Below are 72089 nucleotides of genomic sequence, written 5' to 3' on the forward strand. Positions count from 1 at the left end.
GCTGGATAAGCCTGTGACCGGGGATATTGTTGGTGAACAGGTCCTTGTAGAAGTTTTTACAACCGGTGCAATGATACGTAACCACCCTGCAGTCAGAGGAAGGACGTCTCCTCTTTCCGAGCGTGGCCCGGACAGGGGTGATCCACTTTTTCTCCTTAAAGGTCTCGATCCAGGTTCTCATGACTTTTGCGTCGGCGCAACAGTACGGCATGATGCAAAGAACAGATTCTGGGTACATAACAGGCCCAGAGCTGAACGCGTCAGGGGTCTGTATCTGCAACATGAGTACAGTCTGATACAGAAGGCCTGCCAGGTCAACTAGAGTCCTCTCGCACAGCTCGCTTCTCACTATGGAAAGCCTACCAGTAGTAGAGTAGGTGATCCCAGCGTCTTGCAACATGACAATCGGCAACGAAAGCAAGATGGAGGCGTCAGAGCAAGAGTCGTTGTCGACAAGGGACAGTATGCCTTCCGATATGGCTTCCGTGAGCCTTTTCCCGAGCGAGGCGCTTAGGTTCCTGTAGACATCACGGGGCTGTAGGGACATGTCCTTGGTGATCACATTGCTGCAGACCTCGAGTTTCTCACCGGGCAGACGCGCCACAGTTTCCCTGTTCATTCTTAGGTGCTCCAACTCACTACTACCGCAGACGGGTATCATGTGTTCAGGGCAGTTGTTCATTACCGTGTTGAAAGCCATGGTTGCCCTCTTCAACCTCTGTCTGACTGAGGAGATTGAGGTGAGCAAGTGCTCTTTGCAATCATCCAGGCTGTGGGAGCCAAGAGCAGAACTGTACATGTAGCGGGGTAAGCAGTAGTCTATAATGCAGTGAGCTAAAAGCTTTCCAGAGCGGTTCACCAAGGTACAGTCTGCATAGTGAGCTATCAGCACCCTGGAGTTGGCGAAACATTTGTTGAAAGGCTGGTAGGGGTGTGAAATGATCTCTGTGTAAGACGATGATGAATCGTTTGGAGTTAGGGTTCTGGGGGCCGGGGTGTGATGCTCCTCCGTGTTGTCATCTCTAACGGGATTGGACCCGTGTTCATTATCACCGTCAGACACCTCGCTTGTGTAGGAACACTTGGCCTCGCATATGAGCGATCCACCGAACATGGCCGTGATACACCCTGTGTTAGCCTGGAGGTTCAAGGGGTATCTGTAGAAGGCTGCTTCGCAAGGGTTACACTTGTGATACTCTGGGCATTCGACTGGCTTGACAGAGAGTCCTGTAATGTGCTGTAGCCACGTCTTCACAGTTTCTAGGTAGGTCGTTTTAACACTGGAGTTGGCTACCTTCAAGCGATCCAGTGTTTGTTGACTAAAGTGCTTGTTCTTTGATGATTTGATGAGACTGCTCCAAGGAAAGAACCCTGCTGCCATCTTGGACGCGATGAGTTGGGACGCTTTGCACGCTAGCAGGTCTCTGAGGATGGCTTCCTTGCGCGAGAACATGTGGTTCATGCAGTATTTCCAATCCTTGTACAGCGTTCTCACTGTGATGGTGTCGTTCGACGCAGACTCGTAGCCCTGTATGGGAACCAGTGTCGTAGAGACCGCAGAGAACCCAGAGTCCAGCTTCAACGTTATAACATCGTCCACTCTGTAAGAGGTGAGGAAGGAGCTAGCTCGATGTAAGTCTAACCACTGCCCGAGATCGTCCAGGATCGGTTCCCTCTCCAGGTATAAGATTACATCTCCAGCCTTGAGCTGGTGCCAGGGAGAGGTTGAAAAGCAGGATAACACGTCAGTCTCCAGTTTGACACAGTCTCCCCTCATGACGCAGGATATGAAGGTGTCCGTCACCGCAGAATCACAAGGGGAGCGCATACTTTTGAAGGCCGACAGGCCCCTGACCTTTACGGAGATCGAAGACAGATCACCCTTGTCGTCTAGGTTGTGACTGAGAGCCACGTAGGTCTTCTTAGCTACGTGACAGTAGACCGAGCAACTGTTTTCATACTCCAGCTTGACTCTCCTGTCTTTAACGAAGGGCCCTGTGACATCCGCAACTTCTTCGGACCCAGGGACTCTTGCCACAAAGACGGGATATCCTTCCTTGGTGAATGTTCCTTTGGGGTCTCTGACTACATTTCGGTGTGTGTTACCTCTGCCTATCACGTACATCCTCTCGAGAGTGTCCTCCACCAAGGCCGTGTGCACGTAGTCCAGAAAGGCAGGCACCTGGGCACCAGCCCTCTTAAACATGTCACCCACAGCCGTCCGGGCCTTACAGGCAAAGCTCTCGAGTAGTTTCATGTCAGTGTCCCCGGACCGGGGCGTATCTGTTCTGTGCACGACTACATCAGACACGTCCCTTTCGGGGATGTCCCGGGGACCGTATCCAACTGAGACCATGACACTGTCAGTGTCTCCGTAGACAACAGGGCAGCTGTGCTGGTAGAACGTAGACACACAGTTGTTTACAACGGCAATCTGTTGCCTGCCGTGGCCAGATATGAGAGGCCCGCAGGGACGAGGAGCGGTTCCGTAGAAGGAGTTGGCTAGGACTTTACACTCTCCCTCCTGGAGCTTGTAGTAGACCCGCTCGGCCTCGCTGATGTCAGGGTTCTTGAGTTTCCTCTTGAACTCAGCTCGCTGGTTGAGATAGTACTCTACAGAGGAAGAGAATATGCCCGGGGCACGGATAAAGCAGCCTTGGGTGTGGTCGTACTTGAGAATGAGCGATGCGTACTGAAACCCCTCGGCCTCCCAGTTGTAACACACCCAACCTGATAGATCGTGGGGAAAGTCAACGGGAGGCCAGGGGATGGTGGTCTCAGGTGAGATGTTGAGAGCGCACATGATCGAGGGGTACATACTGGAGAAGTCAAAGGACAGCTCCAGACCCATGCCTGGCCCCGAGTAGTGTAGGCCAGTGAGTGGGTCACACACAGATCCTCCCTTCCACATGTCACTGTCACCATTGTCTGAGGCGAGATTAGGATCCCATCGCAGTCGGCTGTTCAATTCCATGCCCAGGGGTCCCGCTTTCACTCTGAGGGTATCGAGTGTAAACTTGAGCTGGGGGATCTGAACCGAGTGAATGCTCTGCACAAAGCCGCAAAAGTTATCCCCTCTTCCGTGTACCACCACGTCTATATTGAGTGTGGCCCTACATCGATGAAACAGAGCTGATACTGGGTTGAGAACTTTAGCCAGCCTGGCGCACAGCTGTGAGTCGACCAAGTTGTAGAGGAGCACGGCAAATAGACTCCTACCTCCGAGTCTGATCATCTCGTCCATGCTAGAGTAACCCACGTCCGCTAGCTTGCAAAGCTTTCTGGTGTCCTTTGGGGCCTTTCTGTGTAGCTTCCTGACCTTGGAGATGACAAAGGGTGCCACGTCGTTCAACTTCATGCTGGTACACGCAAACTTTATATCTCTGGTCCCCGTCATCCTGTACAGATCTATGATGTTCATACCGCAGCTGTTCATCTTGAAGTGGCCCAGCTTGGCCTTCTCTTTGTTGAACGTTTGGATGTGCACAGATATCAGTTGGAGCTTGTACTCGGTCAAGGTTCCGTTGAGCAACACAGAGCCTACGCTCTTCAGCATCTCCTTGTACATATCAAGGTAACGTACGTTTTCAAACTGGAAGAACGGTACCATGTCATGGGCCAGGGCCTTGGTGACAAAGAGGCCGTACCAGGCTCGCAATAGCGAGGCTCCTCGTTCCTGGGTAACGGCGTCTCGGAACTTGGTGTAATTCGATTGAGTGTAAAAATGCACACGCTGCTCGATCACTCTCACATCGAATTCGGCGTTGAACACGTACAGCAGTTCTATGCCGTACTTGTACAGCAGTTGGATCATCTTCTCCAGGACTGCGACTTCTCCGGAGCACGGGTAAAACATAATCCTTGTGACATCGTCTATACCGGCACCCCTGGCTAGTTCGTGGTCAGCCTCTGGTTGATGGTTGTGTGTTACCTTACATTTATTATAGACAACTATCAGCTTCTTCCTGTGGTGGTCAGGTGAAGTCTTGGGTATGTGGGAGTTGAGGATCACGAGAGAGATGCAGGTTATCTCGTGCTGCTGACCTGGCATGTCAGGCGATAGAGTAGGGATAGAGACGTGCTTACTATGTTTTGGCAATTGTGACCTGCCAGTGTTTAGCATGTGAACCAGCTTAGTCCTGTACTCTGTCATGCCCTCGACCGTACGCTCGGTGCAGTAGGGGAACCTGTAAGCGAATGAGTCGCATCTTAGGGACATATCTCGGTATGATTTGTCAAACACGGTCTCAATGTCCAGACACGCTGCCTTGTAGAAATAGGCCACGTGTTTACTGTCAAAGAGCTTAGTCTCAGCCTCAGACAGGTCGTGATCATAGATGAGTTCGGACACTGAGAGCACCTGGTTCAGCTTGTTTGCAGACATGAAATAGACCCTACCGAACATGACATTGGAGCACAAGGCAGGCGTGTTACCGTCTCGAGCAATGTAGTAGCCCTTGTCGGGGCAGAAGTCTCCAAAAGTGAGTGCTCCCCTTACAGATTCTACATACCTTTTGGCCAAGGATATACATTTAAGCGGGAAAACGAGAGCATTTACTTTCCGCTTAATGTCATCATGGAGAACGTGGACGTTCACTGGCTCAGCAGCAAAGTGTTTAGACCAATTTCTACCAACCAGCTCCCAGGTCTCTTCCTCGCCATCCTGATCGCGACCCAAGTCTAGGTCATAACCCACAACAGGAGCTATACCAGTAACTTTGAAGTGTACCGTAGTGTAGATTTTGATATCTCGAGCCTGCACCACCAACCCTCTGCATAACAGCGCCTCCTCCTGTCTGTTAAAGAGGACAGACTTGATCATCACCCCTACCAGATTAGGTTCAAGGTCAGAGTTTACAACTCTACGCTCAGGGTAGATGTCAGGAAAGTAATCCACGAAAGGCACGGCTTTGTTCATGATTGTTACTCAAGAGACCTAGGGGACTTTATTTTACAGAGTGTACTCACATCTTTTCATAGAACTACTGTTCAGTGACAACCTGATACCCTTTGTATGGTATCAAGCATCCAACTGATGCTAAGATATCAAATGTTGACCTAAGGAGCATGTGGAGAGCAAAGGATGAAATATCTTAATCGAAACCAAGTACAGACCTACACAACCAGGGCTGAATTATCCGTTCAGGGCTGAATTATCCATTTGTGACCAAGTCTGAGGTGCCTGACCACGGCTGGCTCACCCGAGCAGAGCTGAGTTATCCATTTGTGACCAAGTCTGAGGTGCCTGACCACAGCTGGCTCATCCGAGCAGAGCTGAGTTATCCATTTGTGACCAAGTCTGAGGTGCCTGACCACGGCTGACTCATCCGAGCAGAGCTGAGTTATACATTTGTGACCAAGTCTGAGGTGCCTGACCACGACTGGCTCATCCGAGCAGAGCTGAGTTATCCATTTGTGACCAAGTCTGAGGTGCCTGACCACGGCTGGCTCATCCGAGCAGAGCTGAATTATCTGTCTCCAGTCACGTGCTCATGTATCCGAACAGGGCTGAGTTATCCATTTGTGACCAAGTCTGAGGTGCCCGACCACGGCTGGCTCATCCGAGCAGAGCTGAATTATCTGTCTCCAGTCACGTGCTCATGTATCCGAACAGGGCTGAGTTATCCATTTGTGACCAAGTCTGAGGTGCCCGACCACGGCTGGCTCATCCGAGCAGAGCTGAATTATCTGTCTCCAGTTACGTGCTCATGTATCCGAACAGGGCTGACTTATCCAAATACGAGACACTGACTTCTCTGTTCAGAGCTGAAGTGTCCGGTCCAGTCACGTGCTCATGTATCCAAACACGGCTGACTTATCCAAATACGAGACACTGACTTCTCTGTTCAGAGCTGAAGTGTCCGGTTCAGTCACGTGCTCATGTATCCAAACACGGCTGACTTATCCAACTCTGAGAAACTGACTTCACTGTTCAGAGCTGAAGTAACCTGTCAAGGACATGAGGTTTAGTGTAACATGTATGCCAAGGAGTTAGGAAGTAGGCTCTAGAGCTCTCAATTGTGTTAGACCAGAGAAGACAACACTATGAAAGCATGGCCACTAAGAAAAATACACCGGTGTCAACCTATTGTAATGTTTTGCCTCACAGACAAGCAAATACAGCTGTGTTAGAAACAGTGAAGGTGCCTTCAAATAGGAGAGCCTTCTTCTTAGCGGTTGACACTGACATACTACACGACAGGATATCAGATGAGCTGTCTTTCGGAGCGTTGTCACCAAAGGACAGAGCTACTTTCCAATTTCTCCTTTACCTGACATATTGCTGCAAAGGCGAGGTTCTCCAAGTAACTCTGGAGAACACAGATTTCTGCAGTATGTCACCACCTATCAGAGAGGATTTTGCTCAGGGGCGCCTATTCTGTTTTATCCTAGACATGAGTAAGGAGGAGCCATGTGAAACAAATACGCCATCGTCTAGCCTCGCTGTACAGTCCCAGTTAAGCACACTGGCCGCCTCTGGTGATACGGATGGGGATGTGTCCAGTACCCAGTTGCTCAGTCTCATGAACATGAGTGTGAACATGGATGTGTTCAGAGGAGATGACGCCAGGTCTGACACCAATTACGACACGTCCCCACATCAAGCAACTGACAATGACATGACAGAAGCCTTTGAGGAGGCGTTCAACGCTTTCATGCGACTGCAATTGGTTAGGAAAAGGGCATCATCCATCAACAATGCTATGATAGTGATGAGAGACAGCAAGGGAGAGCTAGGCTCCATGTTCGACTGGGTGGATATCCGCAGTGATACACTGAATGCTACCAAGGTGGATAGGAAGAAGGTGAAGGAACTACAGGGTTCCATGTACACCCCAGCCTGTCAGTCAGGGAGGCAGGTGGTTTTCTTACCAGAGTCTATAATGGACCTAAATCTCAATGTTCTGGAGACCTCCATAGGGAGGATCACAGACAGTACAAGCAAAGGTGAATCCAAGAACTTGTTCCTAGCAATCATGTCTAAACTGACGAGCATGCAATGGCTGAAACAGAAGGTTGTTGAAACGTGCTACAACTCAACCATTCCCGAGGATATGAGATTTGTGGAAAGACTGAAACGTTTCACGGTCGATCTCAACAGGTCCTCGGGAAGCATGGATGTTGACATCAGAGGTCTCTTGGTATTCAGGTACTCTGTGGAGAAACTCATTGACAGGGAGAACCCGGACCTATTTCTCAACTCTCTGATCCACAGGCACATGCCCGTCACCAAGAGCCGCATTGCCAGGGTATTACGTGATGTAAAGAGTAGACGCAGAACTAAAGCTATCGCGTCTTTGCTGAAGAAAGGACAGTGTTATTGCAAGACAATGCTCACCAAGGACCACATTGGAGAGTGTAGCGGAGAGTGTCAGACCTCATATTCCTGTTTCTACAACGCCTCAGAGCATCACCCCTTCATTGTGAGTAAAGACGACCACAGCTACTACTTTGCGCACCTGTACCCTCATCTGGGAAAACTGGAGCGCCTCAGCAAGGAAATGAAAGTCAGGTACAGAGGCCGCAGACAGTTCGAGAGCATAGTGGATATGGTGTTCAATATCCTTGTCAGGCACCAGTTCAGTGAGAAAGACTCACTATACCAAGGTTTGACAGACGTGATAGACGACAACATGAGAAACTCGAGCTTGTCTCTCGGTCACGACCTCACCGAGATACACGAGTCGCTATACCTGGCGCCTGGCAATGACGATGACTATCCGGAGCATTCGGACCCTCTGAATCCGGTGAAAGTGTACGACCAAGCATTGGTGCGCTACTTGTTCTGTGACAGCCTTCAAGTGGGCAGGTTGTTTCAGGCGTCTACAACGTTCAATTACATTATCACCAACACCGCTCCCAGGTACACCATCGAACGGATTATGCTCTTAAACGTTACGGGTCCCGGTGAAGGTAAGAGTTACGCAAACAACGTGCTAAACTACCAGTTCAGGAAGGTAAAAGGCTGCATAGAGACTCTGACTTCTTTCACCCCGCAGTCTTTCAAGTACAAGCAGAAGAGGAACTCGTGTGTAGTCATGATAGACGATGCTCATATATCACACGAGAAGAACTTGAAATCAGTCGACAAAGAGTCCAACGTGATCCCCAATACGTTCAAGAACCTGTTAGACACCAGCGTACTGGAGAGCGATGTGGTAACCAGAGACATGAGCAGCGGCAAGGTGGACACTGTGAAGTACCACGCTGTCCACAACTGCGGCTTTGTGTGGAACACCAACACAATGGGCTTTGTGAGCGACGCTTGGGCCGACCGGTGTCTGATCATGGAATCTGAGTTTCCCGAGCATGTAACTCGCACGCGTAGCACCAATCAGATACAGGACACAGTAGTCAAACTCAAGATGGACCGTATAGCTGCAGTGTGTCTGTATAGGCAGAACCTGATACAGTCAGCGACCATGATTGCAGAGTCCGAGATAATGCAGTTCGGTGTGAGGTTCGACACCAGCAGGGATGCATGCCTTGCAGCATTATACGATAGTCACATTGTGTGCACGGGAGTCGTCAGTCGGAGGGTTTCGTTCTGCATCAACCAGCTTGTGTTTGCTGAGGCCATGAAGTTGGCATGCCACTTTGTCTTTGACATATGGATCCCTCCGTGGACAGAGATTCCAGATGAGAAGGATTATCCCCACCTGAGGGGTTACATGAAGCAGATGAACAAGAACAGGCTGAAAGCTCTGAACCAGCTTTCCTTCGGACAGATCTGCCTAGAGACCAACGCTGTCTACAAGCTGTGCACTGCGGCCTGTCTTCCGGACATATGTCCCCGTGCGGTCGACATACAGGGTAACTTTGCCTGCAAGGTGCTAGGGTACATCTTAACCCAGATCCATGAGCAGCAGCTGAAGACTAGTTTGAAAAATGGACACCTGTCCATTTTGGGTATAGATGCCATGTTTTTTTCTGATAAAGAGATCAAGGGTGGCAACGATGTTGCGAACGGGATGCTTTTGCTGTGCTCCACATGCAAGGTCCCGGCTCGGCAGGGTACGAACTCTGCTATAACAACTTACAAGCTGTGTACGTACAGATACGCCACAAACCACAATGCTCCGCATATCAGGAGAGGAGCCTCTAATCATTGCAAGAAAGTAGGTTCTGTCACAGTTCCACTTGAAGCGGTATATGATATCCTTGCCCTATACGCTCCAAGGTCTCACTCAGGCTTTTGGGATCAGTTGGGTGAAGCTATGGTGGAGGCTTACGAGAAAGGACACTTCCAGGACGTGAATGCTTTTGGGCAGTTTGCCAATGAAAGCAGTGAAGATCAGCCGCCTATGCCAAGATTGATATTCACCTTGGACTTCAACAAGGATCCGCTGCGGTCCCTAATACTGGAAGCCACGGCTGCAATAGAACCACTAAACGAACTCACTTTCAACAAGTGCGTGCTGGGAGGGGAGACTTTCCAGTGCTCTGCTCCCTTGTATTATGGGGGGGTTGTCAGAAAGGCAATGTCGCCGAATGCACCTAAGGAAGCCTATGATAAAAGACACCTGAAAGAATCTAGACTAGGCCTGAGAGGCACCTTTCACGGACCCAGACTGAGCGTTTACTCAGCGGAATACTCTGGTGTACCCGTGAAAAACGTTAGCTCGTTTTGCACCACACGGACCGTGTATCACCAGGAAAAGATACTGTTGAGAGTCAACCGAGACACTCGCGGTCACTTAGCTGAGTTAGAGGAGGATTGGGAGTGGAAGGACGCGACCGACGTGTTCAACAAGGTTCACGGCACTGACGTGTTCTCGGTTGAGATGTTGAAACGGGACTACGCTGCGACAATGGTGGATGTAAAGGGAGAGTTGATAACTGCAAGGCCTTGGCATTCCCGGAAACTCTGTGCCATGACAACTGGACTGCTCGAGGCAAACGGGCGCTCAGCACTTGCCCTGAGAAAGGGTATGAGGCCTGCTAGTGACACACAAGAATGTAGGACTCAGAAGCAACGTCTAGATCAAGTACCCAGGACAAGTAGCAAGGGACATAAAAGGACTAATAATGATCACCAGCCCAGAGGCTCTGTGGAAAGGCTGAGAGTGGAAAAAAGAAAACGCCCCAGGTTCGAGGGTGTAGACAACAGCTGAGACTAATGTGAGAGCAGATGCCCATATAAATTGGTAGACCCTGAATGGTTGTTGTGACATATAACAAAGACCATGTAAATAACACCATGTAAATAAAGTGTACATGCAACCCAGTAACCTCTGTATAATGATTATGTTATTATATCACCCTCTTTGATATGATATGGCAAATGTCCTTTATGGGTATGACAGATTATGACTGGATGAAGAGATCACACGTTGGACAACTGTTTACTTTGCTTTCATTTATCATGTGTCATAAGCAGTGACATTAGGTACAAAAGGGTCTACATCTCAGACGTATTCAGTCATTGACTGCAGGCACATAGACTTGTTCACACATACAACCAACGACAACCTGGTTAATTGTAAAGCTATCTAGATCAGTCCACAGTGTTCACAGTGAACCTTATGCTCTCTAAGTTACATTTCCATAAAGTCATACTATTTTACAATACGTTACAGACTACGTTGGACTGTGCATCATACATCATGTATTCTCGGTCTAGATCTCTTCAACAGCACCGACGAGAGAGGCGAGAGAGGCAGCAGAGGCGGGAGAAGGTTAAGCTCAACCCTCTAGTTAGTAAGTGCCTCAGTGTCATGGGAATGTCCCGCTTTGCCATGTCGTTTGAGAACACGAGTTTCATCCAGTTCATCCGCATGCCTGTGGATCAGTACAGGGTGTACGGGGATGATTTTGTCAGCTCTTACACAGCACTACTCGAGAGGATAGAAGCTCTATGTGCCAGCGCCTTCTTGATGTTAGATGACATGAGCACAACCGGACACGTCAGGTTGGATGACCCTGAGCAGAACAGCCTTGCTGTGAGGCAGACGTGTCCAACCTGGGTCGAGTACAACACTTTGAGGTTGGATGATCCTGAGCAGAACAGCCTTGCTGTGAGGCAGACGTGTCCAACATGGGCCGATAACAGCCAAGACCTATTTGCTGATAGTGATCCTTCGATGCATCATACAGATGTTATCAACAACCAGAACTCGGACATCACCCCAAAGATCCAGTGTAGAGACTTCTTTGATATGTCCTTGCATAACAATGCTCAGCTCTTCGACGTATGCCCCCATCGAGTGGGCGAGTGCGATCGATATCAAACCTAGGTTGTCAAACCATGGATATGACTGTGGATATGGTGTAGTTTCAGCACAATGGTGTTTCAGTGACTATATTTTATGTTTTAATAAACTGCACATGTCTAACATTCAGCTAAAGTGGGTTTGTCATGTTTTATTCAGAATGATACACAGTATACATTTAGTTTAGATATGTCTTTCACAGAGATGGCACACACACAATGTCCACATGTAACAGTGATATTACATATCATGGATGATTCAAGGTCATTTATCAGTGGTAACAACTTCAACAGCATCATGACATCCAGCCTCTCGCCTACTGCCTGAGGTCCAAGTTCATTTTTGGCATACAGTAGCTGGGCTTGTTGCACACATAGAAATGTCCCTTCTTTGGGGGGGGGGGGGGGGGGGATTACACCTAGTCATTACAGATACACCTTGTGGATTGTTCGGACTAGCAGGCTGTGTTTGCACCAGTGCCCTTTCGCTCAGGTGGAGGAGTATCTCTGCTTCGGAGACTAAAAGCGCTTTGGGCACCCCTGCGGGCCCTCATAATTAGATACAAGGTGGGACTGGTGATACAGTGCATGTTCCCTATAGCTATGCAGACATTGAGCACCACGTACTTCACCTCCTCACACTGGACATGGGAGCGGTAGTAAATGGTGCTTGCAATGAAGGGTAGCCAGCAGCACATAAAGAACGTGGCAGTGAGAAAGGTCAAGATCTGTGCCCGTTTCATCTTGAGTCCAAACAAATTCCGTTTCACGTGCTGTCTGACACTGTACACTATCATGCCGTTGCAGTAAACGAGAACGACAATAGGTATGATGAAACAAATGCTCATCCTCACCCAGAAGACTGTAAGCCAGAGACTCGGATGCATAGCGTTGACACAGATCATGTTAGTCTCGGATATGGGACGAACAGTGTAATAGCAGATGTCCAAGAGAGCCGAGAGCATGGGTACACAGGCACACAATCGAGCCACGATTCTCCTTCTGCTTGCAGCACGTCTGTTCACCAGACACTTCAGTGTTGTCCTGTTGTGTACCACCTTCATGTATCTCTCTATGTTGATATAGACCATGAGAAATATTCCGTACTGGAAACAGAACTGTAAGGAATAAGGGAACAAAGGACATGTCGTTAGTTGAGCTGGTTGGACATGCTTATGTGTACATGTCCTCATGGGCTAAGATTGCTGTTACCTACCGAGATCACCCCTTTCAGCAGTTTGCACATCACGAAGCCAAACACCCAGCCCCTCACGAGAATCGTCTGCGTAACCCACACTGGGATAGTCAGCAAAGTGGCTATGTCACAGACCCCCAGATGTGAAAATAAGACGTCGACATCACTGAGGACCTTCCTTTGCCTCCCCGAGTACTTTGAACAGGAACAGTAGAGCGTGATGACCATGTATAAATTGACAACCAAGCCCGTGATCATAACCAGCGTGTGAAAGAAAGGGATGTAAATGGTGCGACTGTATTCATAGAGACTATAACAATGTGAATCCGACTCTGGGTAGTGTGATGGTCTATTCAACATTGTAACATTATCCAGTGTGACATTGGCAAGTGAGTCCATTGTAGAGCTGTAGGTATATAGCAGGCCACTGACACCTTTGGTAACAGGACACAAGCCTTTATAAGACATGTCTATCGTAAGTGGAACTGTAGAACCAAGCTCATTTGTCCAGCCAATAAATGTCACATCTATGGAGTTCCGGATGTCCAACCACTGCTGGTGATCCAACCAATGGAATTTGGAGCATCAATACAAAGCTCCGTCGTCCAACCACTGCTGGATAGCCCAATCCCTGCTGTGACATTGAAGGAGCCTTTAACACACCTCATAAGTGATATCGGCCTCTCCCTTCACCTCTCCCTTCACCTCTACTATGGCGGATAGTGTGTCTGTGGACACCACCTTCTCATGTGATGCATGGTGTGGGCATGTGAGTCATCAACCAGTCTCTTCAGAGATGATCAAGAAGCTTTACTTGAACAAGGCTGGTGTTGATGATGAATGTGATGACTTTTGGGAAGGTGCAGCTGTGTTCATGGACAGTATTTTGAAAGAAACACCTCTACGTTTCCAATACGGAAACAGTTGTTTTACCAATTTGATAGAAAACATGTCACATCTAACTGTGTCCGGGATGAATGACATCCTAGCAGTGGGCAGTGGGTTCGGGTTAACCGAATGCTACATTGCTTACAAGGTACTTGGTGCAACGACAGTTCATATGACGGACATCGAGCCTCCTCACCGCATGGTGGAAAAACTGTCCTGTGTCGACGCAGTTGAAAAGTACACTGGAGCGGACACCTTGATGTTTATATACCCCTGTTTTCATGCTAGCGGCTACGAAGGAGTCATCCGATCATTCAAAGGGCAGTACATTGTACTGGTAGGGGAGATGTGTGTCTCTGGCCATACAAATCCTGGTGATCTTTTGGAACAGATTAGTGAATGTTTCGAAAAAGTTGCACACGTGGACATGCGTCGAGCGAAACGCTCTTATGGGTGTCACGAGAGTCTGGCTATATACAGCAGATGTTCGTAAATGTGAAACGTGGTGTAGTTCATGCGCCTCTGTTGAGCCACTAGTCACAGTTCCATTTGCCGTATATCTCTACAATTGTCCAACCTCTTGTCTTACAACTGCACAAGGAACTGTTCTGACCTATTAACGTCTCCGAATTTTTGCAGACAGCACAATCTCATTCCAGATCGTATCAGATAGTTAGGTCCTACTGCATATTCTATGATGGCCAAAGCCCTGGTGGACCAGCGGCGACATGGCCTTGACACAGGGAAACAAACTGTACCGATAGCTTTGTGTTCCACTCGATCCAAGCTGGAAAGAGACACTCGGGAGCTTCTAGACCGTATGATCGCACTGGGTATGCCTCCACCCATGTTCAAACTGAACTACACCGTGAGACTTTCAGGCTTTGCCAGATACAAGACAACTATGACCTGTCTAGGTTTTCCAGGATTGAATAGAACCTTGAATGAGATACAGACACTGCGCTCTGAACACCACACCTTCCACCGCCTTATGCACGAGGTACAAGCACCGTGTGTTTATTATCTGGAGAAGGGGAGAAGTGCCGTCAGTGAGCCTCAAACTCCGCTCAGCTCGGAGTTCATCTGCCCCAGACAAATGGACAACGGAGACTTCGATTTAACAATCACCTTAAGCGTCGATCAAGCTCTCACACATCACACCAACATTGATGTCCACAACAACTGCTCCGATGATCTCAAGGAGACCTTGACAATGGACACTCATGAGGACCTTTGTAAGGTCTGGAGGTCTATGGAGAGGGTTGTCTATTATGTGTTGTTCAACACCTTCCATGCGGTCTTACAAGGACACCAGTAAACGACACACAGAAGGCGTGACTGGTCTCCCTTGCCTGGAAGCCTTGTGACTTGATGTTTCATGGAAGCACTTTTATCAAATGTGTTGGTTTTGTAACATATTTTATTACTGTAATAGATACATCCTTGCCAAGGGAGTGTAACATCTATCCAACCGTAACTCGTATACTTAACAGTGACTCCGGTTAATAGTATTGCAACTGGTTTGAATCCCAGCACAGTCAGTACAGGTGATACAATGTCGAACACAAGAGGTGCTTACGGTACTTTCTCTGTGGATTACATAGTGATTAGAGGGGGTAAACAGGAGCTCGACTCACATGGTCTGTTTATGAATGACACTGTGATGGATAAAGATTTTAAGTACGACTTCTTAGTAGACCTGGACTCATCGTATAGGGGAGAGTACAGCTCTATTCTGGACCAAGAGCTGCTTGTTCATGAATACACACGGTACATAACCAATAGACTGAAGGGCTTTGAAAGCACATGCCAGCAAGAGGAACGGCGCATACTGTTTGTGTCTTCCAGTTACATACCCAGACCCTTGATCTCGATCACAGGAGCTAGGAAGGACATGATATCCTGTTTTTTCAAATGTTTCAACAAGGTGTATGTGGTGAACGGAGAGTCATTGTGCAACCCGGTGTTTGTGGACAAGTGGAGTGCTGAACAACAGCTCCCTGACTATCTGCTGGATGCTGATGCTGTTCTGGACAGTTACATACCTGTGCCTTTGAGCAACGCAAAACGTTTATCACTCATGTCCGGTGAGCAGGAGGAGGACATTCAATTGGATACGTATCTCCTGTACACAGAGGACCATATCACCTATATCACAATGTCTCAGTATGTCATGCGTCTTAAGCTACAGTGGAGATCTAAGGCTGGAGTGTTCGAGAGGAAGCGTAACTGTCAGTATGTGGTACAGCCCTGTGGTGGAATTGTCTTTATCCGTGAATTTCACTCCTTGAAGAGTGTGTTTCTCTTGAACAAACTTATTTCCTTGTTAGCGTATATATTTTGATCCTGATTCAGTAGGCTATGTAGCATATACATTTGGGTCTATATGTATCATTTATTGTAATAAACAGTGACACCTGTGTATGAGACTTTGTATTGCGTTTCACACTCAACACTTTACTACTAGTCCAGCATTCCCATACCTGATCCTGTGTCCACATACGTTGGTTGGAAATATGGGATAACCACTCTCTTTACACACCCAGAGCTACAATGTTATCAGTGTTTTGGTGACAGAGCTAGGATGAAGCTCTCTGGAACCCCTGTACGTGGACTTGTCAGTTGTATGTATCTTAATCATACCCCTCATAGACTTCACATTGGGTAGGTTGAATCAGCCATAGGTGGATGATACATAGATGTAAGGGGAAGGGGATGTGTTTCATGGGGTATAAAAGGAAGCAACTGCTCCCGCAGGAGCCTTTCATAGGCTGCACTCTCTGTAAACACAGTCAAGAATCCACTCTGTCTAGCACTTGTATAGAACCGGCCACTATGGAAATGCACATTGTTATCAACATGTGTATGCTGTTCACTGCAGCAAGTACATTTGAGTGTTGTGCGTTGACAAGAGCGCCAGGTCTTACACCTGAGAGACCTGAACCCATCACCATTGTAGCAACAATGGGAAACACTGTCAAGTTGCCGGGATACTTGGAGAGTCCCGCTGAGCCTTTCTATAAAAACAATAACGTTGTGTATGCTAGGGAACACATATATGAGGTTACGGCAACCCCAGTGGGGTCCCAGGTTATAATTCGCTTCCTCACGTGCACCGACGAAGGCACTTACAGGATAGGAAATGAGACCTTCACTCTGAGTGTGAAGTCAGGCACATGTGCTATGTTCTACTATACTGCCAAGGTTGACACGGTTAAGAGGGCAGCCTTTGTTAAGCCGCTGAATGGTGTCATTACAATCTCTATGCTCTACATAGAACCTGGAAATCGCAACATGTGGAGTTTAATTGAAGTGTGGAATGACACTATGAGCAGAATGTTAAGCCCACACCAGTGCTGTATCATTATCAATAAAGGCACCACGTTCGGGGGATATGGTGATAAGCAATACCATTATTTCATGTATCAGAGACATGGGCAAGCTGACATGTCATGCTCCAATGTCCAACTAGCAGCCTCGGCGAGTGCCACCACCACTACAACAACCCGAAGAAACCCAATGTTGACCATGCCAGATCTGAAGGAGTTGGAGGATGTGAGGAGACCGGTGAAACTGCTCAACATCAGTGACAGTGTGTTGCACGTTCTTTCCTTTTAATTACAGTACTACTACTATTTGCATTGGGCTCAACCTGTCTCTCCCCTACAGGTATACGGAACCTGAAGAGGATGATAGACGGATTGGAAAAGTCTTGGCCGGCTGCTGGAACTAACCTCCAAACACACACCCTGACACCACTGTTCATTACGATGGCAACACTGATCATGTCCATTTAGTCATGTGCCGAATATATATGTTGCCTGTAGCTTGTCTTGTGTAGTGCAAGCAATAGTGTACCCTCTACTGTTGGACTTGTGTATATAACACTGACATATAGGACGCATGCGATGCATTTCTTATTAAATCATTTATTGATGATATACCTGCTTTTGTGACAGTACAATGATACCATATCAACCATGAATGTATAAGGATATTGAATAAACATGTAAAACGAGTCATCACACACTGTCCTGTTGGTGTCATTGTCTTCACCTCAACACCTCAACCACTCAGAACTTTTAGTGCGCTGTATCTGGTCTCTAACTATAACTTGGTCTTCCCTGGTCATACCAGCAGCACGCATCCATTCTGTGTCCTGAAGCAGCTCATGAGCCAAAAGTCTCTCTGGGGCATGGAATTTCAGCAATCTGAAGACTATCCTTTTCACCAGTTCACACTGCATCACTTTAGGCATTATGATGTCAGGGTTACAGGGTGTACTTGATGCACTGGGGTGGTCTTTGGGACATAGAGTCCTTGTGATAATCTCGTAGGTGGACATAGTCACACGTCTGGCGTCACCGCTAGCGAATGTAACCCTCCCTTCCATTGCATCCACTATCAAAACCCCTAGGCTCCACATGTCTATGGCACATGTGTACTCTGTAGATCTACGTCTTTCCAGGAACAATTCAGGGGCCCTGTACGTCTCGGTGACCACATTTGGGCTCATCCAGTTGGAGGACTGTCTAGAGAGGCCCATGTCAGCCACCTTCACTGTGAGATCTTCTGTCAGCAGCACGTTGTAAGGCGTCAGGTCCCTGTGTACTATATTCAGTCTGTGCATGTAGGACAGGGCATTAGCCACCTGTGCACTAAAGTGAGCAACGAAACTGAACGGGAGACACTCTTGGTAACGATCTTCTTCGTGGTACGAGTTCACACCGTATCCATTGTGGATCGCGTCACCCAAGGTGTAGGGTACGTAGGCCATGAGCATGGCTATCGTGTCATTATCTACAAAGCAATCGTGCATGTGAATCACATATGGGTGACCCCTTAGTGCTGCGAGACATGAGAGCTCTCTGACTGTTGTGTCCTCTACGCCGCGGGTGTGGTATTTCAAGGCATACTCCTTCCCAGTAGTCAGACAAGTAACTTTGTACACGGTTCCATATGCACCGTTGCCTAAAACAGGGCCTCTCTTGTATTTCTCCATTCTGTTTGGTATAGTGGTTCAGTTACAGTGGTTTATATATAGCCTCATTGACTTTTGAGGGGTTTGTTAAGGTCTGACCAAACAGTGCTGTGTATTCCACATCTGTCTGACCAATCCAACCACAGATGCACAAGTCAACCATGATGCTGCCTCAAGCTTGGTGATCCGACAATGGTTCCTTTGAGGAACCGATTAGGACAAGACAGTCCAGCCATTAATTTGTAATATAACCATGATGATGCTTGTAGCTTGGTAATTGGAACATAGTTTTGGAGGACCTGTCCTACAAACACCTGTTCTATCTTCCCTCACTATTAAAGGGTGCTGTTATCCTGCAAGAATGGCCCAGCACTTATACCGGTCTCACCTACACTTCCAGATAAATGGAACCTTCTCACCACAGAATGGTATCCTGTGCATAGAGACACTGTTAGAGAACACATCCTTTGACAATGGACCAGGCTCCAAGGGTCTGACAGACCTTAAGATGTGCATTAGGAAATACCTTGATTGCGCTGTAAGTCGTACACTGTCACTGTGTTAAATGGACAAGGGTAAGGTAGTGAGCTTGTGTAACACATTGATTCTGTCTCCTTATCCCCCCAAGGTTCAGAGACCCCAGGATAACGGAGTTCCACTTGCATTCCGCCTGAGTGGATATATCGCCGTGAGAGATCTCACCGAGTCCCAGTTCGGGAGCATAGCATGTCCGGGTCTGTCTATTTACACAGAGGGTAAAATATGTTTTGGTTGTGCACAAAGCAAGGCTTTGACTGCTTTGGAAATGGCAATACTGTTCTATTTTACTCCCCTCTCACTATGTACTGGGTTGGACATGATGCATATATAAAGTGCTCCGCATGATGTGATAACCACTGAGTGCCACTCTCCACCCGCCGCTACGATTGACCGCTAAGTCGAGACTAAGACCGCTATGGGATCCAGGCTGTAACTTGTACCCGTGCAACACACTTGTTAACCAGAGTTGAACACATGGCTCCAGATGACACTTGTTCTGACACAATGAATGCTTGTGAACACTTTCTGTTGCAGTTGTACATGAAATACATGATGTTACCAGATGCACTCTGTGTTCGTGAGTTTTATTGTACACACACACTTCTGCAGCATTTCATCATTTTATTATTGTTCATTTGCAGTGGATCATTTGCAATGGATACAGACACAATGGTACATTGACATGGTTATATTCTCAACAATATAGAAGTGATACATAATAAAAGCAAACTTGCTCCACTATCCTGGCAATGCAGATTGGGCTATTTGTTACATGCCGGGTGTCCAACATCCACACCGGACCCTTCATCCGTGGCAGCTACCGGTTGTCCTACATCCACACCTGCTCCTTCCGAGCTTGCCCCTTCCACACTTGCTCCTTCCATCATCTTGCTCATATCCCTCCCCATTCCATCTAGTCCGCAGAGTGGCAGGTAGGTAGATAACAACACTCGGCACACCACATTCTTCATTGCGCACCAGATGTCTTCCATGTTATAACACCGTCCCTTGTTCAAGATGAGTATCATGTTCTTGGAACACCTAGGACCAGTCTCAATCCTAGTCTGATGCTGTAGAGTTTGATCAATCTCCATGGTAAGGCAAACATCAAAGTCGTCTTGGGTTGGTTGTTTGACGTCGCTGGAGCAGTTTGACACCGAAGAAGACGTTCCTGGAGCTTTGTCAGCAGCAGCACCTACAGCGCTTATAAATGACTTAGATACCATGTGAGCCCTATACATATAGGTGTGATAGGTGCTGTGCCTATACGGGCACTCGTGTATATCCTGCAACATGGCCATCATTCTTCTGTTGCCCTCCACAGAGATAAACGTATTGACTCTGTCGTAGCTTGACATCATCACTTTGAAAGTTAATGTGAAAGGAGGGCCTGATGTAGCAAATCCGACCATACGGTTGAACATATCATTAGCTGTATCGGTCTTATCGGCCGTATCACTCGTCTCAGCCCGAAGCCAGGGGCTGCTTTCGTCAGTTAACATCAGGAAGCGATTGCTACCTTGGCATACCAGTGGTAACATTGAAGGCTCCTGTGTGGGTTTGATATTGAAGCTTGAGTTCGATGCCATTTCAGAAGCTACTGTTGAAAGAGTATCTACACCACTAGCTTTTATAGGAAACATGATAGCCTAGAAGATGTGAGACACAACTATGATGGGAGGTTGGATTACCTGGCCAAGGTTGAGTTATAGAGTCTAGAGTAGCAATAAAGCACAGATATGACAGTAGGACATGTCAAGCTAGGGTTCATGTATCCAACCTACACTGTGTGTAGGGGGAGGTTGTATCCACCGATGGATGTTTCAGTGTGGGTATGGAGAAGGTAGTGTCACTGTTCAAGGGGTCCGTTGACCAGACTCAACTACATGCACTCTGATTCTTCCTTAGTACTCACAATTGTATTCAACCTCTATACCAAGAAGGTGATTGTGCTCTATGTATACTGGATCAATGGAGGTATGTGACCATACAGCAGTGATGCAAGGTGTATCGAGTTTGACACTGGAAGGAGAAACCGTGTTGAGGCAAACTAAGCCGAAGGGTGTTGTTACTAGGTCTTCCCAGCTGGCATGCTCCACCAAGTGGCGTATTCTCGTGGACCCGTATGTCCCTTCTGCCTTGGAGGCTCTAGGTGCCAGACTGAATAACTTGACCTGCAGTTACATACACATCTGGGTGTACCCGTCTGCCAGAGACCAAGGTCCGGACCTGCTATGCAACTGTCATGTTATGGCCCTAACTGAGTGCCACTGTCAGCAGACTACAATCCGTGGCTACTTCGAGACTATGATGCCAATGACACTCTGTGAGGTCGAGAAGCTGGTCGGGATCCCGTGTACCTTGTACAAGGTAGAACAGCGGCACGAATGTACCACTAAAAGCCTCCTGTTCTGCAATGGCGACCACATATTCAACGAGTATAAGGGGTTGAGACGTGTTCACGTTTACCCAGAAGGATACACTGTGTTCAGCTACTTGAAGAATGACGGCCGTAGGATATTTGTCAAGACCGAACACTGGGGACATCTTTATTCATCTTCACATCTTCAGACGAAGTCAGAGTTTGATTATTTTTATGACACATACCGTCGTTTGAAGTCTCAGGCACCTTGTTAATTGCCGGTTTGTACTTGTTCTGGTAGACTTGCTTGTGTTTCCTGAAATGATTGTGACCCATATCTGTTGTAATTGCCATCGAAATAAACAATGATACCAGAGTTATTCTGTGTCCATGGGTTCTATTGTACACCATTAGATACAACCTCTACAGAAAAGAAAGTAGCGTAGTACATACACCCCACGGTTCCTTTCCTCACCCTATTAGCAACGGCCAAAAACACAATAGTGTTGCTTATGGTTCACAATGATTACAAAGGGACTATGTAGACCGGGCATGCTGTGAGCAGTGCAAGAGCAAGGTTCATTGATTATGCTACTGAACAACTAAGCAGTCCTTGGACACCACCCAGGGTCGACATATTCAGCCTTGGTTGCATGAATTAGCCATGGTTCGAGTTGTCAGCCTTGTTTGGAGGGATCACTCTTGCTTGGCTGTACAAGTCTTAAGCGGATACGAGCCGTAGATGCCATGTAGCCATGGTTAGAGGAGTCAGCTTTGGTTGGACAAGGGTGTATGTAGCTATGTTTGGAGGAATCAGCTTTGTTTGGACGAGGGGTGTTGTTGTATACCATAGCCTTGGTTGGAGGGGTCACAATAGGCACGGTCTGAAACTCATGTTTGGACAGGGTGTATGTAGCCATGTTTGGAGGAATCAGCTTTGGATGGACGAGGGGTGTTGTTGGATACCATAGTCTTGGTTGGATTGGTCACTATAGGCAGGGTCTGAAACTCATGGTTGGACAGGGTGTAACAATTAAGCAGTCCTGAATTAGGCATGGCTAGAGGAATTGGTCTGGGTTGGATCTACAAGTCTTAAGCGGAGAGGAGTCATAGTTGCCATGTAGCCATGTGTGGAGGGATCAGCTTTGTTTGGACAAGGGGTGTTGTTGGATACTATAGCCCTGGTCTGACGAGTCACTATAGGCAAGGCTGATACACATGGTTGGTGTTGGATGAATGGACTACTGAAAACCCCTTTAAAGGCATTGTTGGCCAGACTGTAACACCACACACTGAGTCTCTCTACTAGGCAGCATAGGGTACTTCCACCCATCCAAGGACACTGTACTACGTTACCCTGTGTCATAGTAGTAGTAACCATGTCTCAGTCACCAGTACCTGAGGACGCACATCTGGCCACACTTACAAAACAGACCTTACACCTAATGGAGAACTTGAACACTTTCACCTACATCTCTCTCATCACGTTATTTAATCTAGACACCAATGGCAGTCGCAGACTATATGACGTACTCTGCGCCCTGGAAGGTATTGGACTCGTGAGTAAAGATAGGAAGATATACACATGCAAACGACAAAGGTATCAGGTGCCGATATTTAGAAAATCTAGTATGAAGAAAAACATTGGAACGGTTTATCGGCATGTGCGCAATAACCCAGGGATGTTCACCTTGCAGGACTTGGTTACGAGATTTGATATTACACAACGTAGAATGTATGACATTTTCGGGGTGCTGAACGTAATTGGTGTTGTGATGAAAAGGAAGGTAGGATGCTACACATCTGCCCCACGGTCGTTGCGATCGGACTCCCAATGGAAACGGACTCTGGAAAGGATATGGGGTGATTCCTCTGAAGTGCAGGTCGTGGAGAATAATTTACCAGAGGTTATGTGCATTGACGCTATTGACATTGGTTCTGACACCCAGATCATCCAGATTGACTCCTCTGAATGGCAGTTGCTTTATGTCAACAATGATGGAGTGATATCCGAGTCCTATAACTTACCAGCGCGTATGTGTATCGACGCTAATGACATTGGTTCTGACACCCAGATCATCCAGATTGACTCCTCTGAATGCCAGTTGCTTTGTGTCGACAATGATGGCGTGATATCCGAGTCCTATGTCTTAGAGACCAATTCCATATTAGAGCCTGTGTGCCTCCCGGTGGAGTGGAACGGTACACAGAGAGACTGTACCAATGGTGAAGTGCAGTGCATAGACATCAACATTGAGTTTCATGGGTACAAGGGCACACTGAGAGACTCTCACAAAAGCCAGGTGCTGTGTATGGACACCGAGGACCTGCCACTTTACACCTTTGATACTCAGGACATCCTGATGAACATTCCTGAGGGCAGGGTTGATTGGACTAACACAGACAGTCTACTAGAGTCCTTATTGTGGTTAGATAAGGACTCTGACAGCAACCCTGAAACAGTCTTTGGTTTCCAACAGGAAGATTGTGAACAGGACAGTACCTGTCCTACACCCAAGTCTATCACTGATGTACTGCATATGACTTCACTCTGTCTGTAACTACACTGTTGTATTATACCATTGTACATATCCACGCTGTTTTATTACACCATTGTACATATCCATATATCCACTGTTGTATTATACCATTGTAAACATATATGTAACTCCACTGTTGTCGTAAACCATTGCAAATAAATTGTACACCTTGATGTACTTGTCTTGTGTAGTAGTTGTGCACTGCACTCGTGTTATTTTGTACAACTGACGCAGGCTCATAATAGACACAAAAAAACACAAATGCGGTTCACTACTTTATTAGCCTTTACGGTACATATGCCTAACATCATACTCAATCTCTACTATGGTGAGAAGCATCAAGTGTGAAGTGGTAACAGGTAAAGGACTCTTCTGAGAGTCACATAACCAAGAAGGTCATTGTTGCCCCAATACCAGCCAATCCAAAAATGGTCATGATGATGTTCCGACATCTGGACTCAGGTTCTGCTACTGGAAAGAACTCCACGAACCCATTCTGGAATATTTCAAAATAAATATTAGATTACAGGTATACCAAGACAAATGTTGGCATCTCTCAATCATTACTGAACGTACCCAGGAGTTATGTTTGACTAGCCAGTCCTTGTGGTGAGTGACCAGGTACTCTGATATCTCCTCTCCCACCAAATCCACACAGTTGTCTCTCCCCTTGCCTCTCAAGTACCGGCACACCGCAGCCCCAAAAGATGTCAGGCTGGCAACACGGCCCCAGTTGACGGTCCCGTCTTCAAAGATGCTATGGGCTACTGCACTGAGGAACTTCACGTTATCCCCTCTGTCATCCACATAGAGTGTGTTGATCATACCTGTAACATCCATAGCGCAAACATGCTAAATTACTTTGTCACTGGCTTGGGTTAGCTGTTGGTGTCGTAACACAATACCTACCGTTGTATGTGTATCTGTGCTTCTCTAGTAACTGCCCGATAACTCTACTCATTGTTGACAGAGCTTTGCTTTCGTTCCACCTAGGTTTCAGAAGTCCCGTACATTGTCCTAGGACACATTTAATGAGTTGCCTGGTGTCGGTGTCCAGGGCTCCGGTCTGGTGCTGGTATATTTCCTGATGTGATATCTTCATTGTGTGCATGATTGTGTGCATTTATGAGTCGATGGTAGCATATGGTACACCTATGACTGCAATGATAGTCTGCAGACGTGTTGACACTTATATATACATGAGGGGAGTTATTCACGCTAGCTCCAACACTGACAGAATGCAACATTTACACCAGGGGTAACATCGGCCTTGTGCAGTCGACCAGGACAAAGAGACAAGAGGATATCAAAGGCGTACTTCATGTTACGTTTATTTAAATAAAGCAACACTACAATCCCAGTACCGTACATGATATCGGCCATGCTCATAGAATGTATGCTCATACAATGTTTGTTACAGTAGAAGGTAATGTGCAACAACAAAAAAAAGGGCAACATGTCAAGGTATAAAAGTGAAAGTCTTCAGCCTCATCCGAAGTTCTTTGGTCATTTCATCGCAGTGAGGGTGATGTCCTTGGGAGGGTAGGTACCTTCCCTGGATGGTGAGGGCGCTGCAGACAACGCAGCGGTTCAGGTCGCTGATTGAAGTGTACCCATAAGCCGAGTTGGTGATGATGCTATCAGGGAATGCAATTTTTCCCCTCCTGTACCGTTCCTTCCCCAGTAAGAGCATCATCTCGTCTTCTCGATTCGTGTACCTATCGGTAAGGTACTTACAGCGTCCGCTTGTGTTGTACACGTGAAAGATGTGCTCACCTAGCAGGGTGTCGTTCTCAACAAAGTTCTTGATTTCGAGGTTACACATGAAACATTTGTGTGTGTCAACCGTATTTGGAAGGTGGTACATGTTGGCAGACTCTCCTAGTACACCAAAGTGTTTGCTGCCGTAAGCTAAGGAGCTATCCGTTTCGAGGTCTCCCCATCTGTACTCATGTTCAGGTCCTCTGCTAGTGAACAAAGGAGTGCTGTCGATAGACCCTGCCACTTTCAGATGCTTCAACGTTGCCTTGACGCGGTTACCAATGTCAGGACATGCCATGTAATGATCTTGGTCTGGTGGCGATGTACAGATGATGCAATGTTTTGTACCTGCGATTGTAACGTAGCCGTCGTTCGAGTACAACATGAAGTCAGGGAATGCTAACATCCCACTTTGGAACCTCAGCCTCCCTTGTAGGATGATAAGCTCCTTTTCACGTCCACTGTACTGGAGCTTCACATAGCGACACTGGCCTTCCCCGTGTCGCACGTGTTCATTTAATCCAGGGTCACCTCTTTTGTATCCAGACAGTACTATGTTACAATCAGCACACTTATATGTGTCATATGTTCCATCAACGCGCATCATAACATTAGGGTCTTTGAGTAAGTCATATTCATTCCTCCGACCTTTGAAACAGTTTTCTGGAGTGGTGTATTGAGGGGTTATAGTCTGGTTACTGTCCACCTCAAGTCTATGGTCGAAGACAGTCACGACCGTTGCAACCCCCTGAATTATCTGCACTTCTGGGACACACTCCAGTGTAGTCCTGCTGTAGTTTGGGTTCTGCATGGTTCACTACGCTCCACAAGGTGTTATAAAAGGTACTGATGGTTTGTGTAAAGTACACTGATAGCGAGGTGCAACATATCTCGGTCTTTTATACAAGTACATAAGGGGCCATGCCCCTAGGTTGTATAAGGGGATACGATTTGGGTGTATGGACTCTGGTTGGATCAGCCTAAGGCAAGCCATAGGACTGGGAACGGAGCGTCTAACCGATATCACACCCAGGGTGGGTGTCCAAATGAGCTATTCTATTCCAACACACTTAGGCAATGTATATGTTGACAATGGTACACAGCTCTGAGGGATGTCAGGTTGCACCTTTCCTCCCTGGAGTTGTTGATACTATCTATATACATGTGATGTGACTGTATTGTACTTTGAGAATAATAAAACATTATATTTGAAACATTGTGTAAGGATCTGTTATGACATTACTTTATTTCATAGGAATATGGACATTGTCATATATCATCATTAGCTACATAGGTTACATAGTCACACTATACACCAAGTGTCATTACACTACACAGAGTACCGTGCCACTTTATTAGCAGGTACCCCTTTTCCCTTTGTTTGCCTAGTCCAATAGTCATCATCCTTTCCCCTGACAAGAGCGGTCTTCCTACACTTGGAGCAAGACATAGATGATATCTTACGTAGAGCCTTGTACACATCAGGGTTGACAAAGGAACTGCTGCATACCACACAGCCCTGAGTCAACATCTCACTAAGGTCACACAGCTCCTTCTGTGTGAACTCGCCAGGCTTCAGCTTTTCCAACAGCGACATCAAACTGCTTTCCAGACGGAGTCCCTCCTTGGGATCCATAGTGCATACCTTGATCACTCCGAGCAGGCAGCATACAGCGATGCACTTCCAACTCTTGAAGCGTAACAACCTGATGTCCAATGTACGTTTAGAAAACAGCTTGGCAGCTACCAGTATGACACTTTCATTCAGCACATCGATAGGTGACGGGGTAAGGGACGTTTGTCCGAGGACATGTTCCAGAATAAGATACTTGCACAGTATACTGATCATGTTGTCACCGTTGGCAGGGAACACGGCTCCTTTCAACTTGGTAATTATCTGCTTCTCAGCCTCTTGTATCCCCTTTTCATCTGTCAAGATGTAAAGATTGAACTTGGGCTTACCCGTATCTCTGGAGGACTCTATAACACATGCCTTGTTTACCCAGTCCCTGTGCTCGCACAAGTCCTTTACATCACATTCCGTGAACACAGCATGCATCTTAATTGAGAGCGATAGGCATGCAGCTCGGATGTTAGCGATGTTCTTCAGTAGCTGAGACGGTTCCTCACCGAGGTCGACACAGGTGGTTATGTATCGGTCCATGACATTCACAGCCGGCATAAAGACAGAGTGGTGCGTCTGGGTGTACATCATGTCGACTGTTATTATCTTAGCAAACCAACTGACGGCCGCTAGCCGATAGTTCTGGTACTCTGTGACAATATCATTGGTTAGCTCCCGTGGGTTAGGGTGATCTAGCCCTGTCTCGTTTGCAGCGTTTGTACTGTGCAGAGACAATTGGTCGGTGAAGGCTCGCTCCAGTTCAACCTTACCCATCTCTGGCATACCGAAGTCCAATTTGGGAAATATGAACACATGGCGATCCAAAGGGGTAAACGGAGTGCAGTCTTGCTCGTACCTGAACAGCTCACGGGGGACAAGGTGCTGTTTCCTCCTGGACTTGATTGGGGCAAGAGTTGTTGCAGTTGTAGTACAAGACCGTGTTTTTTGAGAATCTACATTAAGGGGTTCCATTTCAATATCTGCAGACCTCCTAGACCCCTGATGGTGGGTGTAAGCAGTAGTTAAATCCTCACCCTTCATAACCACCTTGGATATTTAACTGTACCTATTGCATCCTGCCACGGCTAACCCGTCCAACCCCGGGCTACACGTCCACCCCGGGCTAATGGCAACGAAACCTGGTGTCAGATAGCCCTGTGAGTGTCGGAGGGAAGATGAGTGTTTGCCTCAATCGGGACATAATCCTCAGGACTTGGAAATGTTCATGGAGATGGTCACCCTAGCACACCCACTGATTGAAGGACAGAGTTTAGGTCTGGGATCTACAGTGAAACACTTCTACCCCATTTATCTTAGCTACAGATATCCCCCACTAGCAGTACCAAGTGACATCTACTCAATGGTACTGTGTCATGGGACTCCCAACACAGAAAGGAATAAAGACATGTCACGGGTCCACGTTGAGTCAAGCTTAGACATTTCTTTATTCATGGTACAAAGTATTGTATAGTATCTTACGTACACGCATATACATGTCACAAGCAACATAGGTGAAGAGCATATCGGCTTCAATAGAGATTCAAAGGTTACACAGAACAAGTAAACAAAGCATCCGTGAGGTTACTTGTTAGTTACAAAACATGATGTGAAATCACGGCAGGGTAAAGGGTTATCGTTATCCGCTTTGTGATTGCAGCACTCCGTCATCGTCACATGGGACCATGGGATAGATTCTCCAATGATAGAGAATATCGAGGCCCGGAAAGACTGTAGGGCTGTATAATCTGCATCCGTGATATATATCCCGAGAGCTGTAATGATGTTCAGGGCAAGGTCCTTATTGTGACCCTTAAACCTGTCGACAAAGTACATGTCCAGCCAGGATTTCACATTCGTGTGTGTCTTGTTTCTTTCGAATATACAGGCCAAGCCATCAACGACTGCTTCGACCAGGTTCATATCGTCCATCTCACCCTGAGGAAAGTGCTCAGGGTGATGGGGGTTCTTATCATAATGGTGCTTGAATCCAATGTTTGCCATGGCTGACATGTCAGCTGTGTTGTCAATACACAGCTTCTCCAATGAGCATGATTTTACTTCTTCTTCGGTCTGGTTACCTCCGTAACGTTTGTTGAGCTGGGTCCGTTTCTTCTGATTGACAACCAGGGCTTCCTTGTCCATGTGTACGCAGCTGCTTCAATTGCACTGGTCTTGCTAGAGTCGTGACACGCAATGCTTCTCACATAATAGCGATCGGCCAGCAGATCCAGAGTGTCAGCACAACTCCTGGTTGCTTGTTCTAGAGCTCTGGCAACCACAGCACCGATCATGGTCACAAACATGTTGTGTGAGAGGAAGGCTTTGTGGTGTTCTCTCAAGGGGAGACTATTGGCCAAGGCTTTCTCACACTCGGGACTCCAGACGTTGGCGTCTGTAGCGGAAGACAAGACATGCACCAGTTTGACAGTGCCGTACTTGGTCGTAGGGATCTCAATCTTCACCTTCTTGGCGCGCGCACTCCTTACAATGTTCTGTACGAACTCATTCATCGGGGCTGGCTTGTAGACATATTTGTTATGCTCAGGGATCAAGGGTAGCGGTTTCGGTGGCACACCAGTAACCTTGGCAGAGGCTCTGGTTCTGGTAGTGGGAGGTTTAGCAGAAGCCATTGTATGTATCCCGAGTGGAGTCCTAACACGATGTAAATGTACAAGTCAGGGACGCCGATGGTATCTTATGCAGGACACGGGAGTTGAAGCTAGCAAGGTTAATACATAGAGATGAACCACACTATAGGTCCTATAGCCAGTGTGAAACTGGCCGCTGTCAGACGTGGTGATGTGTTTACAGGGGCAAAAAGATTAACATGGGATCCAATATCTACTTTCCTCGCAAAGGTGCAATTTGAAACAGAGAAACTGTGCACTTCATTTGTGTAGCCCACTCTAGCCGACCTCTTACACTGGTAGGTTGCAGTGTGGTTGCACGTGTCACCGTATATCATTAGAGTGTCTTTACTTGTTACGTTGTGGGTCACCTTCATCCCCGACTGTGTATTGTACCAGTCCTTGTATTTGGTGACATCGCCCTGTTGCGAGATGCGATATAACCTGTACATTATGTCCTCATCTGTCAAGATAAGCCAGCTAGTGGCCAGAAAGTGTTGAGGATTCGAGTTTGGACATACAATTTGCAGAGGTGTAGCAGTAGGGTTAGGAAGCGCCTTAAACCTTGGAGCTGAAGTGAAAGTAGTAGAAGGAGGCTCGCTGGTAACATCATTGATCTTGGTCGCTGTGTCAGGTGTAACGAAATTAAGGGCCGTGGCCATATCACCGCTGGCATTAACAGTCTCGGTTGTAGTGCCAGCATTCCAAGGTCCAGTTGTAAAGGCTGCATGTGTGGTTACTGTCATACTAGGTCTAATTGTTAGATACCCATATGTTTCGGGTAACGAAGTAGTAGAGACTGGTAGCTGACCCTCTGCAGACAGGATGGTGGCAGTTGATAGGGTAACAAGTAGATAGCTCAAGGGTATAGCTGACAACGCCATGGTTGTAACGACCAACACTGGAGATGATGTGGATACCGCATACACTTAATAGGCTAAATACGGCAACAACCAATTCTCCCTTACTACTACTTTAGATAGACCACCTACACCTGACGATTGTCTGACACATCAGTCTTTGATCTGGCCCGTTGATCTGCTTAACGACTACACTTTGTATGGTTCTTGCCTACAACATTTGGCTTTTTGTTACAGTGCAGACTACAGACTCACCCCCCCCCCCAAAAAAAAAAACAACCCTACACTCACAGGAGTGGATCTCGAATGCTCCGGGTTGTCCTCATCGGGACATCTTGAGTCTTTGTACCAACCATCACTTTTACAACTAAAATCATCAATAAAGGGCAGGTTAGAGCTGAGAGGGTGACTGAAGCAGCAGCCATGAACCGACTGCGGCCGATCATAAGCTCGCAGTCGACATATTTGTTTCCCTGTGATTGCGATGCTGTATCGGCTCGCACTTTGTCAATGTATTTCCGAGCCATGGCATCCATGGTGATGATGTCCTGTAACACTGTCTGTCCTTGCTGGAGCAACAGAGTCGACTGAGCTGATAGGTTCCGAACGCTAGCGATAGACGTGTATATGTCTAAATCGGAGAGAGAGTATACCTTAGACAGTATCCTAGGACTCTTGGTCATCCTGACCACACTCACATCGTTTGCTGTGTCGGTATCAGGCTTTCCAACTGATGTGCTCCTCAGGGTGAACATGTCTGATTTTGCCTCGTAGCAGATAGGTCCGAAGCACGGGGCACCACACACCAGGGGACACTCCAAGCTTATCTCACCCTTGTAGTTCACTTCACAGGCTGACACCGTGTCCTCGTCGGGGTTCAGATGTTCGCATACCCCTCTCGGGTCACACTGGGGCATCCTGTAGTTGTAGTTCATGTCGTTTACCATGTACCTGTCCAGCCAACAAGTCCTGTTGCCCCTTGAGGAATCTATGAAGGCCATGTACCATTGCGAGAGCACGACGGGTTTCCAACTGTCCCTCCTGACTACCATCACTAGCCTAGAGGAGGACAGGGAACGGCTTGCAACTGGTATATCGGTGTAAAACTCTGTGATGAAGCCCGGTTCGCACCCAGTCATGTCTGACCTCAGTACACCTTCAGCGCAAGACAGTAAGCGCTGATGGGCTCCCTGGAAGGCGAACGTGATGGCATTGAGCTGTATGGCCAACTTGAAGGCGCCGCTCTTCCATATGTCAAGCAGCCCATTGAACCTACTGGTATCGTTGGACCCCGGGGGCCGCCTATTGTACATGAGAGGGTCTGCATTGAGGGGATCGTATGATAAGGTGCTGGGAAAATTGTTAACTACATTTTCGATTGCTCCTTCGATCAAGGTCCTGTAGTATCTCATCACATCCACCACATGAGGATCCCAAGTCAAGACCTTACCCTGGTATGACAAGAGTTTGGACACGGGGTCGGACACAGCCATGTTGTGGTTGTTGCTGATACGCGTGTCCATGAGAGCAGCCAGATCGTTGAAGGCTGCATTGAGCAATGTCATGGCCCTATTGTATTCCAGCGTGGCTGTTGACAATGTAATAGTTGCATCATGCCAGGTGCCTGAGGAACACAATTGATCGCAACCTTTATGAGACTGAGGTAACCCTCTGCAGGCAACCTGGGAACATTTTGGGTACTTTACTTCGAGTTGGGTCCAGTTGAGGCCTATAAAGAAATGGTAGGCAGTATAGGAGCTGCGCCTCCCCTGTGTGCGTATCTTCCATCTGCCTGGGTTGAGTATCACCCTGTGGTCGAGGGTGTCGGGAGACACGTTACCGTTTCCGATGACATGGCCAGGTCCTGAAGCTAGACCTTGCAGCCTGGGGTTCCCGGCACCTGCGCTTACAGGTGATTCTTGACTAGACACAGGGTAAACAATAGGAAGCAGAGCTAACAGTAGCATATACATGGATCTGAACAAGGTTGCACTGGAGTTCGTCATGTCGATGGTGGTGGGGTTCACTGTAGTTTCCTATATCGATGTTGGCTATAGAGACTCCCTTGACACATCGAGCAAAGCACTGTGAGTATGCTAATGCTGATTAGTACAGCTAGTACAGTCGAGACAAGACATAGTGCAGAGGTGCGGGTTGACATATACATCACATGCTTCAGTGTCTCTACTGTCATCTTCTCATTTTCTTCGACCAAGGCACCGAGTCGAGAGAAGACATCGCTCCGAGCCTTGACAGAGTGGTTCATCATGGTCACACAATTGTAGGTGTTCTGAAAGAAAGTATCTGAGGACGGTATGTGGTCAGCAAGCATCTTGTCATGTTCAGGGCAATATAGTAATGCTACGGGTTGCACAATCCACCCGGTGAGAGGTCCCACTGTTGTCATATATTTTTTCACCTTTGAGACCAGATGCTCTTCTATTTGCATATAGTAACCCGGTCTGGGCTGAGGTGAGGTCACTTTCTCCGATCCGAAAGAGAACGGGTTGAGTTCACATGGGATTGAAACCCGTCTCGCTCCATGGTTAACATGGATTATCATTTTAATAAGGATTTCCTCTGCTGACTCCATATGGCTAGAGATGGCAATCGGATAACCGGTGCCCCCTTGTGGCCACTTGTTATCCACATAGTCTCCCAGCTCTATGCAAGTACTGGAGCCTCTGATGCACTTGACCGTTTCCGATATCAAGTACATAGTGTCAATGATTGCCGGTAAGCCCCTTGAGCTTTGGCGATAGGGCCTCGTGATGCTACTTTTCATGACTTGCTTGCTGGACAGCCAATCTTCTTCCTCTCTCGTAAGTGAAGATGTTCCGAGCCAGCTGCTCCAGTCCACTATACTCTGGACAACAGCCTGTCTCCAATATCTGGTGATGGGTAATGAAACCAATAGCCTGGCGCGATGCTCAGCACCGCTAATGTAGGTTTCGCAACCTTTTGTATGGCTATCCTCTGCTTCACTCTGTATACCAAATGAAGGTAACCGGAGACCGTTGTCCCTTACAATGGTAGAATGTGTATGGATGCAAATTGTGTCCCTATCCTGATCTACGAAGGCTACAGTGTCCTTATAATTGAGGTTGATAGCCTGTGCTCCGTAGGGTATAAACTTGACTCTCTCGATAGCGTTCCGGATGATGTGTTCACTAACGGGTAAAGGAGCGCCTACATTCATGTCTGAGGACAAGCCCAATCTCAGGTTAGGCATGCCGGGAACGAGGACAAAGCTTTTGGTGAGAGGTGAAAAAAAAAAAACATTGCCCCTTCCAGTTTGTACACTCCATCCACGTGAGCGGAAGAGTATGCTCCGTCTCCAAACATGGAGTTTCTGGTGTACCGGTAATGTAAGGTGCGGAGCTTGCTGGCTGTAAGGCTGATTATGTTTGAGAGCTCAGTGAAGGTCGGCAGGCCTTCGGTGTTACCAAATGTGTAGTCAAGGTATCCCAGTGAGTATCTACACACCCCCCACTTAGCCATGTCTGCTATGATTCCGGCAAGGTCTCGCATAGAATAATGGACCCTATTGTCATCCAAGACGACATGGTCATGGTCGGCATGTCTGTTGAGCAACATCGGCCACTTGCAGTCAATGTTTGGGATGTAGTCGCTCGATGGCACTGTCACCACTATCCCGGCTCGGTTGTTCGATAGCTTGCATAGCTCCTCAAATACAAACAATCCTGTCCTCTCCGGGTACTCGTCCTCACGAGGTAACATGAGTGTGTAAGGGTCACCGGCGGTGTACTCTCCTATGGTCCAGCGACCGGGTCTTACCCGCTCACACCCTGTCCTCCTCTGAGTGAATATGGATATAGTGTCCAGGTTCAGAAAGGCTCCATGTGATGCAACGAGTAGACCCAATTGCTGTAGCACAGTCTCTGCCTGCTCCTGCTCAGACTCGAAAGGGTATGATTGTGTGTGATTGCCATACTGATGACTGGGAGTGTACTGCTGAAACGGCAAAGTGTCCCCTGCTACATCCTCAATGTCTACTGGATGGTAGATATAAGGGCAGATGATAATTATGCCTCTATCCCTACACACTATACACTTCATGCCTGTTACTGGTGTGTCATGACAGGCTGGAATGGGCTCATCCTCAGGGCTATTGTAAAGCATGTTTTTATCATTGTCATATATGGTTATAGGTCCAGAGCATCGCTCTGTGTTACTGCATTTAAAGTAATTATAGGTAGTCGCGTATTCCACATTGTAATCGGTGTAGTACCTTTTGGCCCTTATAACATCGGCAATCTGGTATGCTGAGATCCCAGGTATCAACTCTAACCTTGATCCGTATAGGTTGTTGATAATATCAAAGTCTGAAGCCTTTACTGTCTCCACGTTGACGTTGATAACTATCACCCAAGGACCTCGGTTCAACTGGGACTGCAAGGTTAATATCCAGTCAAGTACAGCAGCCAGCTCTTCCTGGTATGGGTCAGGTCGGATGGAGTGTAGGAAGCTAAGCTTCACACCAATCTTACCCCCCCAGCCCTGGCGGATGATAGTTTTCAGGGTGTCCTCGGCCGCAAGTGGTATATACACCTGGGACGTTTTCACACTGTTGTACTTCGATAAGGATCGTACGTCTATGGGCAAGTACAGATCTTTGAGACTCAAGGGAAGGTGTTCCATTAGAATTTCGACGTCGACGAGTACGACATCACATCTCATCATGTCTAGAGGAGCGGACGGGTTGTCTCGTGTTGGTCCAGACAAGAGGGCAAATACATGCATTGTGACTAGACAGAATCGTTCCGTTTTAGGTGGGACCGAGCCATATACAACCCTGCCTTGGTTCTCGATCGAGACATGGGGCTCCTGGTGTGTAATTTCTAGCGTCCAGTCGTTGTTGCTGCCCTCGACTCCTTTTGACACATGTGCGAACGGGGTCGTGATGCACGTAGGAGAGCACAGCCCATCGGGGTTTGCGTAGTGGAGCAGAGCATGTTTGCAATTGCAGGACTGGTGTAGCTTTGGTTTCCACAGGCAGTTGACATCGACTTTCTTTTGTAGCCTTAGCATGGTTTCCTGATGAGTGTCATAGAGTTCGAGCTTGACGTGTAAGGAGTTCCATCGGCCGCAGGTGAAGTCTTCTATGACCAGGGAGATATCGAATACATGCACGAAGAAGCCAAATGATGTCATGGTGGTCCAGTTCTGGCCTATAGCGATCTCATATTGAGCCTGCCCGGAAACATGACCCAGACTGTCTGCCCTCAACACCCACTTACCCCAAGGCTTGCCCCTGAACCAATATAGCAGTTTAGGTATGTACCTTTTCTCCATGCCCAAGGGGATGATGAGTCTGGTCTCTACGATAAGCATGTCATGTTCCCCTATCCACAAAGGATTGGTGTTTAGGAACTGAATGGATAAGGCAGGGTCCACATCTTTCCCAGTAACAAATGGTTTCACCACGGTGTCATATAGTTGCTTGGAGGTGTCGTAAAGAGACAGCTGGTTCAGCTTGTAGTACAATGCTTCAGCTGGGGAACCCATGCCATGTAACATTCTTTCGAAATTGAACATACACTGGGTCAGTCGTTCATAACCGGTCATGTCTCTGCAAAGTCTCTCAACTATGAAGCTAGGCATGTCCCGCACCCAGGATGTAGTCAGAGCCTTGAGCGTATCAAGGAGGTGTTTCGAACTTATTTCAGTGAAGAGGTCCTGCACCTTATAATGTTCAGGATTACCGCAAATCGTGTTATGCCAGAATGTGCCGGGTAGGATCACACTTTCATTTTTTGGACAATAGACGCTGTGAAGGTTACAAGTCTCTTCACTTCCAAACATCCCCAGGAAATAGCCTGTAGGACACACGGCTGCACATCGTCTTCCTATTGGGTCCTTGTAACGCATGGCTGGTTGCCCCAGAGGACACCTGTAAAGACATAGTCCAACACCGCTGTCGGTGCACCCAACAAGAGCAAATGGTGGGTCGTATATTTCGGTGCAGTATTCTACATCATTACGGCAGTTGTGTAAATTGGTCTTTACCAATATATGATCACGTATCCTGCTACCCAGACAAGTCAAGAAACACAGAGCTGTTAGCAGATATGTTCGGATGAGCAGGAAAATGGCCATTGTTATCACATGTGGACATTGCCCGATTAACGAATCTGTTAATTTAAAAGAAAGTAAACATGACCGAGCCTGGGACGGTAACAATGGAAACGACCAAGCCGAAAACACTCCTGAGTCTCTTCGACGGCACGGGCAGTATTTGCAGGCCATTCGTCGAAGATGGATGGAACGTGCGAAGGCTAGACATCGACGGTGGACACGGGGCTGATATCGTTGTAGACATACGAAAGTGGGACCCTGTCACAGAGTGGCAAGGGCCAGCTCCCGACGTTATAGTCGCCGGACCACCTTGTGAAAACTACAGCATAGCAAGGACTAATGCCAATATCCCGAGGAACCTGAAGCTCGCAGATTCTCTGGTGGAAAAGACTATAGACATCATAGAGCACTTCCATACCATCAACCCTACCATGCAGTACTTTGTGGAAAACCCAGACTCCAGTCTGCTCTGGAAGAGATGGGTTTCGCACAGGCTCTACGAAGACATCGACAATCACCCGTTGAGCTTGTTTGTGAAGCGGCTGAATGATGGTGTTGGGAAGAAAACATGTCAGCAGGTCACCCAGGCCAAGAGCAAGGGATTCAAGATGTCTTGTAAAGACCCCAGGGCTGTCAGACTCGATTACTGTCAATACGGCGCCAAATACAGAAAGAGGACTCGGTTCATGACCAACAACCCGTTCAGAGGCAGGAGGTGCAGACAGGACTGTGGCAGCATCATCAACGGGAAGCACATCGAGGTAGCTCAACGAGGCCCTAGGTCGTCATTGGATACAAAGGGAGTCACATTAGGAAAGACTACACATACATTAGACGAGCTACATGCCTATCCGGACGCTCTCACGACCAGAATATTTAATCATGTTGACAAAGCCGTCCCCCGTGAGAGACAGGGTCTTGGCCCCCTACGACCGGAGCCCACTTTGACTCAACTTAGGACTTGATGGCGATGGTTACTGTTTGTTTTATATTGTTACACTCTGCTTACTGAATGTCAGTGCTATCCATGCCATAGGCAATATAGTATGTTGTGATATGCAGTGATGGTATTGAAATGTGAAATAAAAGACAACGAAATTTTGGTTGGTATGGTTGTGTATTATTCGAAAAAAGCACATTGTATACATACACAATACAATACAATACAATACATGTCAGGGTACAAAACATTTCGCTTTAGTGTGCGTAGCAAACACCAGAGCGCCCAGCTTGGACTTTGAGTGTACTCGTTTGTGTATAGGACAAGGGTAGGTTGTAGACGTTTCATTCGCCTGGACACAAAAGAGTCCAGATCCGGTCTTCCTGATAGTCACAGGGACACCCCACAGCAATGTTAGTCTCCGAGCTTCACTTTCTACCCTGGTTTGATTCGGCACTCCCTCGGTCTCGGACACCGGGAAAGGTTGACAGTATCCCCGATCTTTTAAGACGCATCGGAAACGACTCCCCAGTGATGTTACATCAGATAGTATAGGGTTGGAGGAAAGGCCAACTGAAAGGGACAGGGGGTCATCACAGCCCGGGTCTTCAATGTCTTGGGTGTTGAACGTATCCACGTACTCAAACATAGAGTTATTTTTATAACAGTTGGGTAACCGAACAGACTTCCTAAACGAGTACGGGCCCTTGTCGATGGATGAACGCCTGTTGTCAAGATCACAGTTGAGCCTCAGATACCCGGACCCAGATGAGTTACAAGGTCCCTTTCTCATCGCATGTCCAAGGTTGCAGAGCCCGCACGAGTCTGCGTCTGCAGGGTAAGACAGTAGAACGTACTTCATGGAGACCCTCTCCATCTCGTCCAGTAAAGGTCTGTAGGCCTCTATACCATCAACACTGCACAGTTCTATCGGAAGATACCAGAGCATTCTGAGGCTCAGCTTGGCCTTGACAGAGGACGCCCTGACATACACAGCGATCTTACCAACCACATTTGCAAGCTCTCTGAGAGACGGATCGGTCTCCAATTCGATCATCTTTACCTTCACAAGTCTCACCAGAGACTCGACTATCACCAAGATCAGACTTGTTGTTAAGGCCTCAGATACCTTACGCTTGGTGGAGCGATCCGCATCGGTGGCAAATTTCTTGTTGCATGTCTGGCAACACTTGAGGTCCACGTCCAAGTTCAATCTGCTGACAGGCCTTCCGGGTAGGAACACCTCGTTGTAGCACAGGCGAGGGGTACTGTCTCGGTTCGCCACCGTGGTGCTCAAGTGCCCTCTGGATGTGACCGTATACCGGTGTACTGTGTTACCAGTCGCAGGGTCGACAGGGTCTTCCATGAGCAACACGGGGTTGACGGATCCCCACTTCTCACGTGACGGTAGCATTGCTACGGGCTCACGGGTGCGTGTTATACAGTAATTCACCAGGTGATCAAAAGTCAGATCATGGCTCGTATACACTGTGAAGTTATAAGGGAAAGCTCTAGGTCTATCTGTTAGAGTCCCCGCTAGGTTGTTGAAGGTCTCTAAAGTGGTGACGGTATATATTTCAGTCATTCCTTCCGTAGGGAAAGGTGAGACAGGGGAGAGTATCTCTCTTACACTTGGTTCACCTAGAGTTTGTCTTCCAGCTGAGTTGTCTACCTCCTCGTAGCACTTTCTTGCGTCATGGTCGAGTTTCAATAAACCTTCATCTCCTAACCCTCCTTTATCTCCACCGTGTAGCTCTTTGCATTCTCGATCCTCTTCGAGTTGAGCCTCTCTGTCTTCGGGGTATTTCCAGTGTGAAAATGAGATATGATCTACCCCGACCAAGGGGATCCCATGGAGGGACTGGTGATCCTCAGCACTGCGGTCCAATAGTCCCCCTGTAGCTAGCATTTGGCTAGGTTCCGGGGGTTCCAAGCTAACCTTATCGGAGTAGTACAGACCAAGAGCACGGTTGTATAGAGGGTAGTGATGCATGACATCGTACCGCTTGCTGAGCATATCGCTTACGGTCTGGGAAAATAGAGAGTGTAGCTGTTCCCCAAGCTGAAGTTCCTCATCCTGTTGGTACTGTGTGTAGTGTTCTAGAAAGCTTGCGCATGTGACACCCTTCGACATACACATAGCCACAAAATCACCCTGGGTAGCTACAGATTGCAGGTCTGGGATTTGCTCCAAAGACTCAAAACTTATGTCTCGTCCCAGTAGGCAGGTTGTGTTACCCAATCCCCCGATGGTAACATCAGCTAGTACCCTGGTGAGGTGGCTCGCCGTGTCATTAAAGTCTGAGGCTAATATGCAGGCACGCAACAGGTCTCCTCGACGCAGGGTTAAAGCACTAGGAGCCGTGTTCCACATGTGCCACTGCCCAGTCCGGCACCCTAGGGTGAAGTAACAAGTCACTGGATGCTTTCCAGATGTGTTATTGTCATTTAGTGTATATTGTCTCAGTTTCAGAACCTGTACCTTGTTCACGTTAGACTGCATGATCCCTAAACAAGAGACACATTAGATGGGAACAGACAATGCATTGGCTTATATATGAGGGATTGCTTTGATGTTCACATCATGGGCTACGTGAAAGGGGTTGGATATACGCACTGTATGTTACACAGAATAAACCAATAACACATGTCCATGTCAAAGGGATCAGATTTTATTGGTACACACAATGGGACATTGGCCTGTTGTACATGGTAAATAAAGCATTTAGCGGTTGTGTGTAAACGATAAAAACAAGGTCCATGTACATTCCAATTATACACCCAGTGGTTAGTGTTCCAGGACCAGTGTTTTATAGTTACACCTTTAGGTCGTACAGACTATCTTTAAGCTTGCTTATCAGCTGTGTCATTTTCCTATAACAATCAGGGGCATGAGCTCCGGACAAGTTTCCACACATGTAACACCAGTGCCGTTCAGCCAGTGTGACATATATCAGGAACTTCACTTCAACTTTAGGATGATTCCAAGCGTCTGGGGCAGTAATCACGTGTGGGTGCGCTATGAACCCCCTGCGGAATCTCTCTTGTCCTATCTCAATCTTTAGCCGGTCAGGACTGTAGTTTGCCTTTAGGTATGGACACTCTCCTTTGGTAAAGAAAGCGTGTTGATTCAGGAACGTGTCACCTGGCACGAAGTCTGATATACCCACATTGCAACTGGAACACTGGTGACTGTCTCCCTTTCCGGTGTATTCCATGTTGGTTGTGTCTCCCAACCAGGCAAACCTCGATAGGTTGGATCTGCAGCCTACAACACTGTCGGGTTTAGCGTTGGCTGCTGATGTTACCTTAGCCTCCTGTTTCGAAGGAAGCCCGAGCATTATTGCCTCACGAGCAAAAAACGAGTTGTCACCAGGTTGCACGTTCTTCCCTCCGTTTGTTTTGGTCATCCATTCAAGGCGCCCCATCATGTTTCCATCAAAGTATGGGTCGATACCGGTAGGCTCGTATTTTCCATTTTTGAAAATGATATTGTGGTGGATTGTGGGTTCTCCGAAAAGTGCCTGTTTTTTTGGTGGCCATTCCATGCCCGTTTCTTCCTGTGTAGGTAGAAGCTGAAACAGTACTACAGATTACAAAGCGCTACCTGACCGTGACACTCTGTATAGTGAGTAAATTTGATTACACAAGGGTATAACAACTGGAAGAGGGTTTGGTCGTTTCCTCTCTTTATGTAACTCCTGGATATCCCGCACGTGGAGGTTGGACAGATGGAAATGGTCTCGATTTCAAACCCGAGCCTTCAACTTTTCCAAGTGCCAGGTGGACACAGGAGCCCCGAGGCCCTCCAAAACAGGCAAATTCGGACCCCATCTGCTACTCGCGACGGTTGGACATATGAAAATGGTCTCGATTTTACAGACGAGCCTTCAACTTTTTGCAAGTGCCAGGTGGACACAGGAGCTCCACAGCCCTCCAAAACAGGCAAATTCGGAGCTCATCTGCTACTCGCGACGGTTGGACATATGGAAATGGTCTCGATTTCAAACCCGAGCCCTCAACTTTTTCCAAGTGCCAGGTGGACACAGGAGCCCCGAGGCCCTCCAAAACAGGCAACTTCGGACCCAATCGGCTACTCGTGACGGTTGGACATATGGAAATGGTCTCGATTTTACAGAGGAGACGTCAACTTTTTCCAAGTGCCAGGTGGACACAGGAGCCCCGAGGCCCTCCAAAACAGGCAACTTCGGACCCAATCGGCTACTCGTGACGGTTGGACATATGGAAATGGTCTCGATTTTACAGAGGAGCCGTCAACTTTTTCCAAGTGCCAGGTGGACACAGGAGCCCCGAGGCCCTCCAAAACAGGCAACTTTGGACCCAATCGACTCCTCGTGACGGTTGGACAGATGGAAATGGTCTCGATTTCAAACCCGAGCCCTCAACTTTTTGCAAATGGCAGGTGGACACAGGAGCCCCGAGGCCCTCCAAAACAGGCAACATCGGACCCAATCGGCTGCTCGTGACGGTTGGACATATGGAAATGGTCTCGATTTTACAGAGGAGACGTCAACTTTTTCCAAGTGCCAGGTGGACACAGGAGCCCCGAGGCCCTCCAAAACAGGCAACTTCGGACCCAATCGGCTACTCGTGACGGTTGGACATATGGAAATGGTCTCGATTTTACAGAGGAGACGTCAACTTTTTTAAATTTCCAAGTAGACACAGGAGCTCCGAGGCCCTCCAAAACAGGCAACTTCGGACCCAATCGGCTACTCGTGACGGTTGGACATATGGAAATGGTCTCGATTTTTCAGAGGAGACGTCAACTTTTTTAAATTTCCAAGTAGACACAGGAGCCCCGAGGCCCTCCAAAACAGGCAATTTCGGACCCCATCGGCTACTCGTGACGGTTGGACAGATGGAAATGGTCTCGATTTCAAACCCGAGCACTCAACTTTTTGCAAATGCCAGGTGGACACAGGAGCCCCGAGGCCCTCCAAAACAGGCAACTTCGGACCCAATCGGCTACTCGTGACGGTTGGACATATGGAAATGGTCTCGATTTTTCAGAGGAGACGTCAACTTTTTCCAAGTGCCAGGTAGACACAGGAGCCCCGAGGCCCTCCAAAACAGGCAAATTCGGACCTCATCTGCTACTCGCGACGGTTGGACATATGGAAATGGTCTCGATTTCAAACCCAAGCCCTCAACTTTTTCCAAGTGCCAGGTGGACAGAGGAGCCCCGAGGCCCTCCAAAACAGGCAACTTCGGACCCAATCGGCTACTCGTGACGGTTGGACATATGGAAATGGTCTCGATTTTACAGAGGAGACGTCAACTTTTTCCAAGTGCCAGGTGGACACAGGAGCCCCGAGGCCCTCCAAAACAGGCAACTTCGGACCCAATCGGCTACTCGCGACGGTTGGACATATGGAAATGGTCTCGATTTTACAGACGAGCCTTCAACTTTTTCCAAGTGCCAGGTGGACACAGGAGCCCCGAGGCCCTCCAAAACAGGCAACTTCGGACCCAATCGACTACTCGTGACGGTTGGACATATGGAAATGGTCTCGATTTTACAGAGGAGCCGGCAACTTTTTGCAAGTGCCAGGTGGACACAGGAGCCCCGAGGCCCTCCAAAACAGGCAAATTCGGAGCTCATCTGCTACTCGCGACGGTTGGACATATGGAAATGGTCTCGATTTCAAACCCGAGCCCTCAACTTTTTCCAAGTGCCAGGTGGACACAGGAGCCCCGAGGCCCTCCAAAACAGGCAACTTCGGACCCAATCGGCTACTCGTGACGGTTGGACATATGGAAATGGTCTCGATTTTCAGAGGAGACGTCAACTTTTTCCAAGTGCCAAGTAGACACAGGAGCCCCGAGGCCCTCCAAAACAGGCAAATTCGGACCTCATCTGCTACTCGCGACGGTTGGACATATGGAAATGGTCTCGATTTCAAACCCGAGCCTTCAACTTTTTCCAAGTGCCAGGTGGACACAGGAGCCCCGAGGCCCTCCAAAACAGGCAACTTCGGACCCAATCGGCTACTCGTGACGGTTGGACATATGGAAATGGTCTCGATTTTACAGAGGAGACGTCAACTTTTTCAAGTGCCAGGTGGACACAGGAGCCCCGAGGCCCTCCAAAACAGGCAACTTCGGACCCAATCGGCTACTCGCGACGGTTGGACATATGGAAATGGTCTCGATTTTACAGACGAGCCTTCAACTTTTTCCAAGTGCCAGGTGGACACAGGAGCCCCGAGGCCCTCCAAAACAGGCAACTTCGGACCCAATCGGCTACTCGTGACGGTTGGACATATGGAAATGGTCTCGATTTTACAGAGGAGCCGGCAACTTTTTGCAAGTGCCAGGTGGACACAGGAGCCCCGAGGCCCTCCAAAACAGGCAACTTCGGACCCAATCGGCTACTCGTGACGGTTGGACATATGGAAATGGTCTCGATTTTCAGACCGAGCACTCAACTTTTTGCAAATGCCAGGTGGACACAGGAGCCCCGAGGCCCTCCAAAACAGGCAAATTCGGACCTCATCTGCTACTCGTGACGGTTGGACATATGGAAATGGTCTCGATTTCAAACCCGAGCCTTCAGCTTTTTCCAAATGCCAGGTGGACACAGGAGCCCCGAGGCCCTCCAAAACAGGCAAAGTCGGACCTCATCTGCTACTCGCGACAGTTGGACATATGGAAATGGTCTCGATTTCAAACCCGAGCCTTCAACTTTTTCCAAGTGCCAGGTGGACACAGGAGCCCCGAGGCCCTCCAAAACAGGCAACTTCGGACCCAATCGGCTACTCGTGACGGTTGGACATATGGAAATGGTCTCGATTTTCAGAGGAGACGTCAACTTTTTCCAAGTGCCAGGTGGACACAGGAGCCCCGAGGCCCTCCAAAACAGGCAATTTCGGACCCCATCGGCTACCCGTGACGGTTGGACAGATGGAAATGGTCTCGATTTCAAACCCGAGCACTCAACTTTTTGCAAATGCCAGGTGGACACAGGAGCCCCGAGGCCCTCCAAAACAGGCAACTTCGGACCCAATCGGCTACTCGTGACGGTTGGACATATGGAACTGGTCTCGATTTTACAGAGGAGACGTCAACTTTTTTAAATTTCCAAGTAGACACAGGAGCCCCGAGGCCCTCCAAAACAGGCAACTTCGGACCCAATCGGCTACTCGTGACGGTTGGACATATGGAAATGGTCTCGATTTTTCAGAGGAGACGTCAACTTTTTCCAAGTGCCAGGTAGACACAGGAGCCCCGAGGCCCTCCAAAACAGGCAAATTCGGACCTCATCTGCTACTCGCGACGGTTGGACATATGGAAATGGTCTCGATTTCAAACCCGAGCCTTCAACTTTTTCCAAGTGCCAGGTGGACACAGGAGCCCCGAGGCCCTCCAAAACAGGCAACTTCGGACCCAATCGGCTACTCGTGACGGTTGGACATATGGAAATGGTCTCGATTTTTCAGAGGAGACGTCAACTTTTTTAAATTTCCAAGTAGACACAGGAGCCCCGAGGCCCTCCAAAACAGGCAAATTCGCCCCTCATCTGCTACTCGCGACGGTTGGACATATGGAAATGGTCTCGATTTCAAACCCAAGCCCTCAACTTTTTCCAAGTGCCAGGTGGACAGAGGAGCCCCGAGGCCCTCCAAAACAGGCAACTTCGGACCCAATCGGCTACTCGTGACGGTTGGACATATGGAAATGGTCTCGATTTTACAGAGGAGACGTCAACTTTTTCCAAGTGCCAGGTGGACACAGGAGCCCCGAGGCCCTCCAAAACAGGCAACTTCGGACCCAATCGGCTACTCGCGACGGTTGGACATATGGAAATGGTCTCGATTTTACAGACGAGCCTTCAACTTTTTCCAAGTGCCAGGTGGACACAGGAGCCCCGAGGCCCTCCAAAACAGGCAACTTCGGACCCAATCGACTACTCGTGACGGTTGGACATATGGAAATGGTCTCGATTTCAAACCCGAGCCCTCAACTTTTTCCAAGTGCCAGGTGGACACAGGAGCCCCGAGGCCCTCCAAAACAGGCAACTTCGGACCCAATCGGCTACTCGTGACGGTTGGACATATGGAAATGGTCTCGATTTTACAGAGGAGACGTCAACTTTTTCCAAGTGCCAGGTGGACACAGGAGCCCCGAGGCCCTCCAAAACAGGCAACTTCGGACCCAATCGGCTACTCGTGACGGTTGGACATATGGAAATGGTCTCGATTTCAAACCCGAGCACTCAACTTTTTGCAAATGCCAGGTGGACACAGGAGCCCCGAGGCCCTCCAAAACAGGCAAATTCGGACCTCATCTGCTACTCGCGACGGTTGGACATATGGAAATGGTCTCGATTTCAAACCCGAGCCTTCAGCTTTTTCCAAATGCCAGGTGGACACAGGAGCCCCGAGGCCCTCCAAAACAGGCAAAGTCGGACCTCATCTGCTACTCGCGACAGTTGGACATATGGAAATGGTCTCGATTTTTCAGAGGAGACGTCAACTTTTTCCAAGTGCCAGGTAGACACAGGAGCCCCGAGGCCCTCCAAAACAGGCAAATTCGGACCTCATCTGCTACTCGCGACGGTTGGACATATGGAAATGGTCTCGATTTCAAACCCGAGCCTTCAACTTTTTCCAAGTGCCAGGTGGACACAGGAGCCCCGAGGCCCTCCAAAACAGGCAATTTCGGACCCCATCGGCTACCCGTGACGGTTGGACAGATGGAAATGGTCTCGATTTCAAACCCGAGCACTCAACTTTTTGCAAATGCCAGGTGGACACAGGAGCCCCGAGGCCCTCCAAAACAGGCAAATTCGGACCTCATCTGCTACTCGCGACGGTTGGACATATGGAAATGGTCTCGATTTTACAGACGAGCCTTCAACTTTTTCCAAGTGCCAGGTGGACACAGGAGCCCCGAGGCCCTCCAAAACAGGCAACTTCGGACCCAATCGACTACTCGTGACGGTTGGACATATGGAAATGGTCTCGATTTTACAGAGGAGCCGGCAACTTTTTGCAAGTGCCAGGTGGACACAGGAGCCCCGAGGCCCTCCAAAACAGGCAAATTCGGAGCTCATCTGCTACTCGCGACGGTTGGACATATGGAAATGGTCTCGATTTCAAACCCGAGCCCTCAACTTTTTCCAAGTGCCAGGTGGACACAGGAGCCCCGAGGCCCTCCAAAACAGGCAACTTCGGACCCAATCGGCTACTCGTGACGGTTGGACATATGGAAATGGTCTCGATTTTTCAGAGGAGACGTCAACTTTTTCCAAGTGCCAAGTAGACACAGGAGCCCCGAGGCCCTCCAAAACAGGCAAATTCGGACCTCATCTGCTACTCGCGACGGTTGGACATATGGAAATGGTCTCGATTTCAAACCCGAGCCTTCAACTTTTTCCAAGTGCCAGGTGGACACAGGAGCCCCGAGGCCCTCCAAAACAGGCAACTTCGGACCCAATCGGCTACTCGTGACGGTTGGACATATGGAAATGGTCTCGATTTTTCAGAGGAGACGTCAACTTTTTTAAATTTCCAAGTAGACACAGGAGCCCCGAGGCCCTCCAAAACAGGCAAATTCGGACCTCATCTGCTACTCGCGACGGTTGGACATATGGAAATGGTCTCGATTTCAAACCCAAGCCCTCAACTTTTTCCAAGTGCCAGGTGGACAGAGGAGCCCCGAGGCCCTCCAAAACAGGCAACTTCGGACCCAATCGGCTACTCGTGACGGTTGGACATATGGAAATGGTCTCGATTTTACAGAGGAGACGTCAACTTTTTCCAAGTGCCAGGTGGACACAGGAGCCCCGAGGCCCTCCAAAACAGGCAACTTCGGACCCAATCGGCTACTCGCGACGGTTGGACATATGGAAATGGTCTCGATTTTACAGACGAGCCTTCAACTTTTTCCAAGTGCCAGGTGGACACAGGAGCCCCGAGGCCCTCCAAAACAGGCAACTTCGGACCCAATCGGCTACTCGTGACGGTTGGACATATGGAAATGGTCTCGATTTCAAACCCGAGCACTCAACTTTTTGCAAATGCCAGGTGGACACAGGAGCCCCGAGGCCCTCCAAAACAGGCAAATTCGGACCTCATCTGCTACTCGCGACGGTTGGACATATGGAAATGGTCTCGATTTCAAACCCGAGCCTTCAGCTTTTTCCAAATGCCAGGTGGACACAGGAGCCCCGAGGCCCTCCAAAACAGGCAAAGTCGGACCTCATCTGCTACTCGCGACAGTTGGACATATGGAAATGGTCTCGATTTCAAACCCGAGCCTTCAACTTTTTCCAAGTGCCAGGTGGACACAGGAGCCCCGAGGCCCTCCAAAACAGGCAACTTCGGACCCAATCGGCTACTCGTGACGGTTGGACATATGGAAATGGTCTCGATTTTTCAGAGGAGACGTCAACTTTTTCCAAGTGCCAGGTGGACACAGGAGCCCCGAGGCCCTCCAAAACAGGCAATTTCGGACCCCATCGGCTACCCGTGACGGTTGGACAGATGGAAATGGTCTCGATTTCAAACCCGAGCACTCAACTTTTTGCAAATGCCAGGTGGACACAGGAGCCCCGAGGCCCTCCAAAACAGGCAACTTCGGACCCAATCGGCTACTCGTGACGGTTGGACATATGGAACTGGTCTCGATTTTACAGAGGAGACGTCAACTTTTTTAAATTTCCAAGTAGACACAGGAGCCCCGAGGCCCTCCAAAACAGGCAACTTCGGACCCAATCGGCTACTCGTGACGGTTGGACATATGGAAATGGTCTCGATTTTTCAGAGGAGACGTCAACTTTTTCCAAGTGCCAGGTAGACACAGGAGCCCCGAGGCCCTCCAAAACAGGCAAATTCGGACCTCATCTGCTACTCGCGACGGTTGGACATATGGAAATGGTCTCGATTTCAAACCCGAGCCTTCAACTTTTTCCAAGTGCCAGGTGGACACAGGAGCCCCGAGGCCCTCCAAAACAGGCAACTTCGGACCCAATCGGCTACTCGTGACGGTTGGACATATGGAAATGGTCTCGATTTTTCAGAGGAGACGTCAACTTTTTTAAATTTCCAAGTAGACACAGGAGCCCCGAGGCCCTCCAAAACAGGCAAATTCGCCCTCATCTGCTACTCGCGACGGTTGGACATATGGAAATGGTCTCGATTTCAAACCCAAGCCCTCAACTTTTTCCAAGTGCCAGGTGGACAGAGGAGCCCCGAGGCCCTCCAAAACAGGCAACTTCGGACCCAATCGGCTACTCGTGACGGTTGGACATATGGAAATGGTCTCGATTTTACAGAGGAGACGTCAACTTTTTCCAAGTGCCAGGTGGACACAGGAGCCCCGAGGCCCTCCAAAACAGGCAACTTCGGACCCAATCGGCTACTCGCGACGGTTGGACATATGGAAATGGTCTCGATTTTACAGACGAGCCTTCAACTTTTTCCAAGTGCCAGGTGGACACAGGAGCCCCGAGGCCCTCCAAAACAGGCAACTTCGGACCCAATCGACTACTCGTGACGGTTGGACATATGGAAATGGTCTCGATTTCAAACCCGAGCCCTCAACTTTTTCCAAGTGCCAGGTGGACACAGGAGCCCCGAGGCCCTCCAAAACAGGCAACTTCGGACCCAATCGGCTACTCGTGACGGTTGGACATATGGAAATGGTCTCGATTTTACAGAGGAGACGTCAACTTTTTCCAAGTGCCAGGTGGACACAGGAGCCCCGAGGCCCTCCAAAACAGGCAACTTCGGACCCAATCGGCTACTCGTGACGGTTGGACATATGGAAATGGTCTCGATTTCAAACCCGAGCACTCAACTTTTTGCAAATGCCAGGTGGACACAGGAGCCCCGAGGCCCTCCAAAACAGGCAAATTCGGACCTCATCTGCTACTCGCGACGGTTGGACATATGGAAATGGTCTCGATTTCAAACCCGAGCCTTCAGCTTTTTCCAAATGCCAGGTGGACACAGGAGCCCCGAGGCCCTCCAAAACAGGCAAAGTCGGACCTCATCTGCTACTCGCGACAGTTGGACATATGGAAATGGTCTCGATTTTCAGAGGAGACGTCAACTTTTTCCAAGTGCCAGGTAGACACAGGAGCCCCGAGGCCCTCCAAAACAGGCAAATTCGGACCTCATCTGCTACTCGCGACGGTTGGACATATGGAAATGGTCTCGATTTCAAACCCGAGCCTTCAACTTTTTCCAAGTGCCAGGTGGACACAGGAGCCCCGAGGCCCTCCAAAACAGGCAATTTCGGACCCCATCGGCTACCCGTGACGGTTGGACAGATGGAAATGGTCTCGATTTCAAACCCGAGCACTCAACTTTTTGCAAATGCCAGGTGGACACAGGAGCCCCGAGGCCCTCCAAAACAGGCAAATTCGGACCTCATCTGCTACTCGCGACGGTTGGACATATGGAAATGGTCTCGATTTCAAACCCGAGCCCTCAACTTTTTCCAAGTGCCAGGTGGACACAGGAGCCCCGAGGCCCTCCAAAACAGGCAACTTCGGACCCAATCGGCTACTCGTGACGGTTGGACATATGGAACTGGTCTCGATTTTACAGAGGAGACGTCAACTTTTTTAAATTTCCAAGTAGACACAGGAGCCCCGAGGCCCTCCAAAACAGGCAACTTCGGACCCAATCGGCTACTCGTGACGGTTGGACATATGGAAATGGTCTCGATTTTTCAGAGGAGACGTCAACTTTTTCCAAGTGCCAGGTAGACACAGGAGCCCCGAGGCCCTCCAAAACAGGCAAATTAGGACCTCATCTGCTACTCGCGACGGTTGGACATATGGAAATGGTCTCGATTTCAAACCCGAGCCTTCAACTTTTTCCAAGTGCCAGGTGGACACAGGAGCCCCGAGGCCCTCCAAAACAGGCAACTTCGGACCCAATCGGCTACTCGTGACGGTTGGACATATGGAAATGGTCTCGATTTTTCAGAGGAGACGTCAACTTTTTTAAATTTCCAAGTAGACACAGGAGCCCCGAGGCCCTCCAAAACAGGCAAATTCGGACCTCATCTGCTACTCGCGACGGTTGGACATATGGAAATGGTCTCGATTTTACAGAGGAGACGTCAACTTTTTCCAAGTGCCAGGTGGACACAGGAGCCCCGAGGCCCTCCAAAACAGGCAACTTCGGACCCAATCGGCTACTCGCGACGGTTGGACATATGGAAATGGTCTCGATTTTACAGACGAGCCTTCAACTTTTTCCAAGTGCCAGGTGGACACAGGAGCCCCGAGGCCCTCCAAAACAGGCAACTTCGGACCCAATCGACTACTCGTGACGGTTGGACATATGGAAATGGTCTCGATTTCAAACCCGAGCCCTCAACTTTTTCCAAGTGCCAGGTGGACACAGGAGCCCCGAGGCCCTCCAAAACAGGCAACTTCGGACCCAATCGGCTACTCGTGACGGTTGGACATATGGAAATGGTCTCGATTTTACAGAGGAGACGTCAACTTTTTCCAAGTGCCAGGTGGACACAGGAGCCCCGAGGCCCTCCAAAACAGGCAACTTCGGACCCAATCGGCTACTCGTGACGGTTGGACATATGGAAATGGTCTCGATTTCAAACCCGAGCACTCAACTTTTTGCAAATGCCAGGTGGACACAGGAGCCCCGAGGCCCTCCAAAACAGGCAAATTCGGACCTCATCTGCTACTCGCGACGGTTGGACATATGGAAATGGTCTCGATTTCAAACCCGAGCCTTCAGCTTTTTCCAAATGCCAGGTGGACACAGGAGCCCCGAGGCCCTCCAAAACAGGCAAAGTCGGACCTCATCTGCTACTCGCGACAGTTGGACATATGGAAATGGTCTCGATTTTCAGAGGAGACGTCAACTTTTTCCAAGTGCCAGGTAGACACAGGAGCCCCGAGGCCCTCCAAAACAGGCAAATTCGGACCTCATCTGCTACTCGCGACGGTTGGACATATGGAAATGGTCTCGATTTCAAACCCGAGCCTTCAACTTTTTCCAAGTGCCAGGTGGACACAGGAGCCCCGAGGCCCTCCAAAACAGGCAATTTCGGACCCCATCGGCTACCCGTGACGGTTGGACAGATGGAAATGGTCTCGATTTCAAACCCGAGCACTCAACTTTTTGCAAATGCCAGGTGGACACAGGAGCCCCGAGGCCCTCCAAAACAGGCAAATTCGGACCTCATCTGCTACTCGCGACGGTTGGACATATGGAAATGGTCTCGATTTCAAACCCGAGCCCTCAACTTTTTCCAAGTGCCAGGTGGACACAGGAGCCCCGAGGCCCTCCAAAACAGGCAACTTCGGACCCAATCGGCTACTCGTGACGGTTGGACATATGGAACTGGTCTCGATTTTACAGAGGAGACGTCAACTTTTTTAAATTTCCAAGTAGACACAGGAGCCCCGAGGCCCTCCAAAACAGGCAACTTCGGACCCAATCGGCTACTCGTGACGGTTGGACATATGGAAATGGTCTCGATTTTTCAGAGGAGACGTCAACTTTTTCCAAGTGCCAGGTAGACACAGGAGCCCCGAGGCCCTCCAAAACAGGCAAATTAGGACCTCATCTGCTACTCGCGACGGTTGGACATATGGAAATGGTCTCGATTTCAAACCCGAGCCTTCAACTTTTTCCAAGTGCCAGGTGGACACAGGAGCCCCGAGGCCCTCCAAAACAGGCAACTTCGGACCCAATCGGCTACTCGTGACGGTTGGACATATGGAAATGGTCTCGATTTTTCAGAGGAGACGTCAACTTTTTTAAATTTCCAAGTAGACACAGGAGCCCCGAGGCCCTCCAAAACAGGCAAATTCGGACCTCATCTGCTACTCGCGACGGTTGGACATATGGAAATGGTCTCGATTTTACAGAGGAGACGTCAACTTTTTCCAAGTGCCAGGTGGACACAGGAGCCCCGAGGCCCTCCAAAACAGGCAACTTCGGACCCAATCGGCTACTCGCGACGGTTGGACATATGGAAATGGTCTCGATTTTACAGACGAGCCTTCAACTTTTTCCAAGTGCCAGGTGGACACAGGAGCCCCGAGGCCCTCCAAAACAGGCAACTTCGGACCCAATCGACTACTCGTGACGGTTGGACATATGGAAATGGTCTCGATTTTACAGAGGAGCCGGCAACTTTTTGCAAGTGCCAGGTGGACACAGGAGCCCCGAGGCCCTCCAAAACAGGCAAATTCGGAGCTCATCTGCTACTCGCGACGGTTGGACATATGGAAATGGTCTCGATTTCAAACCCGAGCCCTCAACTTTTTCCAAGTGCCAGGTGGACACAGGAGCCCCGAGGCCCTCCAAAACAGGCAACTTCGGACCCAATCGGCTACTCGTGACGGTTGGACATATGGAAATGGTCTCGATTTTACAGAGGAGACGTCAACTTTTTCCAAGTGCCAGGTGGACACAGGAGCCCCGAGGCCCTCCAAAACAGGCAACTTCGGACCCAATCGGCTACTCGTGACGGTTGGACATATGGAAATGGTCTCGATTTCAAACCCGAGCACTCAACTTTTTGCAAATGCCAGGTGGACACAGGAGCCCCGAGGCCCTCCAAAACAGGCAAATTCGGACCTCATCTGCTACTCGCGACGGTTGGACATATGGAAATGGTCTCGATTTCAAACCCGAGCCTTCAGCTTTTTCCAAATGCCAGGTGGACACAGGAGCCCCGAGGCCCTCCAAAACAGGCAAAGTCGGACCTCATCTGCTACTCGCGACAGTTGGACATATGGAAATGGTCTCGATTTCAAACCCGAGCCTTCAACTTTTTCCAAGTGCCAGGTGGACACAGGAGCCCCGAGGCCCTCCAAAACAGGCAAATTCGGACCTCATCTGCTACTCGCGACGGTTGGACATATGGAAATGGTCTCGATTTCAAACCCGAGCCTTCAGCTTTTTCCAAATGCCAGGTGGACACAGGAGCCCCGAGGCCCTCCAAAACAGGCAAAGTCGGACCTCATCTGCTACTCGCGACAGTTGGACATATGGAAATGGTCTCGATTTCAAACCCGAGCCTTCAACTTTTTCCAAGTGCCAGGTGGACACAGGAGCCCCGAGGCCCTCCAAAACAGGCAACTTCGGACCCAATCGGCTACTCGTGACGGTTGGACATATGGAAATGGTCTCGATTTTTCAGAGGAGACGTCAACTTTTTTAAATTTCCAAGTAGACACAGGAGCCCCGAGGCCCTCCAAAACAGGCAAATTCGGACCTCATCTGCTACTCGCGACGGTTGGACATATGGAAATGGTCTCGATTTCAAACCCAAGCCCTCAACTTTTTCCAAGTGCCAGGTGGACAGAGGAGCCCCGAGGCCCTCCAAAACAGGCAACTTCGGACCCAATCGGCTACTCGTGACGGTTGGACATATGGAAATGGTCTCGATTTTACAGAGGAGACGTCAACTTTTTCCAAGTGCCAGGTGGACACAGGAGCCCCGAGGCCCTCCAAAACAGGCAACTTCGGACCCAATCGGCTACTCGCGACGGTTGGACATATGGAAATGGTCTCGATTTTACAGACGAGCCTTCAACTTTTTCCAAGTGCCAGATGGACACAGGAGCCCCGAGGCCCTCCAAAACAGGCAACTTCGGACCCAATCGACTACTCGTGACGGTTGGACATATGGAAATGGTCTCGATTTTACAGAGGAGCCGGCAACTTTTTGCAAGTGCCAGGTGGACACAGGAGCCCCGAGGCCCTCCAAAACAGGCAACTTCGGACCCAATCGGCTACTCGTGACGGTTGGACATATGGAAATGGTCTCGATTTCAAACCCGAGCACTCAACTTTTTGCAAATGCCAGGTGGACACAGGAGCCCCGAGGCCCTCCAAAACAGGCAAATTCGGACCTCATCTGCTACTCGCGACGGTTGGACATATGGAAATGGTCTCGATTTCAAACCCGAGCCTTCAACTTTTTCCAAATGCCAGGTGGACACAGGAGCCCCGAGGCCCTAGAAAACAGGCAAAGTCGGACCTCATCTGCTACTCGCGACAGTTGGACATATGGAAATGGTCTCGATTTCAAACCCGAGCCTTCAACTTTTTCCAAGTGCCAGGTGGACACAGGAGCCCCAAGGCCCTCCAAAACAGGCAACTTCGGACCCAATCGGCTACTCGTGACGGTTGGACATATGGAAATGGTCTCGATTTTTCAGAGGAGACGTCAACTTTTTCCAAGTGCCAGGTGGACACAGGAGCCCCGAGGCCCTCCAAAACAGGCAATTTCGGACCCCATCGGCTACCCGTGACGGTTGGACAGATGGAAATGGTCTCGATTTCAAACCCGAGCACTCAACTTTTTGCAAATGCCAGGTGGACACAGGAGCCCCGAGGCCCTCCAAAACAGGCAACTTCGGACCCAATCGGCTACTCGTGACGGTTGGACATATGGAACTGGTCTCGATTTTACAGAGGAGACGTCAACTTTTTTAAATTTCCAAGTAGACACAGGAGCCCCGAGGCCCTCCAAAACAGGCAACTTCGGACCCAATCGGCTACTCGTGACGGTTGGACATATGGAAATGGTCTCGATTTTTCAGAGGAGACGTCAACTTTTTCCAAGTGCCAGGTAGACACAGGAGCCCCGAGGCCCTCCAAAACAGGCAAATTCGGACCTCATCTGCTACTCGCGACGGTTGGACATATGGAAATGGTCTCGATTTCAAACCCGAGCCTTCAACTTTTTCCAAGTGCCAGGTGGACACAGGAGCCCCGAGGCCCTCCAAAACAGGCAACTTCGGACCCAATCGGCTACTCGTGACGGTTGGACATATGGAAATGGTCTCGATTTTTCAGAGGAGACGTCAACTTTTTTAAATTTCCAAGTAGACACAGGAGCCCCGAGGCCCTCCAAAACAGGCAAATTCGCCCCTCATCTGCTACTCGCGACGGTTGGACATATGGAAATGGTCTCGATTTCAAACCCAAGCCCTCAACTTTTTCCAAGTGCCAGGTGGACAGAGGAGCCCCGAGGCCCTCCAAAACAGGCAACTTCGGACCCAATCGGCTACTCGTGACGGTTGGACATATGGAAATGGTCTCGATTTTACAGAGGAGACGTCAACTTTTTCCAAGTGCCAGGTGGACACAGGAGCCCCGAGGCCCTCCAAAACAGGCAACTTCGGACCCAATCGGCTACTCGCGACGGTTGGACATATGGAAATGGTCTCGATTTTACAGACGAGCCTTCAACTTTTTCCAAGTGCCAGGTGGACACAGGAGCCCCGAGGCCCTCCAAAACAGGCAACTTCGGACCCAATCGACTACTCGTGACGGTTGGACATATGGAAATGGTCTCGATTTCAAACCCGAGCCCTCAACTTTTTCCAAGTGCCAGGTGGACACAGGAGCCCCGAGGCCCTCCAAAACAGGCAACTTCGGACCCAATCGGCTACTCGTGACGGTTGGACATATGGAAATGGTCTCGATTTTACAGAGGAGACGTCAACTTTTTCCAAGTGCCAGGTGGACACAGGAGCCCCGAGGCCCTCCAAAACAGGCAACTTCGGACCCAATCGGCTACTCGTGACGGTTGGACATATGGAAATGGTCTCGATTTCAAACCCGAGCACTCAACTTTTTGCAAATGCCAGGTGGACACAGGAGCCCCGAGGCCCTCCAAAACAGGCAAATTCGGACCTCATCTGCTACTCGCGACGGTTGGACATATGGAAATGGTCTCGATTTCAAACCCGAGCCTTCAGCTTTTTCCAAATGCCAGGTGGACACAGGAGCCCCGAGGCCCTCCAAAACAGGCAAAGTCGGACCTCATCTGCTACTCGCGACAGTTGGACATATGGAAATGGTCTCGATTTTTCAGAGGAGACGTCAACTTTTTCCAAGTGCCAGGTAGACACAGGAGCCCCGAGGCCCTCCAAAACAGGCAAATTCGGACCTCATCTGCTACTCGCGACGGTTGGACATATGGAAATGGTCTCGATTTCAAACCCGAGCCTTCAACTTTTTCCAAGTGCCAGGTGGACACAGGAGCCCCGAGGCCCTCCAAAACAGGCAATTTCGGACCCCATCGGCTACCCGTGACGGTTGGACAGATGGAAATGGTCTCGATTTCAAACCCGAGCACTCAACTTTTTGCAAATGCCAGGTGGACACAGGAGCCCCGAGGCCCTCCAAAACAGGCAAATTCGGACCTCATCTGCTACTCGCGACGGTTGGACATATGGAAATGGTCTCGATTTCAAACCCGAGCCCTCAACTTTTTCCAAGTGCCAGGTGGACACAGGAGCCCCGAGGCCCTCCAAAACAGGCAACTTCGGACCCAATCGGCTACTCGTGACGGTTGGACATATGGAACTGGTCTCGATTTTACAGAGGAGACGTCAACTTTTTTAAATTTCCAAGTAGACACAGGAGCCCCGAGGCCCTCCAAAACAGGCAACTTCGGACCCAATCGGCTACTCGTGACGGTTGGACATATGGAAATGGTCTCGATTTTTCAGAGGAGACGTCAACTTTTTCCAAGTGCCAGGTAGACACAGGAGCCCCGAGGCCCTCCAAAACAGGCAAATTAGGACCTCATCTGCTACTCGCGACGGTTGGACATATGGAAATGGTCTCGATTTCAAACCCGAGCCTTCAACTTTTTCCAAGTGCCAGGTGGACACAGGAGCCCCGAGGCCCTCCAAAACAGGCAACTTCGGACCCAATCGGCTACTCGTGACGGTTGGACATATGGAAATGGTCTCGATTTTTCAGAGGAGACGTCAACTTTTTTAAATTTCCAAGTAGACACAGGAGCCCCGAGGCCCTCCAAAACAGGCAAATTCGGACCTCATCTGCTACTCGCGACGGTTGGACATATGGAAATGGTCTCGATTTCAAACCCAAGCCCTCAACTTTTTCCAAGTGCCAGGTGGACAGAGGAGCCCCGAGGCCCTCCAAAACAGGCAACTTCGGACCCAATCGGCTACTCGTGACGGTTGGACATATGGAAATGGTCTCGATTTTACAGAGGAGCCGGCAACTTTTTCCAAGTGCCAGGTGGACACAGGAGCCCCGAGGCCCTCCAAAACAGGCAAATTCGGAGCTCATCTGCTACTCGCGACGGTTGGACATATGGAAATGGTCTCGATTTCAAACCCGAGCCCTCAACTTTTTCCAAGTGCCAGGTGGACACAGGAGCCCCGAGGCCCTCCAAAACAGGCAACTTCGGACCCAATCGGCTACTCGTGACGGTTGGACATATGGAAATGGTCTCGATTTTACAGAGGAGACGTCAACTTTTTCCAAGTGCCAGGTGGACACAGGAGCCCCGAGGCCCTCCAAAACAGGCAACTTCGGACCCAATCGGCTACTCGTGACGGTTGGACATATGGAAATGGTCTCGATTTCAAACCCGAGCACTCAACTTTTTGCAAATGCCAGGTGGACACAGGAGCCCCGAGGCCCTCCAAAACAGGCAAATTCGGACCTCATCTGCTACTCGCGACGGTTGGACATATGGAAATGGTCTCGATTTCAAACCCGAGCCTTCAGCTTTTTCCAAATGCCAGGTGGACACAGGAGCCCCGAGGCCCTCCAAAACAGGCAAAGTCGGACCTCATCTGCTACTCGCGACAGTTGGACATATGGAAATGGTCTCGATTTCAAACCCGAGCCTTCAACTTTTTCCAAGTGCCAGGTGGACACAGGAGCCCCGAGGCCCTCCAAAACAGGCAAATTCGGACCTCATCTGCTACTCGCGACGGTTGGACATATGGAAATGGTCTCGATTTCAAACCCGAGCCTTCAGCTTTTTCCAAATGCCAGGTGGACACAGGAGCCCCGAGGCCCTCCAAAACAGGCAAAGTCGGACCTCATCTGCTACTCGCGACAGTTGGACATATGGAAATGGTCTCGATTTCAAACCCGAGCCTTCAACTTTTTCCAAGTGCCAGGTGGACACAGGAGCCCCGAGGCCCTCCAAAACAGGCAACTTCGGACCCAATCGGCTACTCGTGACGGTTGGACATATGGAAATGGTCTCGATTTTTCAGAGGGGACGTCAACTTTTTCCAAGTGCCAGGTAGACACAGGAGCCCCGAGGCCCTCCAAAACAGGCAAATTCGGACCTCATCTGCTACTCGCGACGGTTGGACATATGGAAATGGTCTCGATTTCAAACCCGAGCCCTCAACTTTTTCCAAGTGCCAGGTGGACACAGGAGCCCCGAGGCCCTCCAAAACAGGCAACTTCGGACCCAATCGGCTACTCGTGACGGTTGGACATATGGAACTGGTCTCGATTTTACAGAGGAGACGTCAACTTTTTTAAATTTCCAAGTAGACACAGGAGCCCCGAGGCCCTCCAAAACAGGCAACTTCGGACCCAATCGGCTACTCGTGACGGTTGGACATATGGAAATGGTCTCGATTTTTCAGAGGAGACGTCAACTTTTTCCAAGTGCCAGGTAGACACAGGAGCCCCGAGGCCCTCCAAAACAGGCAAATTCGGACCTCATCTGCTACTCGCGACGGTTGGACATATGGAAATGGTCTCGATTTCAAACCCGAGCCTTCAACTTTTTCCAAGTGCCAGGTGGACACAGGAGCCCCGAGGCCCTCCAAAACAGGCAACTTCGGACCCAATCGGCTACTCGTGACGGTTGGACATATGGAAATGGTCTCGATTTTTCAGAGGAGACGTCAACTTTTTTAAATTTCCAAGTAGACACAGGAGCCCCGAGGCCCTCCAAAACAGGCAAATTCGGACCTCATCTGCTACTCGCGACGGTTGGACATATGGAAATGGTCTCGATTTCAAACCCAAGCCCTCAACTTTTTCCAAGTGCCAGGTGGACAGAGGAGCCCCGAGGCCCTCCAAAACAGGCAACTTCGGACCCAATCGGCTACTCGTGACGGTTGGACATATGGAAATGGTCTCGATTTTACAGAGGAGACGTCAACTTTTTCCAAGTGCCAGGTGGACACAGGAGCCCCGAGGCCCTCCAAAACAGGCAACTTCGGACCCAATCGGCTACTCGCGACGGTTGGACATATGGAAATGGTCTCGATTTTACAGACGAGCCTTCAACTTTTTCCAAGTGCCAGGTGGACACAGGAGCCCCGAGGCCCTCCAAAACAGGCAACTTCGGACCCAATCGACTACTCGTGACGGTTGGACATATGGAAATGGTCTCGATTTTACAGAGGAGCCGGCAACTTTTTGCAAGTGCCAGGTGGACACAGGAGCCCCGAGGCCCTCCAAAACAGGCAAATTCGGAGCTCATCTGCTACTCGCGACGGTTGGACATATGGAAATGGTCTCGATTTTTCAGAGGAGACGTCAACTTTTTTAAATTTCCAAGTAGACACAGGAGCCCCGAGGCCCTACAAAACAGGCAATTTCGGACCCCATCGGCTACTCGTGACGGTTGGACAGATGGAAATGGTCTCGATTTCAAACCCGAGCACTCAACTTTTTGCAAATGCCAGGTGGACACAGGAGCCCCGAGGCCCTCCAAAACAGGCAACTTCGGACCCAATCGGCTACTCGTGACGGTTGGACATATGGAAATGGTCTCGATTTTTCAGAGGAGACGTCAACTTTTTCCAAGTGCCAGGTAGACACAGGAGCCCCGAGGCCCTCCAAAACAGGCAAATTCGGACCTCATCTGCTACTCGCGACGGTTGGACATATGGAAATGGTCTCGATTTCAAACCCGAGCCTTCAACTTTTTCCAAGTGCCAGGTGGACACAGGAGCCCCGAGGCCCTCCAAAACAGGCAACTTCGGACCCAATCGGCTACTCGTGACGGTTGGACATATGGAAATGGTCTCGATTTTTCAGAGGAGACGTCAACTTTTTTAAATTTCCAAGTAGACACAGGAGCCCCGAGGCCCTCCAAAACAGGCAAATTCGGACCTCATCTGCTACTCGCGACGGTTGGACATATGGAAATGGTCTCGATTTCAAACCCAAGCCCTCAACTTTTTCCAAGTGCCAGGTGGACAGAGGAGCCCCGAGGCCCTCCAAAACAGGCAACTTCGGACCCAATCGGCTACTCGTGACGGTTGGACATATGGAAATGGTCTCGATTTTACAGAGGAGACGTCAACTTTTTCCAAGTGCCAGGTGGACACAGGAGCCCCGAGGCCCTCCAAAACAGGCAACTTCGGACCCAATCGGCTACTCGCGACGGTTGGACATATGGAAATGGTCTCGATTTTACAGACGAGCCTTCAACTTTTTCCAAGTGCCAGGTGGACACAGGAGCCCCGAGGCCCTCCAAAACAGGCAACTTCGGACCCAATCGACTACTCGTGACGGTTGGACATATGGAAATGGTCTCGATTTTACAGAGGAGCCGGCAACTTTTTGCAAGTGCCAGGTGGACACAGGAGCCCCGAGGCCCTCCAAAACAGGCAAATTCGGAGCTCATCTGCTACTCGCGACGGTTGGACATATGGAAATGGTCTCGATTTCAAACCCGAGCCCTCAACTTTTTCCAAGTGCCAGGTGGACACAGGAGCCCCGAGGCCCTCCAAAACAGGCAACTTCGGACCCAATCGGCTACTCGTGACGGTTGGACATATGGAACTGGTCTCGATTTTACAGAGGAGACGTCAACTTTTTTAAATTTCCAAGTAGACACAGGAGCCCCGAGGCCCTCCAAAACAGGCAACTTCGGACCCAATCGGCTACTCGTGACGGTTGGACATATGGAAATGGTCTCGATTTTTCAGAGGAGACGTCAACTTTTTCCAAGTGCCAGGTAGACACAGGAGCCCCGAGGCCCTCCAAAACAGGCAAATTCGGACCTCATCTGCTACTCGCGACGGTTGGACATATGGAAATGGTCTCGATTTCAAACCCGAGCCTTCAACTTTTTCCAAGTGCCAGGTGGACACAGGAGCCCCGAGGCCCTCCAAAACAGGCAACTTCGGACCCAATCGGCTACTCGTGACGGTTGGACATATGGAAATGGTCTCGATTTTTCAGAGGAGACGTCAACTTTTTTAAATTTCCAAGTAGACACAGGAGCCCCGAGGCCCTCCAAAACAGGCAAATTCGGACCTCATCTGCTACTCGCGACGGTTGGACATATGGAAATGGTCTCGATTTCAAACCCAAGCCCTCAACTTTTTCCAAGTGCCAGGTGGACAGAGGAGCCCCGAGGCCCTCCAAAACAGGCAACTTCGGACCCAATCGGCTACTCGTGACGGTTGGACATATGGAAATGGTCTCGATTTTACAGAGGAGACGTCAACTTTTTCCAAGTGCCAGGTGGACACAGGAGCCCCGAGGCCCTCCAAAACAGGCAACTTCGGACCCAATCGGCTACTCGCGACGGTTGGACATATGGAAATGGTCTCGATTTTACAGACGAGCCTTCAACTTTTTCCAAGTGCCAGGTGGACACAGGAGCCCCGAGGCCCTCCAAAACAGGCAACTTCGGACCCAATCGACTACTCGTGACGGTTGGACATATGGAAATGGTCTCGATTTTACAGAGGAGCCGGCAACTTTTTGCAAGTGCCAGGTGGACACAGGAGCCCCGAGGCCCTCCAAAACAGGCAAATTCGGAGCTCATCTGCTACTCGCGACGGTTGGACATATGGAAATGGTCTCGATTTTTCAGAGGAGACGTCAACTTTTTTAAATTTCCAAGTAGACACAGGAGCCCCGAGGCCCTACAAAACAGGCAATTTCGGACCCCATCGGCTACTCGTGACGGTTGGACAGATGGAAATGGTCTCGATTTCAAACCCGAGCACTCAACTTTTTGCAAATGCCAGGTGGACACAGGAGCCCCGAGGCCCTCCAAAACAGGCAACTTCGGACCCAATCGGCTACTCGTGACGGTTGGACATATGGAAATGGTCTCGATTTTTCAGAGGAGACGTCAACTTTTTCCAAGTGCCAGGTAGACACAGGAGCCCCGAGGCCCTCCAAAACAGGCAAATTCGGACCTCATCTGCTACTCGCGACGGTTGGACATATGGAAATGGTCTCGATTTCAAACCCGAGCCTTCAACTTTTTCCAAGTGCCAGGTGGACACAGGAGCCCCGAGGCCCTCCAAAACAGGCAACTTCGGACCCAATCGGCTACTCGTGACGGTTGGACATATGGAAATGGTCTCGATTTTTCAGAGGAGACGTCAACTTTTTTAAATTTCCAAGTAGACACAGGAGCCCCGAGGCCCTCCAAAACAGGCAAATTCGGACCTCATCTGCTACTCGCGACGGTTGGACATATGGAAATGGTCTCGATTTCAAACCCAAGCCCTCAACTTTTTCCAAGTGCCAGGTGGACAGAGGAGCCCCGAGGCCCTCCAAAACAGGCAACTTCGGACCCAATCGGCTACTCGTGACGGTTGGACATATGGAAATGGTCTCGATTTTACAGAGGAGACGTCAACTTTTTCCAAGTGCCAGGTGGACACAGGAGCCCCGAGGCCCTCCAAAACAGGCAACTTCGGACCCAATCGGCTACTCGCGACGGTTGGACATATGGAAATGGTCTCGATTTTACAGACGAGCCTTCAACTTTTTCCAAGTGCCAGGTGGACACAGGAGCCCCGAGGCCCTCCAAAACAGGCAACTTCGGACCCAATCGACTACTCGTGACGGTTGGACATATGGAAATGGTCTCGATTTTACAGAGGAGCCGGCAACTTTTTGCAAGTGCCAGGTGGACACAGGAGCCCCGAGGCCCTCCAAAACAGGCAAATTCGGAGCTCATCTGCTACTCGCGACGGTTGGACATATGGAAATGGTCTCGATTTCAAACCCGAGCCCTCAACTTTTTCCAAGTGCCAGGTGGACACAGGAGCCCCGAGGCCCTCCAAAACAGGCAACTTCGGACCCAATCGGCTACTCGTGACGGTTGGACATATGGAAATGGTCTCCATTTTACAGAGGAGACGTCAACTTTTTCCAAGTGCCAGGTGGACACAGGAGCCCCGAGGCCCTCCAAAACAGGCAACTTCGGACCCAATCGGCTACTCGTGACGGTTGGACATATGGAAATGGTCTCGATTTCAAACCCGAGCACTCAACTTTTTGCAAATGCCAGGTGGACACAGGAGCCCCGAGGCCCTCCAAAACAGGCAAATTCGGACCTCATCTGCTACTCGCGACGGTTGGACATATGGAAATGGTCTCGATTTCAAACCCGAGCCTTCAGCTTTTTCCAAATGCCAGGTGGACACAGGAGCCCCGAGGCCCTCCAAAACAGGCAAAGTCGGACCTCATCTGCTACTCGCGACAGTTGGACATATGGAAATGGTCTCGATTTCAAACCCGAGCCTTCAACTTTTTCCAAGTGCCAGGTGGACACAGGAGCCCCGAGGCCCTCCAAAACAGGCAACTTCGGACCCAATCGGCTACTCGTGACGGTTGGACATATGGAAATGGTCTCGATTTTTCAGAGGAGACGTCAACTTTTTCCAAGTGCCAGGTAGACACAGGAGCCCCGAGGCCCTCCAAAACAGGCAAATTCGGACCTCATCTGCTACTCGCGACGGTTGGACATATGGAAATGGTCTCGATTTCAAACCCGAGCCTTCAACTTTTTCCAAGTGCCAGGTGGACACAGGAGCCCCGAGGCCCTCCAAAACAGGCAATTTCGGACCCCATCGGCTACCCGTGACGGTTGGACAGATGGAAATGGTCTCGATTTCAAACCCGAGCACTCAGCTTTTTGCAAATGCCAGGTGGACACAGGAGCCCCGAGGCCCTCCAAAACAGGCAAATTCGGACCTCATCTGCTACTCGCGACGGTTGGACATATGGAAATGGTCTCGATTTCAAACCCGAGCCCTCAACTTTTTCCAAGTGCCAGGTGGACACAGGAGCCCCGAGGCCCTCCAAAACAGGCAACTTCGGACCCAATCGGCTACTCGTGACGGTTGGACATATGGAACTGGTCTCGATTTTACAGAGGAGACGTCAACTTTTTTAAATTTCCAAGTAGACACAGGAGCCCCGAGGCCCTCCAAAACAGGCAACTTCGGACCCAATCGGCTACTCGTGACGGTTGGACATATGGAAATGGTCTCGATTTTTCAGAGGAGACGTCAACTTTTTGCAAATGCCAGGTGGACACAGGAGCCCCGAGGCCCTCCAAAACAGGCAAATTCGGACCTCATCTGCTACTCGCGACGGTTGGACATATGGAAATGGTCTCGATTTCAAACCCGAGCCTTCAACTTTTTCCAAGTGCCAGGTGGACACAGGAGCCCCGAGGCCCTCCAAAACAGGCAACTTCGGACCCAATCGGCTACTCGTGACGGTTGGACATATGGAAATGGTCTCGATTTTACAGAGGAGACGTCAACTTTTTCCAAGTGCCAGGTGGACACAGGAGCCCCGAGGCCCTCCAAAACAGGCAACTTCGGACCCAATCGGCTACTCGCGACGGTTGGACATATGGAAATGGTCTCGATTTTACAGACGAGCCTTCAACTTTTTCCAAGTGCCAGGTGGACACAGGAGCCCCGAGGCCCTCCAAAACAGGCAACTTCGGACCCAATCGACTACTCGTGACGGTTGGACATATGGAAATGGTCTCGATTTCAAACCCGAGCCCTCAACTTTTTCCAAGTGCCAGGTGGACACAGGAGCCCCGAGGCCCTCCAAAACAGGCAACTTCGGACCCAATCGGCTACTCGTGACGGTTGGACATATGGAAATGGTCTCGATTTTACAGAGGAGACGTCAACTTTTTCCAAGTGCCAGGTGGACACAGGAGCCCCGAGGCCCTCCAAAACAGGCAACTTCGGACCCAATCGGCTACTCGTGACGGTTGGACATATGGAAATGGTCTCGATTTCAAACCCGAGCACTCAACTTTTTGCAAATGCCAGGTGGACACAGGAGCCCCGAGGCCCTCCAAAACAGGCAAATTCGGACCTCATCTGCTACTCGCGACGGTTGGACATATGGAAATGGTCTCGATTTCAAACCCGAGCCTTCAGCTTTTTCCAAATGCCAGGTGGACACAGGAGCCCCGAGGCCCTCCAAAACAGGCAAAGTCGGACCTCATCTGCTACTCGCGACAGTTGGACATATGGAAATGGTCTCGATTTCAAACCCGAGCCTTCAACTTTTTCCAAGTGCCAGGTGGACACAGGAGCCCCGAGGCCCTCCAAAACAGGCAAATTCGGACCTCATCTGCTACTCGCGACGGTTGGACATATGGAAATGGTCTCGATTTCAAACCCGAGCCTTCAGCTTTTTCCAAATGCCAGGTGGACACAGGAGCCCCGAGGCCCTCCAAAACAGGCAAAGTCGGACCTCATCTGCTACTCGCGACAGTTGGACATATGGAAATGGTCTCGATTTCAAACCCGAGCCTTCAACTTTTTCCAAGTGCCAGGTGGACACAGGAGCCCCGAGGCCCTCCAAAACAGGCAACTTCGGACCCAATCGGCTACTCGTGACGGTTGGACATATGGAAATGGTCTCGATTTTTCAGAGGAGACGTCAACTTTTTCCAAGTGCCAGGTAGACACAGGAGCCCCGAGGCCCTCCAAAACAGGCAAATTCGGACCTCATCTGCTACTCGCGACGGTTGGACATATGGAAATGGTCTCGATTTCAAACCCGAGCCTTCAACTTTTTCCAAGTGCCAGGTGGACACAGGAGCCCCGAGGCCCTCCAAAACAGGCAATTTCGGACCCCATCGGCTACCCGTGACGGTTGGACAGATGGAAATGGTCTCGATTTCAAACCCGAGCACTCAACTTTTTGCAAATGCCAGGTGGACACAGGAGCCCCGAGGCCCTCCAAAACAGGCAAATTCGGACCTCATCTGCTACTCGCGACGGTTGGACATATGGAAATGGTCTCGATTTCAAACCCGAGCCCTCAACTTTTTCCAAGTGCCAGGTGGACACAGGAGCCCCGAGGCCCTCCAAAACAGGCAACTTCGGACCCAATCGGCTACTCGTGACGGTTGGACATATGGAACTGGTCTCGATTTTACAGAGGAGACGTCAACTTTTTTAAATTTCCAAGTAGACACAGGAGCCCCGAGGCCCTCCAAAACAGGCAACTTCGGACCCAATCGGCTACTCGTGACGGTTGGACATATGGAAATGGTCTCGATTTTTCAGAGGAGACGTCAACTTTTTCCAAGTGCCAGGTAGACACAGGAGCCCCGAGGCCCTCCAAAACAGGCAAATTCGGACCTCATCTGCTACTCGCGACGGTTGGACATATGGAAATGGTCTCGATTTCAAACCCGAGCCTTCAACTTTTTCCAAGTGCCAGGTGGACACAGGAGCCCCGAGGCCCTCCAAAACAGGCAACTTCGGACCCAATCGACTACTCGTGACGGTTGGACATATGGAAATGGTCTCGATTTTACAGAGGAGCCGGCAACTTTTTGCAAGTGCCAGGTGGACACAGGAGCCCCGAGGCCCTCCAAAACAGGCAAATTCGGAGCTCATCTGCTACTCGCGACGGTTGGACATATGGAAATGGTCTCGATTTCAAACCCGAGCCCTCAACTTTTTCCAAGTGCCAGGTGGACACAGGAGCCCCGAGGCCCTCCAAAACAGGCAACTTCGGACCCAATCGGCTACTCGTGACGGTTGGACATATGGAAATGGTCTCGATTTTACAGAGGAGACGTCAACTTTTTCCAAGTGCCAGGTGGACACAGGAGCCCCGAGGCCCTCCAAAACAGGCAAATTCGGACCTCATCTGCTACTCGCGACGGTTGGACATATGGAAATGGTCTCGATTTCAAACCCGAGCCTTCAGCTTTTTCCAAATGCCAGGTGGACACAGGAGCCCCGAGGCCCTCCAAAACAGGCAAAGTCGGACCTCATCTGCTACTCGCGACAGTTGGACATATGGAAATGGTCTCGATTTCAAACCCGAGCCTTCAACTTTTTCCAAGTGCCAGGTGGACACAGGAGCCCCGAGGCCCTCCAAAACAGGCAACTTCGGACCCAATCGGCTACTCGTGACGGTTGGACATATGGAAATGGTCTCGATTTTTCAGAGGAGACGTCAACTTTTTCCAAGTGCCAGGTAGACACAGGAGCCCCGAGGCCCTCCAAAACAGGCAAATTCGGACCTCATCTGCTACTCGCGACGGTTGGACATATGGAAATGGTCTCGATTTCAAACCCGAGCCTTCAACTTTTTCCAAGTGCCAGGTGGACACAGGAGCCCCGAGGCCCTCCAAAACAGGCAATTTCGGACCCCATCGGCTACCCGTGACGGTTGGACAGATGGAAATGGTCTCGATTTCAAACCCGAGCACTCAACTTTTTGCAAATGCCAGGTGGACACAGGAGCCCCGAGGCCCTCCAAAACAGGCAAATTCGGACCTCATCTGCTACTCGCGACGGTTGGACATATGGAAATGGTCTCGATTTCAAACCCGAGCCCTCAACTTTTTCCAAGTGCCAGGTGGACACAGGAGCCCCGAGGCCCTCCAAAACAGGCAACTTCGGACCCAATCGGCTACTCGTGACGGTTGGACATATGGAACTGGTCTCGATTTTACAGAGGAGACGTCAACTTTTTTAAATTTCCAAGTAGACACAGGAGCCCCGAGGCCCTCCAAAACAGGCAACTTCGGACCCAATCGGCTACTCGTGACGGTTGGACATATGGAAATGGTCTCGATTTTTCAGAGGAGACGTCAACTTTTTGCAAATGCCAGGTGGACACAGGAGCCCCGAGGCCCTCCAAAACAGGCAAATTCGGACCTCATCTGCTACTCGCGACGGTTGGACATATGGAAATGGTCTCGATTTCAAACCCGAGCCTTCAGCTTTTTCCAAATGCCAGGTGGACACAGGAGCCCCGAGGCCCTCCAAAACAGGCAAAGTCGGACCTCATCTGCTACTCGCGACAGTTGGACATATGGAAATGGTCTCGATTTCAAACCCGAGCCTTCAACTTTTTCCAAGTGCCAGGTGGACACAGGAGCCCCGAGGCCCTCCAAAACAGGCAAATTCGGACCTCATCTGCTACTCGCGACGGTTGGACATATGGAAATGGTCTCGATTTCAAACCCGAGCCTTCAGCTTTTTCCAAATGCCAGGTGGACACAGGAGCCCCGAGGCCCTCCAAAACAGGCAAAGTCGGACCTCATCTGCTACTCGCGACAGTTGGACATATGGAAATGGTCTCGATTTCAAACCCGAGCCTTCAACTTTTTCCAAGTGCCAGGTGGACACAGGAGCCCCGAGGCCCTCCAAAACAGGCAACTTCGGACCCAATCGGCTACTCGTGACGGTTGGACATATGGAAATGGTCTCGATTTTTCAGAGGAGACGTCAACTTTTTCCAAGTGCCAGGTAGACACAGGAGCCCCGAGGCCCTCCAAAACAGGCAAATTCGGACCTCATCTGCTACTCGCGACGGTTGGACATATGGAAATGGTCTCGATTTCAAACCCGAGCCTTCAACTTTTTCCAAGTGCCAGGTGGACACAGGAGCCCCGAGGCCCTCCAAAACAGGCAATTTCGGACCCCATCGGCTACCCGTGACGGTTGGACAGATGGAAATGGTCTCGATTTCAAACCCGAGCACTCAACTTTTTGCAAATGCCAGGTGGACACAGGAGCCCCGAGGCCCTCCAAAACAGGCAAATTCGGACCTCATCTGCTACTCGCGACGGTTGGACATATGGAAATGGTCTCGATTTCAAACCCGAGCCCTCAACTTTTTCCAAGTGCCAGGTGGACACAGGAGCCCCGAGGCCCTCCAAAACAGGCAACTTCGGACCCAATCGGCTACTCGTGACGGTTGGACATATGGAACTGGTCTCGATTTTACAGAGGAGACGTCAACTTTTTTAAATTTCCAAGTAGACACAGGAGCCCCGAGGCCCTCCAAAACAGGCAACTTCGGACCCAATCGGCTACTCGTGACGGTTGGACATATGGAAATGGTCTCGATTTTTCAGAGGAGACGTCAACTTTTTCCAAGTGCCAGGTAGACACAGGAGCCCCGAGGCCCTCCAAAACAGGCAAATTCGGACCTCATCTGCTACTCGCGACGGTTGGACATATGGAAATGGTCTCGATTTCAAACCCGAGCCTTCAACTTTTTCCAAGTGCCAGGTGGACACAGGAGCCCCGAGGCCCTCCAAAACAGGCAACTTCGGACCCAATCGACTACTCGTGACGGTTGGACATATGGAAATGGTCTCGATTTTACAGAGGAGCCGGCAACTTTTTGCAAGTGCCAGGTGGACACAGGAGCCCCGAGGCCCTCCAAAACAGGCAAATTCGGAGCTCATCTGCTACTCGCGACGGTTGGACATATGGAAATGGTCTCGATTTCAAACCCGAGCCCTCAACTTTTTCCAAGTGCCAGGTGGACACAGGAGCCCCGAGGCCCTCCAAAACAGGCAACTTCGGACCCAATCGGCTACTCGTGACGGTTGGACATATGGAAATGGTCTCGATTTTACAGAGGAGACGTCAACTTTTTCCAAGTGCCAGGTGGACACAGGAGCCCCGAGGCCCTCCAAAACAGGCAAATTCGGACCTCATCTGCTACTCGCGACGGTTGGACATATGGAAATGGTCTCGATTTCAAACCCGAGCCTTCAGCTTTTTCCAAATGCCAGGTGGACACAGGAGCCCCGAGGCCCTCCAAAACAGGCAAAGTCGGACCTCATCTGCTACTCGCGACAGTTGGACATATGGAAATGGTCTCGATTTCAAACCCGAGCCTTCAACTTTTTCCAAGTGCCAGGTGGACACAGGAGCCCCGAGGCCCTCCAAAACAGGCAACTTCGGACCCAATCGGCTACTCGTGACGGTTGGACATATGGAAATGGTCTCGATTTTTCAGAGGAGACGTCAACTTTTTCCAAGTGCCAGGTAGACACAGGAGCCCCGAGGCCCTCCAAAACAGGCAAATTCGGACCTCATCTGCTACTCGCGACGGTTGGACATATGGAAATGGTCTCGATTTCAAACCCGAGCCTTCAACTTTTTCCAAGTGCCAGGTGGACACAGGAGCCCCGAGGCCCTCCAAAACAGGCAATTTCGGACCCCATCGGCTACCCGTGACGGTTGGACAGATGGAAATGGTCTCGATTTCAAACCCGAGCACTCAACTTTTTGCAAATGCCAGGTGGACACAGGAGCCCCGAGGCCCTCCAAAACAGGCAAATTCGGACCTCATCTGCTACTCGCGACGGTTGGACATATGGAAATGGTCTCGATTTCAAACCCGAGCCCTCAACTTTTTCCAAGTGCCAGGTGGACACAGGAGCCCCGAGGCCCTCCAAAACAGGCAACTTCGGACCCAATCGGCTACTCGTGACGGTTGGACATATGGAACTGGTCTCGATTTTACAGAGGAGACGTCAACTTTTTTAAATTTCCAAGTAGACACAGGAGCCCCGAGGCCCTCCAAAACAGGCAACTTCGGACCCAATCGGCTACTCGTGACGGTTGGACATATGGAAATGGTCTCGATTTTTCAGAGGAGACGTCAACTTTTTGCAAATGCCAGGTGGACACAGGAGCCCCGAGGCCCTCCAAAACAGGCAAATTCGGACCTCATCTGCTACTCGCGACGGTTGGACATATGGAAATGGTCTCGATTTCAAACCCGAACCCTCAACTTTTTCCAAGTGCCAGGTGGACACAGGAGCCCCGAGGCCCTCCAAAACAGGCAACTTCGGACCCAATCGGCTACTCGTGACGGTTGGACATATGGAACTGGTCTCGATTTTACAGAGGAGACGTCAACTTTTTTAAATTTCCAAGTAGACACAGGAGCCCCGAGGCCCTCCAAAACAGGCAACTTCGGACCCAATCGGCTACTCGTGACGGTTGGACATATGGAAATGGTCTCGATTTCAAACCCAAGCCCTCAACTTTTTCCAAGTGCCAGGTGGACAGAGGAGCCCCGAGGCCCTCCAAAACAGGCAACTTCGGACCCAATCGGCTACTCGTGACGGTTGGACATATGGAACTGGTCTCGATTTTACAGAGGAGCCGGCAACTTTTTGCAAGTGCCAGGTGGACACAGGAGCCCCGAGGCCCTCCAAAACAGGCAAATTCGGAGCTCATCTGCTACTCGCGACGGTTGGACATATGGAAATGGTCTCGATTTTACAGACGAGCCTTCAACTTTTTCCAAGTGCCAGGTGGACACAGGAGCCCCGAGGCCCTCCAAAACAGGCAACTTCGGACCCAATCGACTACTCGTGACGGTTGGACATATGGAAATGGTCTCGATTTTACAGAGGAGCCGGCAACTTTTTGCAAGTGCCAGGTGGACACAGGAGCCCCGAGGCCCTCCAAAACAGGCAAATTCGGAGCTCATCTGCTACTCGCGACGGTTGGACATATGGAAATGGTCTCGATTTCAAACCCGAGCCTTCAACTTTTTCCAAGTGCCAGGTGGACACAGGAGCCCCGAGGCCCTCCAAAACAGGCAACTTCGGACCCAATCGGCTACTCGTGACGGTTGGACATATGGAAATGGTCTCGA

General features: G+C 49.7%; 2 protein-coding genes across 2 annotated transcripts; both read right to left on the reverse strand.

Annotated features, from left to right (window-relative positions):
- Nucleotides 1–17352: 17352 nt before the first annotated feature.
- LOC116372547 (probable cell division protein kinase ECU08_0230) lies at nucleotides 17353–18297 on the reverse strand. Its single transcript, XM_031821391.1, has one exon. It carries the CDS (start codon nucleotides 18295–18297, stop codon nucleotides 17353–17355), a length of 945 nt encoding a protein of 314 aa, XP_031677251.1.
- Nucleotides 18298–24097: 5800 nt separating this feature from the next.
- LOC116372548 (induced myeloid leukemia cell differentiation protein Mcl-1 homolog) lies at nucleotides 24098–24820 on the reverse strand. Its single transcript, XM_031821392.1, has 3 exons — nucleotides 24628–24820; nucleotides 24295–24545; nucleotides 24098–24214 (listed from the first exon to the last, which is right to left on the reverse strand). Exons 1-3 carry the CDS (start codon nucleotides 24818–24820, stop codon nucleotides 24098–24100), a joined length of 561 nt encoding a protein of 186 aa, XP_031677252.1.
- Between the last annotated feature and the right edge of the window lie 47269 nt (nucleotides 24821–72089).

This window comes from Oncorhynchus kisutch, unplaced genomic scaffold (assembly GCF_002021735.2).
Source record: "Oncorhynchus kisutch isolate 150728-3 unplaced genomic scaffold, Okis_V2 scaffold3969, whole genome shotgun sequence".
NCBI classification, from domain to species: domain Eukaryota; kingdom Metazoa; phylum Chordata; class Actinopteri; order Salmoniformes; family Salmonidae; genus Oncorhynchus; species Oncorhynchus kisutch.

Excerpts from the sequence above, each read along its gene's own strand:
- LOC116372547 (XM_031821391.1), bottom strand. The coding sequence starts at position 18,297 with ATGGAGAAATACAAGAGAGGCCCTGTTTTAGGCAACGGTGCATATGGA.
- LOC116372548 (XM_031821392.1), bottom strand. The coding sequence starts at position 24,820 with ATGAAGATATCACATCAGGAAATATACCAGCACCAGACCGGAGCCCTG. Across the intron at positions 24,546-24,627 it reads GCACAGATACACATACAACG|GTATGATCAACACACTCTAT; the intron begins GTAGGTATTGTG and ends TGGATGTTACAG. Across the intron at positions 24,215-24,294 it reads TAGTCAAACATAACTCCTGG|AATGGGTTCGTGGAGTTCTT; the intron begins GTACGTTCAGTA and ends GAAATATTCCAG.